At 39.8% G+C, this 52,421-nt stretch overlaps 6 protein-coding genes across 6 annotated transcripts; 2 read left to right on the top strand and 4 right to left on the bottom strand.

Annotated features, from left to right (window-relative positions):
* The first annotated feature begins 3,138 nt into the window (after window positions 1-3,138).
* Window positions 3,139-6,448, top strand: LOC104425158 (cold shock protein 1). Its single transcript, XM_010037757.3, has 3 exons — window positions 3,139-3,809; window positions 4,849-5,049; window positions 5,799-6,448. The coding sequence occupies exons 1-3, from the start codon at window positions 3,243-3,245 to the stop codon at window positions 6,171-6,173; spliced, it is 1,143 nt and encodes a 380-aa protein (XP_010036059.2). The 5' UTR covers window positions 3,139-3,242; the 3' UTR covers window positions 6,174-6,448.
* Window positions 6,449-6,993: 545 nt separating this feature from the next.
* Window positions 6,994-11,971, bottom strand: LOC104425157 (membrane-associated progesterone-binding protein 4). The gene is made up of 8 exons (XM_010037756.3): window positions 11,726-11,971; window positions 11,373-11,449; window positions 10,560-10,631; window positions 9,635-9,672; window positions 9,109-9,152; window positions 8,434-8,480; window positions 7,647-7,821; window positions 6,994-7,400 (listed from the first exon to the last, which is right to left on the bottom strand). The coding sequence occupies exons 1-8, from the start codon at window positions 11,927-11,929 to the stop codon at window positions 7,233-7,235; spliced, it is 825 nt and encodes a 274-aa protein (XP_010036058.1). The 5' UTR covers window positions 11,930-11,971; the 3' UTR covers window positions 6,994-7,232.
* Window positions 11,972-13,833: 1,862 nt separating this feature from the next.
* On the top strand, window positions 13,834-24,647 carry LOC104425156 (endoplasmic reticulum-Golgi intermediate compartment protein 3). The gene is made up of 12 exons (XM_010037754.3): window positions 13,834-13,961; window positions 14,080-14,223; window positions 15,179-15,261; window positions 16,318-16,393; window positions 16,481-16,548; window positions 17,278-17,374; window positions 19,584-19,705; window positions 19,851-19,934; window positions 22,722-22,868; window positions 23,489-23,597; window positions 23,756-23,875; window positions 24,273-24,647. The coding sequence occupies exons 2-12, from the start codon at window positions 14,136-14,138 to the stop codon at window positions 24,344-24,346; spliced, it is 1,068 nt and encodes a 355-aa protein (XP_010036056.1). The 5' UTR covers window positions 13,834-13,961; window positions 14,080-14,135; the 3' UTR covers window positions 24,347-24,647.
* A 2,960-nt stretch (window positions 24,648-27,607) lies between these two features.
* Window positions 27,608-34,492, bottom strand: LOC104425155 (probable E3 ubiquitin-protein ligase MARCHF10). The gene is made up of 8 exons (XM_010037753.3): window positions 34,341-34,492; window positions 33,388-33,852; window positions 33,121-33,292; window positions 32,735-33,032; window positions 31,220-31,292; window positions 30,586-30,676; window positions 28,271-28,350; window positions 27,608-28,170 (listed from the first exon to the last, which is right to left on the bottom strand). Exons 1-8 carry the CDS (start codon window positions 34,410-34,412, stop codon window positions 27,814-27,816), a joined length of 1,608 nt encoding a protein of 535 aa, XP_010036055.2. The 5' UTR covers window positions 34,413-34,492; the 3' UTR covers window positions 27,608-27,813.
* Window positions 34,493-35,902: 1,410 nt separating this feature from the next.
* On the bottom strand, window positions 35,903-41,993 carry LOC104425154 (DEAD-box ATP-dependent RNA helicase 53, mitochondrial). The gene is made up of 8 exons (XM_010037752.3): window positions 41,421-41,993; window positions 40,562-40,689; window positions 40,022-40,433; window positions 39,408-39,506; window positions 39,028-39,252; window positions 37,897-38,058; window positions 37,072-37,533; window positions 35,903-36,236 (listed from the first exon to the last, which is right to left on the bottom strand). Exons 1-7 carry the CDS (start codon window positions 41,850-41,852, stop codon window positions 37,111-37,113), a joined length of 1,881 nt encoding a protein of 626 aa, XP_010036054.2. The 5' UTR covers window positions 41,853-41,993; the 3' UTR covers window positions 35,903-36,236; window positions 37,072-37,110.
* A 2,065-nt stretch (window positions 41,994-44,058) lies between these two features.
* Window positions 44,059-46,249, bottom strand: LOC104425153 (F-box protein SKIP2). Its single transcript, XM_039304446.1, has 2 exons — window positions 45,178-46,249; window positions 44,059-44,961 (listed from the first exon to the last, which is right to left on the bottom strand). Exons 1-2 carry the CDS (start codon window positions 45,970-45,972, stop codon window positions 44,197-44,199), a joined length of 1,560 nt encoding a protein of 519 aa, XP_039160380.1. The 5' UTR covers window positions 45,973-46,249; the 3' UTR covers window positions 44,059-44,196.
* Between the last annotated feature and the right edge of the window lie 6,172 nt (window positions 46,250-52,421).

Below are 52,421 nucleotides of genomic sequence, written 5' to 3'. Positions count from 1 at the left end.
AAAATTCTCACATTTATTCTACAATCCTTCCAGACATTTTTGGTAAGAGTGCGTGTGTTAATGTCCATTTTCAGCTGTGTGCTATTAATGTCTATACCCTATATTTTTTATAAGGGTCTAGCTAGGCTAACAATACCGTTACAATGAATTTGTAACGGTGCTTTTATAGCCACAAATTTTAAATTATGCTGGTTGGACTCATTTGGATAATCAGAGTACAAGTTTTCCAAAATCAATTGAAAAAGAAAATGGCCCTTATGCTGCAAAATCATAAAAGTACCGTTTAAAAGAATAATAAAAATTAGAACATTATCATTTAGCCTGATATTAAACACCTATGGGGAGCGAAAGTTGACATATAATTATGCCTTTCGTATTTATATTAGGTTTCATGCTTTGTGCCAAGATTTATTAGTAAAATGCCACGCACAATTTCCAAAAGAGAAATGGAAATTTTAATTAAATTTAGGATCTAAAAATTATATGATTGTATTTCTAGCTATATCACAGACTAAATCAAGACAAAATATATAGTGATGGTATCCTTCACAATGGCAAATGAAAAATCATAAGCCAGATAACGAGACAAAATATTTTGTAAACTTTAGTTCTAGTGTAAAATATGAGAATATTCATAGGAACTTAGTAAAAGATAATAATCATTCAAGTAAAATTGCATAACATAATTAGTCAAATTCATCTTTGATTTCGCATCATGTCGCTGATTCAATATTTCTCACGTTTAAGTTGTTGCTTTTGTAGACTAATTAGTCTCACCAAAACTTCAAACTAGTAACACATGTTTTAAAACTCTACAGAATTAAAGTTTACAAAATATTTTATCTTGTTCTTTGGTTTATGATTTTTCATTCACCATCTTGAAGTGCACCATCACTTTATATTTTGTCTTTCTCTAGTCTGTCACATAGCTAGCAATATAATCATATAATTTTTATATCTTATATTAATTAAACTTTTTATTTATCTTTTGGAAATTATGCATGGCATTTTACCCTTATATAAATATGAAAGGCATAATTATAACTTTCATTCCCTATAGGTGTTTACTATTGTGCTAAATGATAATTTTCCAAATTTTATTGTTCTTTCAAATGGTGGTTTTGTGATTTTGCAGCATAAGGGCCATTTCTTCAATTAATTTTGGAAATTTTGTACTCCGATTGTCCACATGAGTCCAACCACCGTAATTTAAAATCTGTGGCTATAAAAAACGTTTGTTACAAATTCAGTGTGACGGTGCTATTAGCGTAGCTAGACCCTTAATTTTTCATTTAGTCCTCATTTACATATTGCTCTAATATTGCATGGAATTATCTATTAAGTGGGGAAAAAGGATAAAATTCCCCCCCCAAAAAAAAAAAAAAATTCAGTTACCCACTTTCCACCTTCCACTAGAAACTAAAGTTGAGAAAGTTCTTTAACTATCCTTTAGCACGATAATCACCTTCGTTCTTGCATTATACTATATGTGAATGAATTTTAAATGCTTATTCATTTTTCTGAGTTTTTGAATAATGTTTGTTTTTAGTTATTGGAAAGATAGCCAAACGTTCATTTAATATATTTTTTCCGCAAAATAACTATTATGGTAATATATAAAAAAAAATGCCTCCAATGAGATATTTAGGGATTTCTCTTGAATACTTTATAGTATTAGGGTCTGTTTGTTAACTTGCCTAACAGTGAAAATTTATATTATTTTTTCCCAATAGTAGATTTAAAACATAAATTCGTTTGGTAATTTTTTTTTCTTTGGAACAAATTTCTATTTTTTTGTTCCCGATAGTAGATTTGGAACAAAATCGAAAAGTAAAAAAAAGTTGATTATTTGTTATTGGGAACAATTCTAGAATCAAGCAACTATTTTCTCTCTCTCTTTTTCTTGTTCTTCTTCCTTCTTTCTTCTTCTTCATTTGTCACCGCCGCCGTTGCTGTTCACTGTTCGCCGCTCATCGCCATTGGTCACTGGCAACTAGTCTGTCGAGCTCGTCGAAGGCTCGCCAAGTCATTGGTGAGGCGAGCCTCCCTCAGCCACCAGCGAGAGCTTGCCCAACCATTGGTGAGGTCGCCGGCCCTCATCTGGCCGGTCGTTGGTCATCCCAAGGCCGACGACTTGAAGATGAAGAAGAAGAGAAAGAAAGGAAAAAAAGAAAAAAAAAATTATTTAAAACTTAAAAGAAAATGATTTGGAGTATAAATTTTGACCACTAGGTATGCAAATGCAATTCTATTCCGAAATTAAAATTTTGGATAGTTATCAAACGAACTTAAAATGTTTATAAATTATTATTTGAAACATAATAAAAAAGAATCATTTTTTATTATAAATTATTTAAGGGAACAAAAGTGTTACCAAATGCGCCCTTAATAATATTTTGATAATTCTATTGATTTTCATATTTTTCAAGATTATGCGCGTATCTCCATTTAACTGTGTGCATATTTTAATTGATATGTTATCTTGTATAATATTTAGATAAAACCTATAATTAGGCTCTTCATTCTTCTTTGAGTACATCGAAATGTACATAAATTTCTCATTTTTTTTTCGTGTTATTATATTATTAACTTAGAGCAGGATGCCATGTGAGATTTTGTGATTATAATAGCCAACTACGACACCATAAATTCTCACATGGTAGTAAAGTAAGAGATATTGAGTTTGAATATTTCTAAGCCTTAAATTAATTAGATTTTAAATTACCATACCTTCATATAACAATTTAAATTTTTAAAATAGTTGACGTCTCACAAAATCTTATAAGATTTATCAAATTTACTATTATTGATTCAATATCACATCACACGAGAAATGGCCAATATCTGCATCCTATGCCGTGTGAAGGGCGTATGAAAAAAACAAATAAAAATCAACTTAGAAATTTATATGTTGCTTTGCCTAATCTTTTGAAATTGTATTGCAACCCAAAAAAAAAAAAAAAAAAAAAAAAAAAAAAAAGAGAGACAAATCTTTCGAAATTGCATAATATGTTAAATTCGGCGAAAGAACAAAATAATATATACTCCTAAATATACGGATTCGTATGTACGGCATCCCGTGCATTTTTCGACCGTACGCCCGAAAACCGCATCGAAAAGAAGGGCGGGAAAGATGACGATGAACAAGAAAGTGGAGCTGAAAAGCCCTCGAAGCAATCGCAGAGATTTCAAAACCACGTAAGGTGGAGCGATCGCCGGAGTCTCCCGTCCGGCGAGAGACCATGAAGAGAGAGCTCCGGCAGACCATCGTCCTCGACGACGGAGACGACGCCGATTACGACTTCCTCTCCCAGGTCGCCGAGGCCGAGGCCCGCGCTCTCTCCTCGAAAGCCACCGCCAAGCGCGCCAAGCCCGCCGCCGCCGCCGCCGCCGCCCCCGCTGCTCGCGCTCCCGCCGATGCCGGACAAGCCAAGCCGCAAGTTAAAGGAGCGTACCTCGCTGCTCTGAGAGGGGACGATGCCTCCGGCCTGTGGCGCGAGCAGCAGGGCAAGTTCGCCGGCGCGGGAAGCCGGCTCAAGGTCGTCGCGGCCGATGGCGCTAAAGTTGGCGGCGATCGGTTAGGGCTCGGCGGCGGCGGCGGCGGGGATAACGCGTGCTTCAAGTGCGGTAAGTTAGGGCACTGGGCGCGGGATTGCGACAGTGCTCCGGTTGCAGGAGGGGCGCAATCAGGGGCGCAATCGAGCGAGCCTCAGAAGACGTGCCCCTGCGGGTTGGGCGATTGCTTGGTTCTCACCGCGAATACGGAGAAGAACAGGGGCAGGAAGTTCTACAAGTGTCCTGTGAGAGAGGTACGTAGTATTGATTTTCGCCTATTGCGATATCGATCGGCGATTGGAGACTTATGCAGAACTTCTTCATGATCTGACAAGAGTATCAGAACTTACGATCGCTCTGAGATGTAGTTTATGCGCAAATGTTCTCATCTTTCGTTGAAAATACGTACCTTCGTTCCTGAGATAAGCTGGAACTGTGGCTAGCTTTCAAATCGCATGACATTTTGGAGGAAAAAATTCTCAACAGGGAGTTCGAGAATTCTAGCTACGAGTCATGATTTGGAAGCTTTACAATAATCACGCAACAATCTGTGATGTTGCCATCTGATCACTTGGCGCAGATCTTCTGCAAGATGGCGTCAATGGTGGTGCTGCCTGTGTACTGCTACAATCATTTCGACTGAAACAATCGAGAAGATAAAAGAATTGCCAAAAACTGAAATGAATTAACGACCGGTCCACAACGACTGTGGGAAGGGTCGGTGCGTCCTTCATTTGTGTTTGATAAAATCACGGGAGAAACGCTAATTGCCATGTCCTCAACAGTTCTATTAATTTTTCCTAGAGTTGCCGAAAAATATACACTGCAATCAGATTTTCTGATTCCTGAGGGCTTATGTATTGCCAATTGAAGCATTGCTTCATTGTAGCCGAGTGACTGTTGTTTTTTGGGTTGAGTAATGGCTGACCACCATAGTTCTGATTCTCTTTAATGCTTATTGAGCTCTCAATTAGCCATGAACCATACTCGTCGTACGAAAAGAACTTACTGCCTTGAGAAGGTCTGGCTTGATTATATAAGAAAGCTTCTGTTTCCTTTTGCACTAAAAGGGTTATGACGTTTTGTCCTCTCAGTCTCCTCTCTCGTTTTCTTTTCATAACTCAAGTGTCACACCAGCACACAATTCACAGTGGACTTGGTTTACATTTCAGTTATTTCAGTGGAGATATTGTGGTTTAGGGTGAAGCAAGTTTTAAGGATATCTTGAGTGTCTCTACTCCGACAGTTGAGCTCATGTTGTTACTTCGGGGACTAATTGTTGCTTTTGTACAGGAAAACGGGGGATGTGGTTTCTTCGAGTGGTGCGATAATGCTTCTGGAGCAACCCACACGCCTAATATGTCTTTCGATAGTCACAGAAATTCTCAATATGCAGATCTTTTATGCCCATGTGGGGCTGGGTCTTGCTTAATCTTAACCGCAAAAACGGGGAAAAATGTGGGGCAGCAATTCTATCGGTGTCCTGCAAATCAGGTATCACTCAGATGCTTAATCCTCATAGACTTCCACACATTAATAGTTTCTCTGCTTTTGCATTCCTTTCCCTCTTCGTTAAATTGTTCTTCTGAAGTTTTGAGTTGAACTTCTTGGATAAAACCATGGCTATTTTCACTGTGTCATGGATGCAAGCGTGTGACTCTTTCACCAGTCTCTGCAACAGCCTAACGGCCAAAACTCAGATAACTCCAGCTAAACATTTTTGCAAACCACAAGTCAGATAACTCCTGTTTAAGATTTTTGCACATTCCCTTTGAAGGTTCTACTTTTATCTCAACAAGTTACTCCCCTACCTGCAGTATGTCCTCCAACATGGCACAAGATGTGCCTAATCCCACTTGAGGACACAGTGAAAATATCAGGTGGGAGGACTCTATGGGGACTTGTTATGCAGAATAGGAAATGATTGATAGTACAAATATTCGGTTGGTTTTTTATATTCTTTTTGTGAAACATTTGTCCTGGTATTGGTGATTATGTCATTATTCTGTTACCAGTTTTGTCGGTCTTCCTTCTAGCACTGTTGAGAGTCTTTTGAATGACCTTGGACTTTTTTTCAGATCTTCCATAGAAGTTGATGGCTACAGCCTGATTGGCATCTAACACTTACCGAATTGGCTATTTAGAACTTCCATAAAGTGTCATATTAGTCTTGGGACTCATGGGAGTGCTTTTGACGAAATTTTGTGGTTTGTAAATCTTAGCTGTTGTCTATTTTCATGCAGGGCTGTGGTTACTTCAAATGGTGCAATGACCATATGGCAGCAGCTAGTCTTCCAGCAAGTGCCGTTAAGGTCAATAACAGCTTCCATGACTCGGGCAGCAAAAGCTATGGCACAAGTGGATCATCCTGTTTCAAATGTGGCGAGGAGGGACATTGGGCGAAGGACTGCTCTTTGCCTGCACGTGGCAAGGAGGGACATTGGGCGAAAGACTGCTCTTTGCCTGCACTTGACTATTCTTCCGCTTCAAGTGGAAGTGGAAAGTTATCCACACCTGGTTCTTGTTACAAGTGCGGCAAGGCAGGGCACTGGGCAAAAGATTGCCTTCCTCCTAGATATGTTGGGGGGAAGGCACTAACATCGTGGCAGAGGCAGTAGCACTTTTTGCCGTCACACTGGGATGTTAAAAAAGAAGGGAGTCTACCGTCTGATATTTGCTCTCATGCATACGTTTAAGGAACTTTGTGCTTGCTCTGATGTGATGATTTTCCTACCCTTGAGATTTCTAAAAACTCTGCTGGTTAGACCGTCCTTTTGCTTCCCTTTCTCAAAACTACAGCCAGAGAAGTGGCTTTTGAATGTTAGTGCAAAGGTTTGTTTCATGCCTTTATGGAAGTAGCTTGAGCTTTTAATAGTTGAAATGGCTTATTTAACTGGACATTGTGTGTACATACAGAGCAGGACCGTATGACAGGATCGGTCATTGGACGAACAACTTTGCTCTTAGGATTCGCCAGATGCGGTTTATGCAACCATCCCCACTTATTTTAAGACTTGCCGAGACTTGAGAGTTTAATAGTTGTTATCATGTCTTTATACACATGGTGTCATCCAGTCTCATCTTACATTACATCCTGAAGTCCCCTTGCCTCCACTCGTCCATAATCATTTCTCAACATATTGAAGAAGGTAAACAAGTCACGGTAACGACAGACGGATCCAGGTCAGTATCACGATGTTATGCAGCCAATTTGACATCGTATTCACTGTTCATTAGGCCCATGGCAATTTCTGACTCTCCTTTTTTGTCTCTGTAGTTTTCATTATGCTTCAACCATGCCTTACAGAATTATTCAATGTTAACAACGCTATTAATCAATTTGGCCATTCTGTTAAGACTGGATATACCGACACCAAACACGTTAGGACCAAACAAAAAGCAGGCGTTGTAAAGGAACTTAATCGAGTGAATTTAACATGTTGGAACAATATGATGAACTATAAATTCAACTTAGTGTAAAATCCTGTGAAGGATGATATGATATACCAAAAACACTAACTGTTCTTTTCAGAGACCCTTCACTGATCTGCGGCAGCAATGGCTGTGCTTTGGTGTGGACATATCTATTTTCTATGGCGTCATGAACATTTCAAGCTCACTGTTTACACTCCAAAGAGAAAACATCTGTTATACACAGCTCATGCAAAAATCCCAACTCAGACCTGGCAGGTCTTAGCGAGGTAGTCACATCCTTGATATACTTCCAACCCTGGATTGTGTAGCTGGTCCTCTGTAAAGCAGGCGCAACGCTTGCTCATCGTCCCTGTCAAAGCAATTTCTTGAGGTCTCTGTACCAATCTCGGGAAGCCAACATCACACCAAACCTGACAAATAAGGAGATATTTATAAAAATAATAATAATGATAATAATAATAAAGGATAACATTTAGATCCCTATCAATGATGCACTTGCAGTCATGCACGCCTCAGCAGATAGTAATGCTCATTGGGTATTGCAAAAATGACAATGTGTTTGCCTTTGTCTGACACAGCACACGAAGAAATAGTATCTGTAACATGATCTAGAGCTTGTCCAACTTCGACATCTGAAGTCAGACAATTTGACATACCTGTCCTCCCTCGTCCTGACTCCATCTGGAATTGCAACTAGGCTGTTTAGCTTCTTCTTTCTTCTGCTTTTCCAATAATTGTGCACCTCTAGCGGCCTTAGCTTCAACTCCTTTCAAATATTTTGTGGGGTTCCCTTGGCTGTCATAATAACGGCCGACTAACTTGCCAACATATCTGATGACATAAGAAAACGACATAAGATACCTTTTACACAAAAAAAGAACTTTTGATTTAATTAAATAGAACTAAAAGTGACCACTACATTAGATAACAAAAGTTGGGTAAAATCTCTGCATTTGGCAAAATAACAATTACCCACTTTTTTTATCCACGAACATACTCAAAAGCTAAGGTTCAAGCCATTAACTCTCCCCTATCCCATTGCAAATGAAAAAGGTGACAATCCTGACATGATCAATATGTTCTTAATTACGAGGAGATCTACAAATAGACTTTTAATCAAACTATTGTAGTGAGATACAAAACTCGGCAAGCCCCATCAACCTTTCAAACAGTCTGACAAAGGTCATATTCATGTGAAATCTTTTCTACAAAATAAAAGTGGTGTGACCACCTCCTAGGAAAAAAATGTAATTTGATCAGACAAGTCACCCCGAGTACTCAACATTAAAGTTCTCTTTGTGAGGTTCAACTAAATAGTTTTTCATTCTTCCATCATTATAAGTATGTCACGTGGACAACATCAACTAATAAATACGTGCAGACTTTAAGTGAATAGAATGAAAAGCTACTAGTAATATAAGAAGGCGGCATATACTGACTCACGTGTAACTTCTGAAATAGAAGTCCCTCCAATCAACTACACTCTTCACCTGCGTAAAATGGCAAAGTAAAATCAAAGAATGACCACTATAGGTCAAGCTTGGAAGATAACATGCTTTTTAATTCTTAATATTTGTAGCAGACACGTCTGCATAATTTCCCCATATACAAATGAAGTCAATCCCTCATCAAGATTTAGGTAATACACAGGTCTTCAGCAACGATAATGAACAAAAGTTACAATCCAAAAGATAGTCTGAGACTAAATAGCTTTAAACAAAAGCAGCAACATACTTGAGGAAATGACTGAGTTGATTATTTCATCACAGAATTTAGTTTGGGGCTACCAAATAGCTTTAAACTCAGTTAATGAAAAATAGAAGAAAAATTTGTGAGCAGCTATAACACATGAAATGATGCAAGCGCAACTAAGAGCTGACTGTGGCTTTGTATAGAAGATTTTGGCCGTTTTTTAATTTTAATGCCCAATGCTCATGTGTTCATCTTAAAGTCCTTTCCATTTCATGTCCTTTTGGATGTCAATCACACAACCCTAAAGACATCCTCAAGCACAGTTACACTTGCACCAACTGAAGAAAAGGTCTATCTGACGAGGTGAACCACAGCCAATTCATGAGCACAAGATAACATTTAGAAGTCCAAAATAATGTTGATTACCTCAGAGCTGGAAAGGCCACGCAGGGAGTCTGTGAGTCCGTCTCCTTGATGAAACAACACAAACATACAAAGAAAAAATGTAAATAGATCAGGAAGTTTTGGTAACTACAATTTCAATGTGTCAGAGAAAGTAATCATATGTTAATATAGACTTCATAAACTGTGTCATTACTGAGATTAGTACACAGATGAGGATGAGGATGAGCATGAAGAAACCAAACTGATACTTGTGCAACTACGGACTGAAAGTTGAAAGGGCAACAATTAAAGGCACTACATAGTGAAGGCAGAGTTGATAAGGCCTATAAATATATCCACATAGAGTGCTAGACTTATTATCCTCTCTTAGGTATTCATCATTACCTTTAGAAATGCCTTGCTCTTTTATATTATACCAGATGAGAAAGAAGAAAAGGTGAAAAGAATCCCAAATTTTGATAATGTGGGCACCAACCCAATTTTTGCCCATGGCTCTTACATTTAACTGCAATACAGTATTCATGCTACAAAGAATGATAAGTCTTACCTGTAAAGTTTCCTGAAACAAATGCTCGGGAGGCGTCTCTGAGTTGACCAGGGCAACATGGCAAGACTGACATCAGTATGCAAGTCATAGGTGAAAGAAATTCAAGATCCTATAGCAAAATGCTAACAGATAGCATTTTAACTGAACTAGTGGCTTGCCCAAAATTAAAAATTGCAGTAGATTTTGCCAGAGCATCTAGTGTCATTCCCAACAATTGCCATAACAAAGAATGCTCTTCAGTATCATGGCTAGAGCAAAAGAAACACCAACTCTTACAGGTGAATGGTAGGTTTTGTGCTAAGAACATAATGAGGACTTCCTTGACTAGCCAGTCTGAATCAGTGCACAACAGTGAAATCATTTGCTATCATTTACTTATTGAACTAACCCAGAAAATTTTCAATAAGAGATCACATTAGAGGCGTTCTTTTCTGCAAATTCTTTCACTGTGAGTTCTGCTATATCTTTATCAAGGAGTTCCCTAGACCATTGGTACAGACATTCTTTCTACTCTTTACCCTTTAAAGACAATTTTCGTAAGGCGATCAGATGATAATATATTCTAAAATGATGAAATCTACCTAACATATGCCAATAGACAAGAACCTCGATACACAAGGTGAGATAGTTCTTAATTTTTTGTCTGGATAATTAAATCCAACTACAATTAAGAACGCATATTTAAAATAGCATCCTCAATTGTACAGTCTTCAGGTAGAAACGAGATGGACTCCCCTCTTTCTGAAAGATACTAAAGTAACACCATTTATGTGATTGTGAATGCATATGCCTTGCATGCGTTGATCATATAAGTTAGCAAATAAGAGCCAATACTGTCTGATATTGATAGTTCCTTCTACAAGCAGAGACCAATATACTTGCATTCACAAGCAACAAAATGCAGAGCCCAAATCAAATCATATACCTTCCAGCAAAATGATGGTAGCCTCCTCCCACACCATAATGTGACTTTCCCTTTGTTACGTCAAACACTGAACTGGTTAAAGATAACAAGTACCAATCTCAGATAAGTAGGACATACTAAATTAGCATCACAGACTACGTACTTCTTGATTTTGATATGAGAAAAGCTATCCAGTAAATTCCTTCGAATTTTCTGTATGTGTTTGCTAACCTCATATGGCTCAAAATCACGCATCTCAGTTTTTTGAAACATTCTCTCATTCTTTTAGCAAGATGCATGCAATTGTTCTATGCATAGAAATCTTAGTGGTTTCTCGATTAGTTATTATCCAATTATATCATAATTCTCCCGTTCTTCAAGAAAAAGCAAGACCTACTCTGTCATAGTGGTGATTCCTTTGTTTGAGCAATGAGTAACAAGTTCCCAAACTTCACAATTTCAAGAAGTATAATTGAAGAGGATTTTCCAGGATGAAGTCAAAATTTCTCTACATAACAAAACTAACTATTCATTTGATCTGATCATATGAGTATTCCCCGCAGTGAGTAAAGAATCATCATCACCAGATAGCAAGACCAATGTTTTGGCCCCAAGCTTAATCAGTTATTGTTGAACACGAAAGGGTACCATGATTTTGAGAATTCCCACGTATCTTTTTCTTTCTTAATAAGCAGAGTCCTCACGTTTTGACATTCATTAAGAATTGAAAAACGATTACATTCCATCAAATACAACATCAGACAAACCGATAGTCCAAGATATATAATTGCAATGAGAGGGAGAGAAAAAGAGAGAGGGAGAGAGAAAGAGTACCCCAAAATTCCTAGAAGAATAGGCAAAGCATCATCAGTCGCATTATACGAAGCTAGTTCTTCAACCGTGAACAGCCTCTACAAAAAAATTCAATAACAGCACCGTTAAGCACAGTCCCATAAAAAAAAAAAAAAAAAAACCTCGAAGATAGTAAACACTGCCATCGCCACAAAAGTCAATCAGTCCCACTCAAATTCAACCCCTGCTTGAGCAGTTGGAGAGCCGCCCGTAGTCAAAGATCCAAATTTTGGTTCGTTGAGCATCAAATTTTGGAGACCCAGAACTCGAAACGACCCGAGCATCAAAAAGAGAAGAAAAAAAAGCAGAGAGATAGCAAGCGAGAGAATGCAGACCTGCTGAGAGGAGGAGAATGGAGTCGGGTAAATCTTGATGAGGAGGGCGACGAGAGCGACCGAAACGGCGGTGATCCCCACCCAAGCGCACTTGGGCACCGACGTGTTCCCTCCGGCGCTCGCGGCGGCTCCCGGTCTCCTCGTACCGACGGCAGGCTCGGGCCGGCGGTTCTCCTGCTCGGTTGTTGGGGTTGGTGTCGTCATCCTCCCTTCTTCTTGTCCTCCTCCTTACTGCAACCATATTTCGTTCCCCTTTATATTTAGAGAGAGAGAGAGAGAGAGAGAGAGAGAGAGATTAATTGAAAACAAAAACGAAAAAGATTGAATTTTCGTCATTCAATTTATATAGAACAGAACTAGAGGTGATCGGTCCGATCCAATTTCAAAGTAAAATTAAGAACCTCATCAAGAAAATCGGTTCTTGAAAATTCGAATCGTGGACTATTAATTGATCCTAAGATCGGAAGTAGGATCAAATCATTGGTCAATTCGATTCAATGGAAACAATCACTTATTTTTTTTCACTACTTTTTATCATTATTTTTTTCTCATTGCTTGGAATTGGTATAAGATAATATTTAATTTACATTTACTAATTTTTTAAAATAACAAAATAAAAAAGTATAATTAATTAGTTCGATGTAGTTAGGGGTTGTTTGTTTAAATTTGTTTTTGTTCCTCTAATACAAATTTTTGTTCTTTTTGGTCGGCCGGCTAGCGATTAACTATTGAGGGCCGGTGACTTCCATCTGAAAGATCACTGTGGCTTTCGGATAAAAAAAAAAAAAAAAAAAGAACAAAAAAGAAAAATAAAATAAAAATATTAAAATTAAAAGCATTTATTTACACTTTTATTTTCGATAATAAATTTGGAATAAAAACAAAAAATAGAAAAACTTGTTTTTGTTCCCGATAACAATTCTAAAAAACATTTTTTTTCTCATTTTTCTTCTTTTTTTTTGGTCGGTTGGCTAGCGATTAACTATTGAGGGTCGGCGACCTCATCGAAGTGTCGCGGGGCCGGTGAGCCTCGCCGTGGTTGGGTGAGGCCGCTAGCCCTCGTCGGCCACCGATCGCTAGTCATAGCCAGGAGTTGGTGGTAGTGAAGAAAAAAAAAAAGAAAGAAAAAATAAAAAAAAAAAGCAGTCAAAGGAAGAAAAAAAGAAAAAAAAAGAAAAAATATTACAAATTAAAAGAAACAAAAAAAAATTATATAAGTTTACCAAACGCGTTTTTATTTTTTTTTTCTATTATAAGAATATAAATTTTGTGCGATTCTAAACGCATTCTCACCGTATTCAAAACTTGTTATCCTAATAGAATTTTCGTTCTCTCGAATAATTTTTTAACGAAAATATTACCAAACGCAGCCTTACTTATTGGAATCGAGAAACAAACTGCTTGGACACTAGTTTCATTTTTACGAATTAGGAATCAAACCAATACTTTTGAGAATTGGATCAAACTCGAGCAATTCATTTTGCACATTCTTAATTCTATACCATGTTCTTAAACTCATGTTTGCTTGCCGAGGATGCAATAGTTAAAATGGAAATAGAAGAAAAAAATTGAAGTACATAACGAATTGCTAAAACAATAAAATTAAAATATTTAATATAATTTAAGGAAATGAATCACATCACGAAGAATTGACATATCGCTGGCTTTAATTTTTACTGTCGAAATCACGAGAGACAAGACGTTTTTCGTGATTGGATTAGTAACGTATGGTAAGTCTGTCATGGGATGGTTCTCGCGAAAGTTAAAATTCAGCAGTGCACATATAAATTAACAAGTCATGGTGTATGAAAGCTCATCAGGAACCATTAAACCCGAATCTTTAACTTGAGGTGATGATTAACTATATAACATTTATCGTAAAATGCTAGATAATCCCGTTAGTTGGTTTGGTCTAGTTGAGTTCCTGGATTGTATTGAGATTGTGGTCACTCCTATTAATTAGGATTGGGAACCAAGATTGCCAAGCACAGAACTAGCCTCGGGTCAAAGAAAATCAAAATAGAATGAAAAACGCGAAAAACGGCTGTTTCTAAAATAAATAATAAATATTGGACCGTAAATGATTAAATAATGGGAAATATAAAGCGCAAGATTTGCAATTTCTGCCATCGTTCTGTCGCTGGTTGACCCGATTCACCTATCTTTCTCCGTCGCGATTTCTCTCTCTCTGCGTACTTCCCCGCCTGCGATCGCGACCCTATATCGTCGCCGTCGGGTAGGAGCTCGTGCTTTCCGGTCGCGTCGATTCCGTCGATGTTCCGCTCGATTTTTCTTGCTTCTTTTTGGGGGTTGAACGGCCGGTAACGGAGCATCTCGCGATCGGCGTTTTTCAGGTGGTTGGATTCGACGATCCCTTGCGCCGAATCGAGGTGAGAAGAGCGAGGAACCGATGGGGGTCAGGCAGGCCCTGAAGAGCCTCGACGCGTTCCCGCGCGCCGAGGAGCACCTGCTGCAGAAGACGCAGTCCGGAGCTCTCGGTAAGTCGTCGCGTTTTTTGGGGGGTTTCTTTTTCTCGGGTTCGCCTCGTGCTCCGCGTTGTTCGCGGCTGGTGGTGGGTTGTTTGTGAATGCCTTTTTGGCTTCGCGGTTCCATCGATGACCGGTGGGAAGGGTCGAATCGGCTTCCTCCGATTGCGATTTGGGGGGGCGCTTGTGATTGTGATGAAGGGGGATTTGCCTGGGGCCGGTCTTTCGATGCCAGCTTTGCGCTTCGGGAGGGTGCTGGAGGGTGTGATTGCTGAGATTCGAGGACCATTTTATTGGCTTGATGCAACTGTCTTTCTTGAATTCTTTATGATTGAGGTTTAGTAGGTCTAAGGATGCTTTGGGAGGGGGGTTTTTGACTCGCAGGGCATGTAGTTTACTACTCGATTCGCTTCTACGATTGGTTTCTGAGAGAAGCAAGGGTCCTCTTTGAGGCATTGATGAGTTGTTGATTAGGCTTCACCAACCTGTTATTTCAAGGACACAGAGTGAGTGTAGAAGGAGCTGAAGAGCATAGGGTATTGGTCCTCCACTATCAAAGTTTACTGGAGGATTTCAGAGTAACTTGCTTACTCCACCAATAAGCTAGCTCTGCTGGCTGTTAGCCACGGCAAAAGTATCGGTGAATTTTATTTCATTGTAGTTGAAAAGAATTTGACTGCAGTGATGGTCCGAAACTGTTCCTCCTTTCCATTCCATAATATATTTATTCCAAACACCAGTTTCTCATGATTAGCTTGTCAATAAGTCATTTAACCCTCATATTATTTTAAAGTTTATGCTTTGGGTAATTTAAAACATTTGATTTTTGCATGATGATGCTTTTGCGTAGAATATGAAGGATTGGGCACAGTAATCATTGGTTGGTTCTTCTATGAGTTCTTCTGATCCTCCATGTGGATGGTTGATAATGTTGGTAACCTGACACTTTTCCTTTATGTCTTTGTAGTTTCTGTCATTGGGCTCACAATAATGGCCACATTGTTCTTGCACGAGCTGAGATATTACATTACTACGTATACCGTTCATCAGGTTTGTTCCTAACTTCATCTTGTAAATATACCGATGCTGCAACTTTTTTGGGATGTCTGACTAGCTTGAGCATGTTGCATGCTGGGGTTTAGTCCAGTTTCAGATGTTTCATTCCAGGATTGACAGAATTTATGTGGTTCTTGGAATCCGTCAAGTTAGTTATGCATGGAACTCTCAAGCACATCCTTTAAGTGCTGAAGCCCAGGGACCAAAAACTCATTTGTTTTGTTTTCATGGGCATGGATGACATCAACATGCTATTGATTTATTCCTTGTTTGATATTCCTACGTCTTGACAACATTGCGCGTCCTTTCCTTTTGCCTCTTGGTGGTCTGATATTTCTCCCATTTAATTTGCCGTCTAATTTTTCCAAGTCATAAATTTTCAAACAGTGTATGTCTTCTCTTCTGGAACCGTTTATAATTTTTGAGGGTTGCCAATGAGATGACTATGAGTGCACGTTTCTCCCGAGTTTTGGGGCAAAAACCACTTTATTTTTAGAGTTACATTTTTTTTTTGCAATTTATGCATGAGATTTCATATATTTTTCATGGACCCTGCATATGAAGGATGTCTTCAAGTTTCTTGAGGATTGTTGGTACTTCTTTCTCTGCATGGTTGCAACATCTGTTTTATTTTGTTATAAACGATGCAAAATGGGTATAAATCACTTTTTCCTTACAAGGAATAGCTTTGGTTATTACTTTGAAGTTCTTGTTAGACATCATCCTTATTTTTCTCATAGTCTGTGATTGTTCTGCTAATGCCTCTGGACATTCTAATCCTTAAATTGTAGATGCGGTTAGAGAGAAGGGGGGAAGAGGATGGTTTTCTTCTATTCTCCAATGCTTTGTAGAGAAGAAAGAGAAGAATTTAATCATGAAATTTTTCCTCATAGTTTGTATGTTTTCACCGTAATATGTATATGGTGTATCCTTTCTCAAGATTGAAGTTTCTAGGGTTGTCCAAGCACTAGATATTGTTGCATTTAGCGTTGGAAGGTAAGTGATTCTAATATCTACCGTTGGTGCCTCACTTGGTTACATGTGTGACAGATGTCAGTGGACCTGAAACGAGGGGAAACACTTCCAATTCACATAAATATGACGCTTCCAGCCTTGCCTTGTGATGGTTCGTACTAAATACCAGCAATCACTGTCAGCTTATCCATCTGTAGCCCCTGTTTAAATTTTTTTTTTTATTTCTGGCTTCATGCAGTTTTAAGTGTTGATGCTATTGACATGTCGGGGAAGCATGAAGTGGATCTCGATACTAACATTTGGAAAGTAATGTATTCTTGCTCTATAGCAAAACCCTTTATTGGTTTGAGCTGATTGATGATTGAATGCTATGCGCATTATCTCTAGTTGAATGTAAAATTACTCATTCATCCACAAGTATTGAGGAATACAAGGAGACCTTTATTAACGTATGATTGACTCTCTGCTTCCTTATTGGTTGGATTGGCAACAGCTCTCCACCACTTGCAGACATCCAAATTTTTATTTCACATTTAAGTAAATGAAGGAATCAGAATTAAAGCAATGGAAGAATTGCTTTGCAGTTTGGCTCGACTGTAAGGAAAACTATAGGCGAAGAGCTCTTTGTTTATTCAATTTTGAAACGTTTTCTTGCATTAATAGTTGATAAAGAACTCGTTTTTAGGAAGTCAATTTTCAGTGAAGCAATATCTCTACCTTTATCAATATCTAAATACCACCTCAGTCTAAGGAAGGGGTAGGTTAAATAATTATTCTCTTCCCTTCATAGGAAACTATTCTCTTTGACAGATCAATGTTAACATGCTTGGTGACATACGCACTTCAACATGATAGTGTGTTGACATAGCTAGCAGTCTTTGTGAAGCTTTGAATTTCAAATCAGCGGGGTTATTGCCTCTGAAAATTGCAGTTGCGAAAGTTGTTTTAGCATGTTGTGATTTGTGTTTGCTGAGGAGGGCCTAAATATACTCTTTTCACCCATATTCATATGGCTCTGTTTCCCTTGTTTTGCAGCTCCGACTTAACAAATATGGCCAGATAATTGGTACAGAGTATTTGTCAGACCTTGTGGAGAAGGGGCATGAACATCATGGGCATGATCATAAGCATGGTAAAATCCTTGGTGGAAACATCATTTTGTGGATGTGATATTGAGTTTTTGGCTGCTCTTTTTGTAATAAGTCCACAGGTGGCTTAGATTGTCATTTATCCTAGATTCTGTTTGCTGGGAATGTCTTTGAGATGCTGTTCAGTTTTGTGGTTTCATAGGAGGTCACATATAGGTTTGTCCCTCTCAATAGTGTACTATAAACCAGTATTTTGTGTTATACTTCACTACGCATATTTAGGCTACATTTGATCGTCCGGATTTCTAATCGAGATAGGACTGGATAGGGTAGGATATCAAATCCTGGGATTTTTTTATATCCTATCAATTGTTTGGTGAATCACAGTATTAAAGTCAAATATGTTTACATCATATAATGTACATTTTTTTATATAAACGGCATATCATTATAAATGAATCTAAATCTTCATAAACGAAGATAGTGGAAATCTCCCGTAACACTATTCCTTAATTTATTTTTATTTTATTTTTCCTCCTTTTTTATATTATTTTCTTTGTTATTTCTTTTTTCCCCTTTCATCATTCTTTAATAAAATTTTATCAAATAGTAAACTGTACTAACATACCTAAAATACGAAAATACCTAAAATATATAATAAATATAAATATCTAATTTATAGATTGAATGTTTATTGTAAGATAGAATTAAAGTTGAATATATAAATTAAAATAGGATTAATTAAAAATAAATTTTTAATTTTTAATTTCTTAGAATTCAAATATTATTTATATTGAAATATAATTTCAATTTTGTTAATTTAATAAGTTTGTTATTCGAGAAAATAACTTTCTTATTATGGACATTAGAAATCCTATCCGTCTTTATCCTACCTCCCCCATAGGATAATTTTATCCTGTCTATATCCTCCTTATATCTGACTTTATCCTGTCTTGAGTGAGCACCAAATGTAGGATAGGATAAATCATATCATATCCCGAATTTTATCCCGACTGCCAAACGTAGCCTTAGAGTATAGGAGTATCAAATGACGTACAAGGAGGATTAACTGTCAGTTTTGTAATGGCAGTTTATCCTAGATACCAACCACCAAACTTTCTTCATTATCGTTGGTTGCACCATCAACTGCTGTCATCAACAAATCCTTTCATTCTAGAGAAATCCCTGGGCTTGAGCAACGATTGTACCTCAATAGTTCCCCATTGACCATGTCTTTCATCTTTCAGTTTTGTGATTTACCCTAAGAAACTATATTTGCATTGACACACTTATGAAGAAAGTTGGAGCAACAAAAGGAAATAAACTATTTATCTGATTAGCTTGATTTAAGAGGCAGAAGATATGAAAGGCATGCAAAAGGGAACAGCAAACAAACTTTACCAAAGGACCAAGAATAGGAATTTTGCTAAAAAAGGGAGAGTAAGGGCAATGAGAACCAAGACAGGAAGACAGGCAAAGAAAATTGCAACATACAAGTATTTAAGAAAAGCTTTCAGAACATAAGTTGCTCTCAAGGCTGAAGTCTCATATCATGGTTTTGAGGCATTTTTATTTATTTCTTAACTGCATGATAGATGTTCGATCGCCAGCAGTGATAAATGAGTTTATCAGACCAGTGATTGTGAAGTTATCAAGTGATTACTCAGTTAATCACTACATCAAAATTACTTCTCCCTTAATCAGGCTAATAAAATTTCATTCTCGATGGGCTTGTTTTGGAGGTTACCTACTAGTGAGGTATCTAGGAGGTATTAGACTCCATTAGGATTAAGTCGAAAAGTATTAAGCTGACCCTCCTTCAATTGATTGGTTATTTTTTTCTTTTTACTGGATAAACAAGCTTTTTTACAGTCCTTGTATAGAGAATGGGTTTACTTTTGATATCGAAGAAACTTGGTTTATTTTCTTTCATTAAGTTTCGTGAAAGTTGGTTGTGATAAAAGTAGTCTATCTGAAGAAATTTAGAAATGATTCCATCCCATAACTTCATTGACTTCAATTTTTGCTGAATGCGCCTTGTTTTCGTTTTTTTATATGTTTATCACCCTCATCCCCAACCCCCAACACCCCCCCAACAAAGATAAGAATTGTTTCTTTGGTTTTGTTTGTGTATCATTCTTCCTTCTGTGATTGTTAACCCACTATGGGGCAGCTGATAGAGCTGATTTTATATTTTAATCTATTAATGTGTATCAAGAGGGTGTACTATAACATTTGGAAAACTTTGACCAGATGATGGTAAGGATCATAACAAGGAATCGAGTGAAAAGACTCATAGCCATGGCTTTGATGAGACTGCAGAGAAAATGATTACGAAGGTGAAGCAAGCATTGGCAAATGGAGAAGGCTGTCGGGTACTTAAGTCCTCACTTTGAATTTTTTGCATACATGTTCAGTTAATCAAGTGGCCTCTATGTTTAAAGTAGACAAAAGTTGAGATGCTGGTAGTTTCTGCTCTAAAATGCGATAGCTAATTTATTACCTTGACACTTCTTCCAGGTATATGGAGTTCTGGATGTGCAAAGGGTTGCTGGAAACTTTCACATTTCAGTTCATGGGTTGAATATATTTGTTGCTCAGATGGTAATGCCGCTTCTTCATTTTCTTTTTCTATGACATTGATCTCTAGTATTCTGTCAACTGTGTATGTTCGACTTCATATTTATCTCTTATAGATTTTGTGAAACCTAATGCTTAAAATATATGTGGGTGAACTTGAAGATGATTGATTTCTTGAAATTGTGGGGCTTGTAACATAGGATGCTTACCACTTAATTAGGTTTAAAGTCTTTTCATAGTCTAGTTAGATTTATAAACATTTACTGAAATGAATTTCGAGGAGAGCTTAGAGAGATAACAACTGCATCGAAGATCACGTCTGCTATTGTTTGTGTGTCAAGAAAATAGTGTCTATAATTAGGTAAAATTCCTGATGGATTTATAACCAGAGCTCATGGCAGATTACTAGTTCAATGTAGATTCAAAACATTTTATTGAATCATATGATCAAGAAATTTAATGTTTACCCTAAATCACACGAATTCTTAAACAAAAAATTGTGATGACTACTGTAGGTTCGTAACAATCACAACGATCAGCTGCTTTTTTGGTGAAGCGAATCTGGCAAATGAATCTACATTATATCTGTTCTGAAATACGTTTAATCTGTGAAAATGTCCCCCTCCCCCAAGCCCCTTTCTCCTTCTCTCCTCATATGAGAGATAATCTCCATAGGTCAGCTTTAATTTTACAGCGGTTCTTGTTGTTTTATTATAATAGCTTTCTAGGCTTCTAAAATCCCTTTACTCCTAATGGTTTTAAGAATTTGATATTTAGTTAGTCTTTAGAAATTATCCCCAATGCTGATGTAATTGTTCGCTCTAGTTCACAAGGTTGGCTGCTCTCAACCTCTATCTCGCCTATCTTCAATCAGGTTGACGAGTATTTCATTTCATCTCTTAGCTTAGACCTAAGTTACCACCATATAGTTGCAGAGAAAGCTAATAATTTTGAACAAGTTGAAGAAACTGCCACTGCCAATCCTTCAAATATGAATAGCAATGGGATAAGTACATTAGAATTCCAAATGTTATCACGAAAGTGCCATCGATCTTAAAAACTTTCAAATAGTATGATTGAGTCCTAAAACTTGTCCAATTTGTGCAATCAAGTTAGTTAGTTAGTAAGTAAGCTCCATCCAATTTGAGTGACGGAAATGCCAATATGGCATTTTTTTTTATTTTCATTTCGGTGACGTGGCTGATGTGGTGTCAAGTGGTTGCCACATCAGAAAAAAGGCCAAAAAGTGGAAAAGAAAAGAAGCCAAAAAGAAATAACTGAAAATAAAAAAAGAACAACCCAAAGAAAGTAAAAGATTTAAAAAGAAAAGAAAATTTGAATCTGGACATGCAGAGAGAAGGGAGAGATATTGCATAAGGCCGTAGTTGGTGGTTGAAGGGGTGCCAACACCGCCGTGTCTTCACCAACGAGGGTCTGACCATTGCCGACCACAGCTGAGGACCATTGAAGAGAGGGTCGACCAGATCTGGGCAAGGCCACCACTGCTACTTGAGGCCACTGTCCTCCATCATTGTTCATCATATATAGAGTTTGATGGATCTTAGTAAACAAAACCAGCAAATTGCCATTTCTGTTTTCCCTAGTGTTTGATATTCACCAGAATAGGTGTTGCTTGGAGATGGAGCACAAGAGAAATCCTCCACCAGCAAATGCAATTCCATTCCCACTGGTCTCCCTTAAGATTTTTGAGGTTGACCAAATCTAATATTGCTCAAGGAAAAAGCTTGAGCAACTAATCTTGCTAATGGGAAACCAGGTCCGGCCCCTCAAGGCTTGGCTGTTATTGGCATGAAGTGAGCCCAGCTCTAGTCTTGCTTGAACTCTTGGTTTTAGGCATTGGCTAAGGTTGGGATGGAGGCTTGTCAACGTCAATTGGATGATGGCAGTGATGGCTTCACTTGGACCTGGTTTATCCTCTCTTTGGGCAAGGGTCGACGGCCCTTGCCAACACCCTGATGCCCTCATCAACGAAAATAGGGTGGCAGCGGTGCTCCTTCAACCATCACCCATGGCCATATGCGGTCTTCCTCTTTCTGTATTCATTTTCTTTGGCTTTCCTCTTGGTTTTTTTCCTTTCTTTTTTGGCTTTTTAATTTTTATTTATGGCCTTACTCTGACTTGGTGCCCATTGATGCCACATCTATGTGACTTGACATCAAAAATTTTAAAAAATGCCACATCAATCAACTAGACAGAGCTAACAGAAGTATATGATTGCACAGATGAACAAGTTTTAAGACTTTATTGCACTACTTGAAAGTTTTAGTACTTGATTGCACCTTGCAATAGATTTTATGACATTTAATGCACTTAACAATTAGGTAGGTCGATGGATATAATTTTAACTTTGTTGTTGTAGGTGAAGCCATAGGTGGGCTTCTTAAGATCTTTCTGTAACTGCTGGTGCTACTTATAGAAGTGATCTAATTGAATGTTTTATTGAGATGTTCTCTTAAAATATTTTGAGTTTGTTCAATGAATCTTCCTTTTCTTCTTTCTATCTATTCCTCATGTAAAACTCAAGAAGAAGAAAAAGAAGATTGTTAGAGCATATTTTATCTTTTGTGCAACGAGTCTGATGTATGTCGACTCCAAGAATCCCTTAGTTGGTGTATGTTAAGTTTAGATCTGTAAATTGAGTGGGCGTTAAATATTATATTACAATTTGTCTTAGATGCTTCTGTTGAGCCTTAAGAAACATTATTAGCTGAGAGACTGTTTTCTTTTGCTCTTTTTGGAGCTTTAGCAGTATTACCCAATTATCCAAACTGATGTAATTTGTTAGTGCAGATATTTGAAGGAGCTATGCATGTAAATGTTAGTCACGTCATCCATGATCTGTCATTTGGCCCAAAGTATCCGGGACTCCACAATCCACTTGATGAGACTGCACGAATTCTACAAGGGGCGAGTGGAACTTTCAAGTATTATATTAAGGTATGATCACAGAAACCTTTAAATCGGGACAGAGGATTTCAGATGTCTTTCATCAGGTATAAAAGTATTTTTGGAAGGAACTAGAATTAATATGGGGTCAAGGGCTGTGTAATGACTTTCTTTTTAGACAGCAAGCATGAATAAATTGAACTAGAAGCTAGAAATAAGATAGCAAACAATGCCTTTCCTGGGAAGGAGATCTTACATTTGTCCATTTTATCCAACTTCATTACCCTCTTTGTGTGTGTTTTGGGGGGGATTCTCATGTGGCTCTTTATACTCAAGGCTCAGGTTAAGTTTTCACTGTCAATAATTTGGTGCTGTTGTTATCCTAGGTTTTCATTCTTTTGAGTCTTCTTTTCTTCCACTACTTGGATTTCCTTCTTGGTGAAGTGCTGAAGTATGTAAATGATATGTATGCATTCTCTTTCCATGAAATAGCCAATTACGAGGAAAGCATTTCAGATAAAAATTGCAGAATTCTGGCATGGAAGCTTACTGCTCTCATAAGCAGCATATTTACTCCGTTTTGTGCATTTTGATTTGATTACCTGCATGCAGCAATGTTGTGGCTCTTTTTTATATTATTAATTGTGCTCATTTCTGTATTTGCATTGCAGATAGTCCCGACTGAATATAGATACATTTCAAAAGAGGTTTTGCCGACAAATCAATTTTCTGTTACAGAATACTTTTCGCCAATGAATGAGTATGATAGGACCTGGCCAGGTTAGACTTCTTTTTGTCCCTATACTTTCGTTTGTGGGAGCTTGTGTGCTCAAGGAATGTCATTTGACTAATTTTGTGACTATTTTACTGGAGATATTAATCTTACCTTTTCCCTCTATTCTTTTCTAATAAAATTTATCTGCTTTTTCTTGGTTCAGCGATTTATTTCCTGTATGATTTATCACCCATCACTGTGACTATCAAAGAAGAACGCCGTAGTTTTCTCCATTTCATCACTCGGCTTTGTGCTGTACTTGGTGGTACATTTGCTTTGACAGGTGGGTCTTGCCCTCTTCCTGATATGTGGATTAAAATAACTTCCATGAGTACCCTTGGACTGGAAATTTTAATGGGGTTGCTATAGAATCAACTTAGTGTCTCGAGAGTGGCTCTCTTGGAAATATGATAAGCATGGAAAGTCATGGACTTAGCTAGATTAAACTCTTCTTCTCTTCCTTATTGTGTTGCTGCTAACAATGGTAAATACGATATATTTGATGTAATGAATTACGCGTAACTTATGTGAATTAAATTCTGTTGAAATTGTGCTTGCAATTTATGCGTGAAAGTATTGCTTTGTTGCTGGTTCTTAAAACTGTCCTGTGTTTGACAGTTACTTTTAATTGCATTTGCCTAACCTTCTGTCTGCCTTCTTCTTTCTTGCCCCATCGACAGGAATGCTTGATCGTTGGATGTACAGGCTTCTTGAGGCCCTCAGTAAGCCAAACCCGAGAAGCGTATTCCGATAAGGTTGGGGAACTTTGATTGCCAATCTTTTCTCCTGAAAATTTTGAACGGAACATTCTTAAATTCTATGGGAGATTTCTCGCCCATGCGCCATTTGGTTAGATATGAGGCTGGGGGGTTGAATTGTAGATCTCGTCTAATTATCATCATCACATCTAGTGTCAGCGGACAATAGCGATTTAATGTACTGAATGTATCTTAGTTTTGCCCAAGAATTCGATTGTTTCTACATATCAGTTCGAGAAATTTACTAAGACAAGTGAACAAAATGAAATTGAAGAGACTTTCTTTTTAATGTGTGAACACATCTACCTCAGAGAAACAGAGTTTGGAACAAGCATTACTCGAGTACTTTGTTCCAGGTGTGATCTCTACGGCGGGGTAGTCAGGATTTGCTGTTGGATCTGCAGTAAATGACGTTGGCTGTATTGGCTGACGGTCTTTTGTACCCGCTGGAAACAGAGTCTGGAACATGCATTAATTCAGCATGCAGGAGTGATTCCCATGGTTTAAGTGGGATTCATTGTTAAATTGAGAATGGATGGACCGTACTGCAGTTGGGTTTCGAGGCGACTATGTGGGCTGAATCTCTTTATAGCCGGCCCGAGTGATAGGGCACGAAGGTTGTTCCCCCCTAGTTAACATGGTTCTGCAACGGTTTCTCTCTCTTCTCTGGTAGGTTTCTCATTTTCAACAGAAGATTGTAGCTCAAGTTTCTGTTACAATGCTTTTGTTTTAAATAGTCCATGGAAGTATGGCATTGCCATCTTAGTAATTTATCCATGTTAATAATCAGCAATTTGACCGATGAATCATCACTAATTTGATCACATGAATTGATGGGTTCGATTTATGCATAAAATAGATGTGTCCACTCTAAGAGCTTCACGAAGTATGGAGCCAAAAATGAGGATCATAATTCTTTTTAGGGAAAAGACCACCAAAAACCTCAAATTTTACCCCAAACTTTTTTCTGTGATGAGAAAAACCCAAGTTTTTTAAAATGTGATATATTTACTTCATCAATGGCATTTTTGTCTTTTTTTTTTTTTTTCTTTTTTTTTTTTCTTCTTTTTCCCTCCGCTAGCCATGGTGGAGCTGGCGGAGGGAAGCTGGCATCTAGTGAGGGTCACCCTCGCCTGGGCTAGCTAGGGCCGCCCTCGCCGGTGTCGGGCAAGGGCGATCCTTGACTGGGTCATGCTCACCCGGCAAGGGCCATTGCGTTGGGCGAGGGCCTAGCGAAGGATGCCCTCACTGAACTTAGGCGAGGGGTGCTCTTGCCAGATTTGGCGAGAAAGGCCCTCGTTGGATGTCAACAAGGGCGGCCCTCGCTTGCATCAGACGAGGGCCTAGCAAGGGCACGAGGGAGGCCCTCACCTGACCCAACCGAGGGCCGCTTGACGTTGACGAGGGCATCCCTCATTGGACGCCGACTAGCCGGCTAGCTAGCGGAGCGAAGAGAGAAGAAAAAAAAAAAAAAAATTAAAAAGTAGAAAGATCAAAATGCCCTATAATTTAGGGTAAATGTGTCACGGCAGGTTTCGGGGTTTTTTGTGTCACAAAAAAAATGGTATAAATGTGTCATGATTGGCAAAATTCAGGATTTTTTACGTCACAAAAAAAATTTGGGATAAATTTGTCATTTTAAGTGAAGTTTGGGATTTTTCGTGATTTTTTCCCTTCTTCTTACAAGAACTTCTAATTCTATTTAATTAATAACTATTGGGTCGAATGATTGACCTTGTAGAAATTACAGTTTTCGAATTATTAAATTTTCTTATTAATTGTGCTCCTTCTGATTTTAGGAGGATTTCTTGAAGTTTGCAGCAAAAATTGAGGGTCATAGTTAAATCTAACGAGCAAATTTCGAATTTTGAGGAAGTTTAGCATGGACGGACTTGTACATTCGAATTTTGAGGAAGTTTAGCATGGACGAACTTGTACATCCTATCTTTTTCAACATTCTTGTAAGAGTCCCGCCATGGTCGTTCCTGCGAAGCAAGTGTCTGCAGACTATGGAAAGATATCATCAATGGTTAAAAAATTTCGATCTGAAGATCAGCCCTTGTTATTGCATTTCAACATGAACTTCCACGAGAAACGAGATCCTCTGTCTAATGGTGGCCCGAGCAGAGATGGCGAGACTTTCTGAACTCCATTATCGTGAATTCAGGGTAGCTACAGCGGATTGATCGTTTAATAGAGATGGAAATTTCTTGAATCGGTCTTCAAGAAAACTGATTTATGGACGCTCCGTTAATCCCATTACAAACCCATTACAAAAAGAGACATCGAGGTAGCCGAGAGGAGCTCGTGACTGTGATGGCTAAAGATGCTCGCGACATCATGACGGGCACAAACACAGACTAGACAATTCACATCTATGCCTCCGTCCTTTAAAAAGAGTCACGTCACAAGTTTTTGTCCGGAGACACTCCATTTTCGTGTTTGGAGCTCTAAACTGGGTCCCTAACGACAGATTCTGGGCACCAAACAGTCCCCGAAGAGAAGATACTTTCAGTCGACCTCAACAAAGAGAGACTCAATTTGACAGGTATCCCAGAATTTTTCGGACATTCCATTGTTGATCTACTTGTAAGCATGTTCGAGTATTTTACGCGCCGCGCATAGCGACATACACCTCAAGGATGGTGATGGCATATATAAAGTGGACACAAAAATATAGCCAGCGAACACAAAAGCGACGACGATTTGACACGTCTACGTGAAAAACGGAACTGCTGCCGCATCGTTTAGGGAACAAGTCCTTCCAGTTTTTTTTTTTTTTTTGGTGAAAAGGTAAGTACAAGTCCTTCCATTTGAACCATCTCAACCACAAGAAGTGGTACTAGGGATGGATGTTACATAAAACCGAGCTTTGTCTTCTCTAAAGCCTCACAGCTATGAGAAAACGAAGAGCGGTTGTTTCACCAAGAAATAGTTACAAGTCAGAGCAATGCTGACAATTACACTACTTCACACGAGCTAAGCATATCCTATGCAGAGGTTATTTTCCGTTCTCTATCCGGTTATCGTTGGCTACATTGTTTGTTAATTCACAGAACTCTTCTTTAAGTCGTTGGAGTGCAGTCCCTCGTCTTACGACTTTTTTCAACCGGATTGCTTTCCTTAAGACTTCTTAATTCAATGTTCTTTAATTTCATGATCTATATTCTTCTTTCACCAGATATATTTATTAGATTTCTTGCATCAGACTATGAAGACCGCATGCACATATCATCTCTAGTTTGCACAAATACGAGTTAGATAATTATTTCTTTCTATTCTTCCGTATTTTATACTCCATAGTTGAAGTGCTTCACAGGTAAAAATTATGTGTGGTTAGAAGTTCTAAACACCCATTTCTCAGGAAATAGTGAAATAATTAGAGCATTAGCAATTTGAAGGCACCGTGCAACTCTACCTCCTGAGGAAAACCAATATGCAACCCAGTGATAGGGACTTGGACTTATGTGCTTTGCTGAATCATTGTTTCTTGCCGAATGGATCTTTCGATTGGAACTACACTCGGTTCTTCTGTAGGTTGAAGTTGATGGTGGTGTGGGTTTTGACGATCTTGCTGCTGATGGATATGGTGATTATGCCATTGCGAGTGCTCTAAATGTTGTTCGCGGCGGGCTTCGTGCTGCTGAGGGTGAAAATGCTGCCGCTCCTGCACTCTTCTGCTCGGATTATTGGGACGAGGTCTTAATTGCCTGCTCATTCTCCATCTAAGGTACTCCACAAGGAGGGAGTTAGTGCTAATTGCAATCCCAAAACCCGTGAAGGAGGACAAGAGGACCGAGAGAATGGCATTCACACTAAGCTGCAATTGCAAGAAAAATTAAGTTAAAGCGATGAATTACAAGGGAACGTTCAGAGACGAGTGGAATGCAAAAAGTACAGATCAAATTTGTTTCACTCACCACATTATAGAAGATATGAGCAAAAAGGATAACAATGGCAAACTGAAATGAAGCGTATGCCCAGATATAACCCCTGCTCACTGCAAATATCCGAAAGTCAAAGGTTGAGACTCCTATGGCAGGCCACACAACCTGGAGTGCTTGAAACAAAAAGACCTAAACGACAACACAAACAAAGCTAAGAGTTGGGCTAAGCTTTCATCAAAGTGAAAGTCTTTTACTGTGACAAATAACCTGTTGCAACAGTGCATCCATGAACTCAAAATTTTTTTAGAGCCAAGGATATACAATACTGCAGGAGGACTTGCAACTTACTGGATTTGTGAGAGTTTAAAGTTACAGCAAAAAAATACACAGAAATTAAGCTATAGCTGTAACTAGTAAAAAAATAGAGGTAAAATAAAGTTCGAGGTTACAACCTAAGTAGTATTATGCTGGATAGACCAACAAAACTGGGGTGTCATTAACCTCCCATATTCTGCTTTCAAACTATTTACTTGAATATCGCTGGAAATCCGAATGGGTTAGGCTTAAGAAAGTCCAAAGATCTTGTTGGCTTAAAAAATCAAATAATTTGTCTGTAGAATGGCAAATTCATATAATGTCTGTAACTAAATTTTATTTTCATCAAAAGAGTGTAAATAAGTCAACAAGATAAAATTTGTACTTCTGATCATTCTTATCTTGACAACCTTAATAAACCAAGTTAAAAATTAAACTGACCATCTTCGATGATTTAAATGCATATAAATAATCGTTCACAAAACACCTCTTATAAAATTGTGCTAGGGTGCAAAAAAAACTCATGACTATCATATTATCACATTTATCTAAAATATACAAGGTTAAACTACAAATGTTAATAAAGTAATACTTAGAATAATATACCCTGGATGATCATAGATAATGATTACATCTACGATCAAGTTCATCATCAAACATCATACGTGATTGAACTTATGTTAGGCAAGATACCAAAATACAACAAATATAATTGACTTTATTATTGTGCAAAATGTGAAGAGAGCAATATCCATAATTAAAAAGTAGAAAGAGTTCGGTATTAATAAAGCTAAATTTTTTAGTTAACTATTAGAAAACAAGTAAAGAACTCAAATTAGGAATATATTGAATAAATTACACACCATTTTCCCAAGAAGAACTAACAGTATCCTTTCCAACTCTTCAAACTGGAAAATAATGTTACAATTTCCAAGAAGACCACATACCCTAGAACTACCATACTCTCATTTTGTTTTTAAATATAGATACAATGTTGCTATATATATCGAAATTGGAATTTTACAACACTAGGAAAGTAAGAATACAAAATACATTGAGCAAACAGTGAGATCAAAAATAAATTTAAAAGCATAAGAGAGAGTCCTCATATTTCTTAGTACCCCTTCTACTTTGTTGGAGATGTATATCCATTTCGTTTTACTAAACGTAGCCAAATTTTGAAAAGCAACTATGCATGAAAAACAAAGCCAAAAGGAAATCATTGAAAAATTCTCAAAGAGCCATGTTATCATTATACAATTTCCACCCCAATCACTTTAAGAAGCACAGTGAATAGAAGTGAAAAGTGGAACTGACACAAATCCAGTTCCAAAGTAAGGAGAAAATACTAAATACTGGCAATACCCAATCAGAATGGATAAGCTACATGGACTTGTGACAGCAGAACACAACTTAAACTCAAAGAAAGATCAAGGAGATGGCAATAAGAGTGTTTTATAGAGGAACATTAAGTTATTTAGCATTCTCATGAGACAATTGCAGCTGACAATGGTATATCTTACTAGATGAGAGATGATTGCAGCCAGAATGCATTTTGACAGAACTTTTTGAAGGATAAGCCAGGGAAACATTAAAAAGGTGAAGACAACCTCAAGAAATACTCAATAGAGTACGTGAGTATAGCAGAACACAACTTAAACTCAAAGAAAGATCAAGGAGATAGCAATAAGAGTGTTTTATAGAGGAATGTTAAGTTGTTTAGCATTCCCATGAGACAACTGCAGCTGATAGTAGTATATCTGACTAGATGAGAAGTGATTGCACCCAAAATGCATTTTGACAAAACTTCTTGTAAGTTAAGCCAGGGAAACGCTAAAAAGTTAAAAGAACACACAATGTGTGGACTTTATTCAGTCATTTGATCTTTGATAGAAAACAATAGCATAGGATGATCCATGTATTCACCCCATTGAAGGGCAGATCATTATTTGATAGTGGTAGGTAAACGTGGAGAAGAACTCATATTTTCTTTACCAAACAAATGGTAGGTAACATGAGTCATTTTGACTTACCCATGGTGGAAGCAATCATAGATGAAAGAAGGCCTAGAACACACGAGAAGGGCAATGATATGGCCAGAGCTCTAGGCCCCAAATCTGATACCTGGGTGAAACATATAATGTCATCAGAGTCAATAAGAAATAAAAGTTCTTTTGGGGGTATTGCTTGAAATTTAATCACCAATGGTGCTAGGACATAAATAAATGAAAAAAATTGAACATACGTGGCTATTTACAAGAAAGGCAGACATATAGACTGAAAAGAAAAAAATATAGCGTGCATGTAAGAGTAAATTAAATATCCATGAACAACTTGCAACTTTCACCCTTGTAGTGTAACTCTATGAATGGCTAAGATGAGTGGAACTTTATTCTCATGTACATTATTGAGATTCTTCACCAAAAAGAGTTGTTCTCAATATAGAGAAGATTGCAATAATTTTCAACTGAGTCTTGAAACTTGCATTGTTACCCTGCTCAAGATGATCATATGAACTTGTAGACACACAGCTACTGAAGATGGTGCTCTAACAAGAGATTAACCATCAATTGAATAGTTGCTAAGTCATATGGCACCAATATGTAATCCACCCAATGAAAAAGATATCTCATCTTAGAAATAAACTGTTCAAAAAACTGTATATACCAGAAGTTGCTCCAGAAAGCAAAAGTATGCAAGCATGCTGACCATGACTAGGACGGGTACATCATGCCAGACCCTGTTAACCACCAACCAGCAGAGGGAAAATATTAGAGATTCAGTTGGGCTACCAAAATTATAACTCGCAGTGGAATTGACACAATTTACTTGGATGAAATAGTCACATCAACAATCCAATTTCATACTGCTTTTCACCATCAAATATGAGAGCAAACAGCTCAATCTAGGGTTAAACTTCTCTACAAAATAAACATGGATCGAGAAAGCATCACGAGAAGAAGTCTTAGTCATTCTAAGCAATGCTATGGAATATATGACTCGTGTTGAGCCTTCAGTATTGTTGCAAGAGAGGCCGCAATTCAAGTCACGATAGTGCATCAGCAAATAATCTCTATCCCTATCACAGATAACTATTTATTCTTTTTGGGTCACACGATAGTGCATCTTTATCCCTATCACAGATGACTCATATTAGTAACATTGTGGTAGTTTGATGACGCATGCAATACATCATCCGGAGAAGATACAAACAGTTAACAGACTGAGCAGTAGTAGGTAGTGTCCAATCAGCTATGGAAACCACCATGGCAACGTACAATATGGTAGCAGGACCTATCAAGTGTCACTAAATTGACATGATGTTTCAAACAAATCTGAGACTCCATGTATTTCATCATGTGTAACTGTTTTAAGCTAAGACTAGTGAATGTGTGAATAAAAGGAACAGGAACATGTTGTATGAAGAAAGATTCACAGAAATTTCCTAAAATGGTAAAACTTCCCTTCAGGTCATCAATGACCACACATGAGGTTGCATTTATTACAAAACAACTTAGTGTTGTTGCTTTCAAGGAGAACACAAGTTTATTAGGACTTAGAAGACATTTATGTCACCCTCCCTTGTATTTTCATCTTTGGAGAGCTGAAACAAAGCCGGAAGACAATAAACAAGTTCTTTCTCATGTTTTGTGAATGGAACGAGAAGAAAACTGAAACTCTAAGTAAGATCTTCTTTAGCATTTGATTAACTGGACCATATCTATAGCAAACTAAGGGAAAAGTCAAAAAAAGGTGAATTGAGATAATGTACCCATTTGGTGGCATTTATCTCATTTGGAGAGGGTGGAAAGGGAGAGTCAAGGTTTGCACCTTGAACATCATGGTGGAGTGGGAAGATGCAACTGGGCAGCCACTTTACTTAGAAAGAAAATAAATTATGCATTTACACATATCACAAGATGGTGGAAAGGCAGAAATAGCTCATGCAGAAGTTTTAGCGTAGATAGAAACAAGTAGACTTCTCAAGAATTAAACGCATCCCGAAACTTTGGCAGCACTTCTCCAAACAGGTAGCTAGTAGGAGCACATCAAGATTCTTTCTCCCTTTCTAGAAAAACATGCTTTCTAATATAAAAGAATCATATATTTTACTCATGAAAGTATTGACAATCCCCACCCAGAAAAAGTGCTAGGAAGATTGCTAAAATTCATGGGGCTTGCCTGTAATGTGTTACCTCCCTTTGCTGCTGTACATTGGGTGGCCGTCTGATTACATTCTGAGGATTATGTATCTTTAATAATGTAACTGGTAAGTTCCGAACATCTTGCTTGCAAACATCACACGTCTTGTTCCCTTTTATGCTGAACCACTTCACTGCACACTCTTGATGAGCCAGCGCGAGCTCCCCTTTGCAGCTGCACTCCATTTTTAGAGTATCACCTCCTTCACTAAGCTCAACCATACAAATCCTACAAACCGCTTCCTCTTCTGGAATATCTTCACTGGCATCTTCATTAGCTGAAGAAGACAATTTGCAGGACAGCAATAATTTTCAGCATGTACAACACAAAACGAAGATCAAGCTTTCCAGTATCGTTAATCTAACCAATCTCTTCTGCAGAAGCATCATTTGCTGAGCTAGGATCTACTGCTTCAGGGCGAGGTGAGGCTGAAATCACACGGATGAGTCCCCCAGAGTTTATCCTTTTTAGACTTCTAGTTTTGACATTAACTGGAACTGAGAAGGATCGTGTTATATGGTGATGAACTTCCGGTTTCTGTAACGAGAAATAAAATTCACGTGACTACACGTTACTATTATTAATTACCACTTCTAAGTTATGATCAGAGGGAACAAATAAGGCCCGCTTACAGAGTGATTAGGACCATCAACCGGCCTTTCCCTTGCACTTTCGGGACCCATACTGGCAACTGGGGTAACCGGTACGGAATGCGCGACTTTCCCCGAGGAAGGAGAAAAGACTTCTTTTAGAGAAAATGATCTCGCAGTATTAGGCCTGCTAGGACGACCATCGGACAGTTGAGCGTCCGGGACGATGAGAACCGCCTTCTCAACATCCCGGGAGATTTCTTTCACCCGGAGGCTCCTCTGAGGGAGCAGATTCCTCATGGACGATTTGAACTTGGCGGAATTGGGTCTCGGCGGCAGCCCGACTCTACTAGAACAAGGACTCGACGCCGAAGGGATATCGATCCTCACGAAAGTGGAGATGGCGCTTTCCAGAGACCTCTCAGGTATCTGCAGGGACGACAGATTCGGCCGCCTAGGCTGCTGAACCGGGTTGATCTCCTCGTCCGTTTCAATCACATCGCGCACCTAGGAAGATAAACGAGTTACTAAAATCACACGAAGAACAACAGCACGAAGTACCTAAATTCAACACCGATACGAGCGAACTGAAAGTGCAAGGAGCACAAACAAATCCACACTCCACGAAATATCCGAAAGAGTCATCGACGGAGGTAGCTTATTTATATTCGAAGGGACACTCGAGCGCGGCCTAACGAAACAACATCTCGCGAGCACGATCATCGCATCCCCGTGGTAACACGATCAAGCTCATCTTCAAGCTCGTCTTCATCTCCTCGCTTAGGGACGAGGAGTACCGGAACGCGACATTCACAGCGGACGACTCACGCGCCGCCGCCGCCGCGGAAAGAGAATCGTCATCATATTCCCTCCGGGACTCGACTCTTCTTTTCCCCCGCAACAGCGACTAAACCGCTCGAGACAAGAGAGGCGAACGCTCCGCGAAATCGCACCGCATTCCCAACCCCGAAACCGGCGGCGAGGAGCAGTAGTACCTGGGGATCGCCGGGGGATTCGGCGGCGGGTTCCTCCGGGCGCCGGTGGTCGCCGCCGGCGGAGCTCTCCATCCCGAGCTGGAGCCGATCAGCCGGAGAAGCAGAGAAGAGGAGAGAGAGAGAGAGAGAGAGGTTTTACGCAGTCGAACGGGGGGGGATGGAAGAGTGAAGTTCAAAAAATGCTAATTTGGTGGTGACAGGGAGGGAGTGGGGGGTGATGATGATGGAGACAACGTAACTCACACTCGCCCCGGTGCGTGTTTCGGGGGGTTTTTATGTCATTATTAAGAGGATCGCTTCTGTCTCCCCGTCCTGCATCATTAGGCGGAAATCGTTTTCTTCTTCCCTTCTTCTTGTTCTTTATTTCCCAAAAATTAGAATAAAAATTGTGGCCATCGGTGCTATCGATCCTCCGGGTCGTCGTTGCGCGACTCTCGTGCTCGTTACGGAAATTCACTTGAGCCCGAATTTGTTCCGCGCCGCCTCCGATTCGAATATTCCAGGTCAACAAAATCCGTCTCGTAAAATCCAGTCGAGATATATTAGCAATTGTGAAGGTCTTTTTCTCACGCGAATTATGCTGCTGCTGCACTTAAGCGACACGACACAAACCCTACGGACGTTCACTGGTGTAACGCGACCCGATCTCATTAGTTCGGTTTCGTAAATATTTCCACGAGGTATGAAAGTGCGAAATCATGATTTGTCGTATCTGCTTTGGAAACCGATTTTCCATCACCTTGCACTAAGATATATCAGACTAAAATTGGATTAATAAAAATTGCAGTGGGTCAGAAAAAGTACTGAATAGGTTGAACAACTTTATGAAATGTTAAAAGAAAAAAAAAAGAAACTGGTAAATTAATATTTTTGTGCAATATATTACGAGTCAGAGGCCCAAAGCACTAACGACCACCGAAAGGGAACTTACGCACTTTCAAATAAAAGTAAGGAAAATATTTTATTCACAATTACGAACGGTAAGGATAATTGCGTACACCTAAGAAAAGTTTCGATTCGGCCAGTAATTTACCAATAACGGAAAGAAAATTTATTATTAACTTAGACAGAAGACCTATTTTCTGCAGAAGATTGTAAACCGTAGAATCACAAAACTCACAACAAAAGTAAAATAAAGTACAGGTAAATAAAAGAACGTACCAGAGAAAGCGCACTATAAGCGAGAAAAATTAAAAATAGTAATGTCTCAAAAGAAAAGATACGATCAAATCGGGTGAGATCCCATCGCGTTTGACCCCAGCAGGACCGGGAGAGAAGAGCCCGAAAGATTAAATCAGCCCCCCCGCCAATCGTTTCGCGTGCGCATCACTACGAATGAGATGCGCTTCTTTTTCCTCGCTTTCCCATTTATAAAACACGTAAGAATCTGTCGGACGTATGTTTTCTTGGTTACCCAACAAAGACAGCAAAAGCGCTTAGTCCGCTTCCTTTCTCCCTTTTGTCCGCACGAGTGCTCTCCTGCTGGCGTCCAACGCCTCGGATCGCATTAATAAACATAGGAGATATTAAAAAAAAAAAGAAGGGAAACGGGGGCCAAGAAGTGAAATTTCGTTTTACTATTGATGCGGGGAGATATTAAAAAAAAAAAAATAGAAGATAAGCAACTTCTTTTATCTCATGTCCGATCTCAACTACAGTTTATTCTACCATAGAATGATGATATATTAGTAGAGTAGATATCGACAACACGAAAAACACAAAAACCCTACACGGTTCACACTAACTTTCGCTGCTTCGGCAAAATTCTCTTCGGGTCAAGGAAAAGCCCCAAAGAAGACCGTGTGTCCTTCCAGCAAAACATCATTGTGTGCAGAAGCTTTGATATCAATAGACATTGAATTACCTTGTTAAACATTATATGCCTCTTCTAGGCACCTGCGATTGAAAAGAAAGCACGCATGGGAGATTTGAAAGAACACCAAATAATGAATCCACATTACTAACCATCTCGACACTATGGAAAGCATATAATTGCCTGAATTATACAATAGAGGGACAACCCATTATAATCTCACGTGTAGTAAGGTAGTGAAATCTGCCCTACAGCAGATTATACAGACAACTAAGCATAAGCTAGCTTTAACAGCCAGAATAAAGAAAACAGGTAAAAGAGAACGTGTACATAAATCCCTCGACGAAACAGAGGCCCAAGTGATGCTGAGAGAGGATGTGTGTAGAGGCCCACCTTCCATGAAACTATTCATAAATGAAACGCTACTTGTGCTTTATTGGCTAGTATGTCCCTCAAAACCTGTCAGCTCGTCTCACTGATTCTCTAAGACTTCTTCGTAGTTTTTCACTTATTCTAAAAAAATAAAATGGACACTTCTACATAATAAAGGACCAACCATAATATAAACCAACACCCAGAAGCATCGTATTGTTCTTAATTAAGCTAACACCTCAATTGTAGAAAGGGAGAGTCAACGAGACAGAGACACACACAGGCCAGGAAAAGCATCCCATCAACATAGAAGCAACAAAATGATTTCACAGAATCACTATATATACTAAATATCATCATATCTTCCGATACCTGACAATAGAAGTGCTCTGTAAGGACATCTAAAAGAACATAGGCGAGATAAATTAACTGGATAACTAGTTAATTTAGGAAATGCATGCAAAAACAGAGACCATTTTGTGAGCTTCAATGATGAAGACAAAGCAGACAGAAAAAACAGAATATTTGAGGAGAGGGGAAGCTCACCCTTCAACTGTATTGGATGATAGTGCAGTTCACAGATCATCAGCTTTTATTATCGCCAAAGCCACCAAACCGGCTGGAATAAGAGTCGCCAAAACCGCCAAAACCACCACTTCGGCCAGAATTATTACCTCCAAAGCCACCACTCCTGGTGGAACTGCTGTCGCCAAATCCTGAAGAGCGACCAAAATTCCCAGATCGGTTTGAGTTACCAAAGCCTCCTCCAGAAGGACCTGTACTAGGACCACCAAAGGAACCAAAACGACCAGAGTTGCTAGAACTTCCATATCCACCAAAGTCTGAACCTCTTTGACTACGTCCAAATCCTGAATCACCAGAACGACGTTCTCTTCCACCACCATATGAGCCAGATCGACCACCACCACCATATGAGCCAGATCGACCACCACCACCAAAGTCATTCGACATATCCACACTGCCTCCCTCAACAGCTATACTGGGAAGCTGATGAATATGATCAAGGACCAATTAGTCTAGCAAACTTCAACATGAAAAAAGGGACATTTCTACACTACCCAATATATTCCAATCACTACACCATCAAGATTTAAAGCTTTTTAGATAAATTTTTCCACCAAGCAAGAACCTGCAAATTCTCCATTTCTTTTACACAAGTATGCTCTATTTTTATTAAAAGCATATGATTCATTTTAAAAAGAATTAAAAAACAAAAATATGGAATATAGCTTGCCAGGAAGAAACAAAAACAAAAAGATAAATGGCTTACAAAGCTTATTTTAACATCTAAAATGAGTCAAACAGGACTTCAATGCAATGCAAGTGGGAAAATGCAAGGTGAAAAATTACCTCGATAAATCGGCATCCCACTTCTCGCTCAATAACCTTCACGGCCCTTGTCTGCTCCCGTGTGTAGATGAGGATCGCATTTCCTTTCTTACCAGCTCGCCCTGTTCTACCAGAGCGATGAACAAAAATCTCTGAATTGTTTGGAAGCTCAAAATGTATGACCTGTACATTAATGGATTATAGCATAGAAGTTAAATAAATAGTAAGAAAAATTTAGTAGGTGTTCAGAACATCTTCACATATCTATCAAGATATTATATATTAAGCAGTTTCCCCTCCAAACAAAGATTATCCCACACGCAAAAACATCAGAGGCATTGGTGGAGCTGGAAAATTAAGCATAAAGCACACTAACCACCCTTTATATCACACAAACCACATCCACTACTACCCATTATATTCCAGCCTATGATGAACACCTACAGAATATTGAGCTGCAAGAAAATCGGCAATAAATCGCATTCAGCTGGTACTTACATACTAAGAGGTTAAAACATTAGCCACTAAATAAAGGAAAAAAGGCATTGCACCCAACTGTGAAGAGAGCATCAGAGAGAGAGAGAGAGAGAGAGAGAGATAAAGGGAATTATTTGTTTTGGCTCAACCTTCCTTCGCACTGTCATATCCTAGTCCAATAGAATCCAAGAATCAGAGATCAAGCAAAAGTATAGGGTTACCCCACCTATAACTACTAAGCCTTATTCCACAAATGGGGTCAATTGACTTAGCTTGAGACCAATTACACACGGCATCATTTCCACGTCCCTAACATAGTCCCCAAAGCTCTAGATCTGGCCTTCAAACTTCCCATTCTTAGGAAATAAGTTGAGAATTATTGGCTAGCTCTGAATTTTGTAAGTGATGCCTCTGGGAAAGAACAGCAAAGTGCATCATCTGAGCATATTAAGCTTCTGAATAATCTTTTATTATGCAACACTTGTTTGGTTGAGTACATGCTACTTGAGAAGTAAAACCAAATTAAGGGCCATCAAGCCACCAAGCCACCAAGCAACAATGACTGAACCCTAACAGAAAATATCAGTTAATATGCAACTTAGTTCATAAGCAGGGAGCAGAAGTATGAACTATCAAGAGATTGTTATCCAGAGAGCAGAAAGCAGTAGCACTAACCAAATCAACATTGGGAATATCAAGACCACGGGAAGCAACATCTGTCGCCACTAGAATATTAAACTGCCCATCCCGGAAACCTGCAAGTGTTCTCTCCCTCTGACTTTGTGAAATATCCCCATGCAGAGCCTCACATCTAAACTTTCTGCCCATAGCATATGCCAATCTATCAGCATCTCTTTTTGTTTGAGTGAAAACAATGCACTTTCCACCTTTTGCATGTTCCTACAAGGTCGTCAAATAACAAAAATAGGAGACCGGATGAGCGGGCAACATTATTTAAGCATTAGGTTACAGACATGGAGGAGGAAAGGGTGACAATTGCAAGAAGGCATCTCATTAACCAGTTTAACAGTAATAATAAGGCTTTGGGTTCTTACTGTTATCAGAGGTCCAATAATTGATGCTTTTCCATACATGTCAGATGCAATCGAATATAGTGAAATACCTTCTGCCAACTTTTGATCAGAATCTCCAACCTGCAATTTTACATGTAATCATCAGTCCAAGCAAAATCAATTGCATCCACACGTCCATTTCACATACTCTATGCTGCTGTTTCTTATTTGATAAGAAACTGTCTCCAATTAAGCAGCAGTTATTTCATCCACCATAAAGCTTACCCCTGTTTACATTTAGGATACTACCAATATGTGTCATTTCACCCCTCGACCCAAAGAGTCACCATGTAAAGGCACAAAGTGGTGTGATTATTTTGAACCGCTGGAAAAATTCAATAAGCCACTGAGACAACCCAAAAAGGAGATTTCAAACAACAAATTCTTCAATTTTTCATTCACTAAGCTGCATCAGTTTCTTTGTAATAATTCTATCATATGGCGATGATAATGATATTTTCGAGTAATATTCCAGTACGAACACCAAGAAGCAGGAAATCGCATAATTCTCAAAGCATTCTCGTAAAAGGAAAAGACAGGAAAAAGAGGGAGAACAAATGCAGAAATTGTTGCATGTTCTCATGCATAGGTCTTACCAAATCAATAGTCAACGGATCCTTTAAATATTTCTTGGTGAGGCTTCTTATCCAATTTGGCATTGTCGCTGAAAACATCATACTCTGCCTGTTCTGTGGCAACTTCTGTAATATTGTTTCAACATCTTCCTCAAATCCCACTGCAAGCATCTGATCCGCTTCATCAAGGACAACAAATTGGACTTCTGATAAGTTCAGTGCACCTCTCTTGAGAAGGTCAATAACACGACCAGGTGTTCCAACAACAACATCAACACCATAGTCAAGCTGCCTCATTTGACTTCCAATTGGTGTACCCCCATAAACACAAATAGTATCCAAATTGGGAGCAGTCTCAGCGAATTCTTTCTCAACTTGTCGTGCAAGTTCTCTTGTTGGAGCCAAGATTATAGCCAAGGGATTCCTCCCACGTCTGTACATTTGGAGATCACAGGTGTCATTCCATGATTACATAATTACCATAATTCAGGCCCCTTCCCACTTAAAAGCAAACAAAACTAAACAAAATGAGTATGCAAAAGGTTATCAAAGTGAACAAACCCATGTTTTGCATTAAACTGAATTATCTTGTCCATGACGGGGATCCCAAAAGCAAGGGTTTTTCCTGTTCCGGTTTTGGCTCGGGCAATCATGTCCCGCCCTTGCATTGCTGGTTCAAGCACAGCTCTCTACACAAAAGAGGACAGCAAAAAGTAAAGGGCCTTTATGTACCAGCTTTTTAAAGCTATAACTACAAAGATATTAGTTTGGTATTTATACGTTAGAACTCTACATGATCCCAAATGTCTTAAAATGTTCACGTGCACAAGTTTTGAAATGTTTTTGGGTGTTCGATATCAATGAAAAGTTGAATATCAAATGCTAAAAGAATACAAAAAGAAAAAGGTCACTCCAACAGACTTTAAAGTTCAAATTTCTAAGCAAAAAAAAAAAAAAAAAAAATCACATATAACAACAGAGAAAATATCATTCAATGAGGTCTTGCATTTCCAATGCGAAATTCCGCTATATCAAGGAAGAAAGATACATTCATCCTACCAGAGCACAAATGTAACCTCAGTAACAGAGAATCCAGCATAAGAACCCCAAAAAAACAAACGCTTTGAAAAAACTATCGATTATGTAAATTCCTTAAACGTAAAGAAATAGCCTTTAGTAATCAAACTGAAGATTATATTCTCTAACATGCCAAAGATTCCAACTCTCAGTCATAATACATCCAAAGCCCGACTATAAAACGATTCAATAAACAAGAGAAGCGGCTAACAGCTCTACACGAAACAATTACAAGAACCGACAATTGAACGCAGTCAAAATTTCACACTGTAGAGTCACGGCACTTTGTACCGCATCTTCCTAATAAGGTCAGAATAGCAAGACAGAAGCAAACAGTGTTTACCTGTATAGGAAAGAGCTTGGCTATGCCCTTCTTAGCCAAAGCAGAGACAATCTCCGGAGCAATCCCGAGCTTCGCAATCTCAAGACCTTCATCATTTCTACTCCCCGCCGACGGCTTCTCCTCGTCATAGGGCGCAAAATCGTCGACGGCGAACTCAGCCCGCGAGACCCCCGACGCCCTAAACCCCAACGGCCCGGGACTCGCGTGGAACCCCCTCGCCGAGCCGCCGAGCCACGACGGCGGCTGCGTCGACGGCGGCGGCGGCGGCCTCAGGAAATGGCCCGGCCCGCCGGGAATAGCGCCATCGGAGGGCGCGGCGAGCGGCTGGGGGCGGCGGAGTAGGGTTTCGCGGCAGGTGAGGGCGGCGGAGAGCGCCCGGCTGGAGGCGGCGATCGGCGAGGAAGCCGTCCTCCTCAGGACGACGTGCATCATCTTCGTGGAGAGATGCACGCTCGAAGAAGAGAGAGAAAGAGAATGGGAGAGAGAGAGAGAGAGATTAGGGTTTAAGAATGGGGCTGGGAGAGGAGCGGGGGGTTTTAGCGCTGCTGCTGCTGCGAGGCGAAAGGGGGAGGAAAATGAGAAATGTCGCTGAGGGTTTAATGTGCGACTGTGCGAATGAGAATTCCCCTCGCTTTATTTTTTAATTTTTTTCTTTCTCTGCACGTCCGGGAAGATATTTGCCAGGCGGGTTCGTGTGCGAGGAGGTGCACCTTTCTTGTGGTGGGGTTGAAGATTGAAGAGATCCCCTGACCCTTTGATTTCATGAAATCCACGTGAGGAGCCCCACGGGGATCGCAAAATCAACGGTCGTGATTCGTCCAATCCAGTGGACCCAAGTCCAAGAAAGAAATTCTTCCTTTGTAAGGTGGGGTTCTTCAGGTCCCCGAAAAGTGGACTAACGTGGTGAGCGATGAATAAACGAGAGAACAAACTTTTAACATTTTTTTTTTGTACTATGATCGGACCTATCAAAATAAGTTTTAAATTCATTTCGTAACTCATAGGATAAGTTAATCATATTCACTGAATTATTCATAAATGGATGTAAGTCCATATATAAATTTAATATAGAAATGTTAAACTTATTTAAACTTGACTCATTTTTATATTTCTTTCTCATCCATTCAATCTCATGCTTGTCCGCTCTATGCTTTTACTTTAGTTCGAGTATAAATTTTCCTATATTAAGTTAAATATATAAATACTTTAAGTATATGGATTGAGTTGTGTATAAATCACTAAATTTGTATTGCATAAAAATGTGTTAAATTAATTAATTTAGCCAAACTATTTTCGATTTGACCCGGCCCACTCATTTGATGAGTTTAATTATGACATTTATATAGAAATTTAATGAGTAGATATGTTTATAACTAATCACAACTGGGTCAATATCTCTCATAGAGGCCCCCAAATATATATCATATAGCGTTATTCGAAAGTACAAAAAAAAAAATTCTTCTCAATCTTGAAAAACTAATGTGGTTGCCTAGACTTATAGCCCATAATATATACAGAAGATCATGATTGTTGCTAGAAAGTCCAATTCCAAAATATTATCCTTCAAGTAAAGATGGATTCAGACAAAAAAGAAGTAAAGATGGATTTTATGAAGTTCCCTTAAAAACCTCACAAAAACACAATGAGAATTATTTTTAACACATTTTTCCTGCTAGGTCCATAACTCAATCCAAGTAACCACATGTGCAAAATCACTGAAGGCGGTGACATGAATCTCGAGCACGCGAAGATGATCTTGTCCAAGCATAATGATTCGATACTCGGATATGCCCCGTGGATGCGACCGAGGTTAGTGTTTGTCCAAGTTGGATACTAAAGCATATCCATGGGCACGATGCACCCTTTTCTTAGTTTTGGTGGTTGGGTTCTAGATGCCTAACAAGACGGGTCCCTCGTGTCCCAAGATGGTATGGGTGTGGCTCGACCGACCTACTACCATGACGGACCGTGCCTGGTGTAGCCAGCATGCAGCAGTAACGACCTGTGCCAGCCCTTGCCCCGTTCACTCAGGGCTGCACAGGGCCTACAGGTAACCCGCCCTCGGAGTGGCGCGGCAAAGACCATCACGGGCCATGTCGGGCCAAAAGATGGCTCACAAGAAGTCGCATTCGGATTTAGTCCAGTCACATCAGGAACGGGATCGATTCCACGATCCGAATGTGGTGGCTGAAGACAGATCCGGGCTGGGCCTCGGCATTGACCCATGTATTCAGCTCAATGAGGTGGGACTTCACCATGAGCTGAATCTCAAGTTAAATGAACCCAAAACAGGAGAGGAAGCCGAAACTTCCGTCGCTTGAAAGCGAACGTTTTGGCTTTAGGAAGGAAAAGACCCGACCAGTCCGACCTTCGGGACAAAACAATGGCGGGGACGAGCTCCAGACGTATCATGAAAAGGCTGACGACCCTTGGGCTACAGTGCGAGCGCAAGCGTTTACCTATGCTCTCGGTACAAAATGGAGCCGTACAGTTCCTGAAAAGGTACAGACAAGGACCTAATCTCCCTGTCCCTTCCAGGCTCCGACATTTGACATTTTGACCATCATGTTGTCTCAGAAACACCACGCGTTGTCACCAATGATGGGAACCCCGCAATGTAAATTGGAAAATCCGAATGTTCGATTCTCAAACTTCACCCGAGTAGATTTTTCATAGCTTCGGAGAAAATGAAGCATCATCTAAATTAATCGAGAAAAAGGGGGACAAAAGGGAATTCAATTTAATGAAAAATTAGAAGAAACCAAGAGCATCCAAATCAAGAACGAGAGGCGTTCCTGCTCCCAAACTTGGACCTCAGCAGAAGCGCGCTTCTGCTACTGCAGATCACATGCGTGGCACTAGTCCTCGCACCGGTCGGACCGCCGCCTCCATCGCCGGCGGCATTGTCCCTTCTTCTTCCACTCCTCCGCCGCCCTTCTTCGTCGCCTCCTCCTCCTCCTTCGTTCTCCGTACCGGCACCTCCTCCCTCAGCCCCGTCGAACACCAACGACCCCGCGTCCACCGAGATCACCAGCCCGCCCCTCCTCCCCCTCAAGTGGCTCACGCTCTCCTGGCCGATTCCCCGGCACCTCTTCACCTTCAGCTTCACCAGGCCCGCGCAACCCGCGACCACCGCCTCGATGCCCCTCGCCGTGATCGGGCAGTTCTTGATGCAGAGCTTCTTCATTGCCCCGAACTTGGCCGCTATAGCCTCCATCTCCTGGTCCCCGACCGAGTCGGTGTTGCACAGCGCCACCCTCTCGAGGCACGGGCAGTTGGAGGCCAGCAGCCCGAGGGAAGGAGCCTTGATCGGGATCCCCATCAGGACGAGCTCCTGGAGGCGCGAGCATTTCGCGGCCAGGGCCGCGATCCCCTCCTCGCCGATGGTTCGTCCCCCGAACCGGGTCCACGCGTCGATGTGGAGCTTCCTCAGCTTCTTGCAGGAGCCGGCGATCGCCGATAGACCCTCGTCGGAGCAATCTGTAACTCGGCTCAGGTACAGAGTGTCCAAATCGGGGCAGGAACCCGCGATCGCGGTCAAGCCGGGATCCCCCATTTGCACGTTCTCCATTTGAATCTCGGAAATGGAGGTCGCTCCTTCCGGCGGAGCCGGAGGCTCTCGAGCACCCTGTCCCAATTTCCGGAGCTCCTGCAACACGGGAATGGATTATTAATTCGAAACCCGTCGCCCTTCTAATTGATCATTTCGAACTTTTGTCTGTTTCGTGTCAAATAGAAGGTGCATTTCTAGCATTTACCTGCAAACGACGAGGCTCTTCAATGGCTTCGAGGAGCAGAGAAGAGGGATGAAGAGGCGAGCGTTGTGCAGGTCCTTGATGCACAGTCGCTCCAGCTGAAAGTCCACTCGCTTCTTCTTCTTCTTCGACGCGTTCGCGTCGTTCGCCGCGTCGTCATCGTCGCGGTCGTAGTACGCGTCGATGGAGAGAGGCGTGCTCTGCGCGTCGAGCTTGCGCAGCCGCTTGAGCGTGAGGTCGCGGAGCGACGGGCAGTTGCAGAGCAGCGAGACGATCCCCCGCGCGCCGAACCCGCAGGCGGCGAGCGAGACCTTCTCCAGCGCCGGGGGCCGCCGGAGCGAGAAGGCGCGGAGCCCGTCGTCGGAGACGTCGACGCAGCCCTTGAGCTTGAGCTTCTTGAGGGACGGCAGCGAGGCCGCGACCCGGGCGAGCGCCTCGTCGCCGATGCTCACGAGCTTGCGGGAGCACTTGAGGGAGAGCACCGAGACGGAGCCGAACCGGCGGAGCAGCGGCGGGAGCGACGGGGCAATCTCGGAGCGGGCGACGAGGGCGAGGCGCTGCCGCGACCGGGCGTCGACGAGGTGCCAACGGCGGCAGACGAGGGAGCAGGAGCCTCGGTCGTCGGAGCCGAGGAGGGCGAAGACGGAGGCGAGGCACTCGTCGGGCAAGCCCAGCGTGAGGTCGAAGCGGTCGGCGGCGGAGGAGGCATCGCGGGCGTGGCCGTCGACGGTGGCGACGGCCGAAAGCGACCGGCACGAGGAGGAGGAGGAGGAGGAACAAGACGGAACTTGGCCCATCGGGGAGGCTCGAATGGATTTTCTGATGGCGCGAGTGGAAGATGAAGTAGAAGGAGAAGAGTAGAGAGAGAAAGTGAAGTGCAGTGCAGTGCAAGTGCAGTGCCGGTCATGAGAGAGAAAGGGGACAAGAAGAAGAGGGTGAACGGGAAATGGTAATTAATACGGTACAGCAGGTGAGACTGAGAGAGAGGGAGAGAAATGTGTCGGTTTTCGGTAATATCAAATAACGGGGAACGGACCGGACACGACCCGTAATCATTCGCTAACGTTGGTGTTGGAGGGTTCCTTCCTTGCGGACACAAAAAAACCGGTTCCGGTTTTATATTCCTTCCTCTTCCAATCGCCTTGCCTTCCAAATTTCAAACTCGTTTTTTCTATTTTTTTTATTAGACTTTTTGCCGATGTAAATAAATAATTTAAGAAGCTCGCCATTATTGAACTACGGATAGTGAAAGAATGTAATTATAAAACTAACCTCGGATTCACGGATCATTTATCCAATAGTTTTGAGTTTTTAAAAAGGACAAAAAGGCTATAAAAATTCTAAAATATGCTCAGTGTGATATATTTATCATAAATTTTTTCTATGAAACAAAAAAAAAAAAAATCCAAAACTTATACCCGTGCACCATTAAAGATCTACTTAGATAGGTATAAGAAAACAAATGACAGCGTTCGAATCCCAGTTGCATCGTGCTGACTTACACGGGGAGCAAAGGTGGTGGTAACTCTATTCCTCCTCAGAGTTTACTTTGCCGCGAAGCAGCGCACGAGGTTCCCTGGGTCAAAAAAAAAAAACGATATTGACATGGTGCTCACGAATAACAATGATATTTTGATTGATAAGACATTAGCCGGAACCTTGACAAAGTTTAAGTGTGTCATGTAGGTATAAATTTTGGAGTTTTCTATGTTACAGGAAAAAAATTTAAGATAAATATGTTGCAATTGACATAATATGTGATTTTTTATGTTATAAAAGAATTCATAATACATGTGTAACACTTAGCATATTTTGGGATTTGTTGTGGCTTATTCACATTAAAAAAAATATAAATAAGTTTAACAATCTTCCTAATTTGTTTCCTTTGCATTTCGACCATTTCAAATTTCTTGTTTATCTATAGACAAAAAAATTGTGTGTTTATTTTCTTGAAAAAGCTATTGGGTGCGTTGAAAAGATCGTTTGTGCAAAGACGTTGCATGGTTCACAAAGGGTGGATCTACTCTGCTCATATTCATGCAATGCTCCATTTTATGTCTCGACAAATTTTAAGCATTGATAAAATTCTTATTTTCACTAATCAACTGCTGAAAATCATTAACACATTGACATGAAGTTTGCGAGAGATGAAGGATTTATATCCGTCTGCAAATTACGTGACAGAAATCAATGTTTAGGTAAATTACATTGGGTCCTAAAGGCCCCATAGTCAACCACGCACAAAGACTCGGCCATGTAATTTGTACGTAATGCAATATTTTTTCCTTGATGTCCCGGTGTACTTGGATTCTTAAATAGCAATGTCCTGCTTGGATTCTTAAATAGCAAACAACACAATGTATCTAAATCTCGCATTTTCCAAAAATCAAGATGGGTCGAGAACAATACTTCTTAAATAAATATCCGAAAAGGAATCTACTTTTCTTCCCCAAGTTCACACTAAAGGCAACAAAAAATGCAGTAATAATCCAAAAAAAAAAGAGAAAGTAAAAGTATAGTACAAAATGCATTCTCATGATATTTTGAGAATGAGTTATTCGTGTAAACACCGTCAAAGGAGAAGATTTTCTCCGCACACGGCCATCATCGCTGGTGATGTGCTGATAGTAATTATCAATTGCTTCATGAAAAATACATTGATTGCAACGAGAGCCGCATCTGGAGAATTCTTTTTTTTTTTTCCACCGACAATGATTACAAAACAAAAAATCCTTTGAAATTACAAAATGTGAAGTGTAATTTAATCTAAATTGAGTTGGAGAGCACATATTATTGCGATTAATCCAACTTCTCTAGACCATTTTCCTCTTGATTTCTCTTCCATATATCCATTTTCAAACCAGACAAAATAATTGACATTTCCCCTATTTATATCCCTTTTCCACCTCTCGGCTCTTCGGTCAAAGACGGTTTTGTATAACTTCATGGTGACTAGCCTCACTAAAAAGGAGCAATATGCCTTCTATGGGATTGCTAGTTCGATTTGCATCGTAAGTGAATTTCCAAATGACTCGATACTTCTTGGCTAAGCTGGAGTATATTTCGTATAGAGAAACTTCTTAATTTCTATCATCTTGATGAGGATGTAGTAATAATTCACCAAGCTTGGAATTTTGAGTCACAAGGCAGTGCAATGCTTATGATTCATAATCAAACATTGCATGATTGGTGCGTAATTCTTTCAATAAATTTCGGAGAGGATTGCTTGTGTTGGTCGCCTCGCCTTTCCATCCTTAAAGAGAGAGGAGAAGGTTTGGATCTCTAATTTATGGAGTTGATTGCGCAGGGGAGGGAGAGGAGGAGCGGGTCCCTCGCTGTCCTAAAAATTGAATGCTCATGATTCGTCGGCTACGCGGTACAACCATCGGATGCGATGTTCGTGTCTGTCTTTCTCGCTGGCTTTTTTTGCCTTTTTGCTTCTCATGTCAAATTGCACCGGAGGAGGGAGTGGCGTCCAAAAAGAGACGGAGGAGTAAAAGAAAAGGAACAGAAGGTCAGTGCAGTTTCGAACATCCAGCCCAGCTACATAACTCAAACTACTCATGGCGCCAATACTTAAAATAAATCCCCCCAAAAAAAGAGAAAATTTGGGCATTTTGATTTCTTTTTCGGTCTCCCCGAATAAAGAAGTTTGAACAAAATTACGAGCAGCTACAGAAGAAAAGTTCAAACGTTGAGGTACTTCTAGACTTAAATTGATGCTCCATAATGCATTTAATTATAATAATTTTAGTCTTACAAAAAATCTCAAACGAGTACCCTTGATGCGAATATATTTTCTTCGCATCAGATTCCAAACCACTAACAAAGTAAATTTGAGATAAATGTGTAATTGGGTATTGATTTGGGTTTTTTTTGTGAGAGGAGAGGTATTGGCTTGAGATGTTTATTAAGATGAAAAATAGTTTGGAGCGAGTGTATTATGAGATACTAGTTTAGAATTTTAACAGTATTAGCTCTATTTTTTCTTTGATGCTCCGATGGAATTTCGATTGGTCATTTTAAGTGATGAGTGGCCCACGATCCATTTTCGTTTCTATTCTAAAATTAGTTTTTATGATTGCTCCTAAAGTATCAGACCCTACCCACAATTATTAACCTGATTTAGATCAAACCGTGACGATCGGAGGTTTTAATTATGAAACTCATTATGGGTTTATCAGTAGCGAGTAAAGCAAGTTCAATTTGTCATCTATGGATTGAAGATGGGGAAGCGGTCCAAGAAGGAAAGTTATATTCCAAAGCACCCCTTTCTCTTTTCTTTATTATGAAGCCAGATATCTATCGAGTCTCATCTTTTTGGTCAAAAGAGTGAACAATTCCAATGATTATGCTTTAGCCTGCCTTTCTTCCCACGCACCTGTGGATATTTTGCAGTGAAAATACTATAGTATGAAAATAATCTCACGAGTTTTATAGGAGGATAGGGAATTTTTGTTCTTTTCTTTTCTTTTTTCTTTTTGAGCGAGGGGACGGGAATGCTTTCGATTAAGCGATGGGCCGAGGGAACAAAGCCATCACGGAAGCTTTTTGTAAAAAGAGAAACACAGACATCTATCAAGCAGTACCTGCTTTTAAACTAACGGCACAACCGGTGCATGGATTGGCGGAAGTTCATATTTTGATAAATATGAGATCATATGAAAATATCACTCGATTTTTTAAATTTTTTTAATAAAACATAACCTAAAAATTGGGTTGATCTTGATTCGTTATGAAGCTCATTCAATTAAAAAGCGTTAGGCATATAAATCCACTGGATATGAAAAAGTATATTGTTAAGTATACAAAAATTAATTTACATTATTGATGTACTAAATAACGTGTCAAATATATAAATAGATTTGTCAAATTCAATGTTTAATAAAAGCCCACCGCATCACCCAATATGCCATTTTTGTAAACCGGTTTTATTATACTTAAACATTATTTTCAAGAATAATACAGTGGCTTCTAACCAAACTACTCTAATTACAATCTCTTAAAATCTATATAATAGAAGTGAGTTCTTTGAAAATTTTCCTTCACCAACTTCAAGGTTATATTATTATTTCTAATTTCAATGTAATTAAATTTTATTAGACTTTAAGATTTGCTTTAGAAGTTAAGTACATAATCTTAGAGCTGTTTATAAACCAACTAATTTATTTTCTATACAACTTTAAACTTTTACTTCTCTATAGCAATTTCATTTTTGTTTGATTTTTTTTTTCATTTCTATTGAATTATAATTATAGTATGGTATTCTAGAATAATCATAGGGGCAATATTGAATATGTATGCTTGAATTCTAGAGAGTTGTTGTAGTTAATAGGTGTGAGTCATAGATGGAGAGATCAGATTTTCGCCGTTAGATTAATGGTAGATGTACGGTTGTAAATAGAAAGGCCCAAGTATAAATTGAGGTCCCCTTCTCTAGTATTATCGCATAACACAATAAGAAATAATAGTGTATTCTTTCATAGGCATTTTCTTTTAAGCTTCTTCTAATAACGACAGGTATGAGATGTGTACATCATTGCTTTGGTTGTTGGGAAAATCATTCTAATATTAGGAAAATTATTCGATACATAGACAATACAAAATTCTCTTTCAAAGTGCATGGGAATTCATGCTATATATGCAAAAAAATTGATGTACTATTCATTTAGCATCACCTCTGCGTTTGGGAAGGCTTTTGGGGAAAGCCTTTAGGAAAATGCAAAGACCTTTTGAGTTAAAGGTATTTTTCAAAATGCAAAGTATGTTTGGTAAATTGTACTTTGAAAGCCCATTTAAAGTATCTTTGAGCAAAATGGTGTTTGGGGGAATTAATATTTGCAAAGGGCTTCGGTGATAAAAAAAAATTATCAAAAGAAAAATAAAAAAAATTGACCGGCAAGGCAAGCGGTCGCCGGTGAGGAAGGTGGTCGCCGGCGGCCTCAGGCAGCCCCCGGAGAGGACCGGCGAGGGCTGCCCAGGGTCGGGCGACCTCCGGCGAGGGTCGCTTGACCCCAAGGGGGACCCCTAGGTGGCCCTTCGCGGAGGTCGCCTGACCCAGATCTGGGTCCGCCGAAGGTCGCGCGACCTCTAGCAACCGACCGCGCTTGAGGTTGTGCGACCTTCGGCGACCCAAATCTAGGTAGTGCCTGAGGTCGCGTGACCCAGAGAGCGCGAACCAGAGCTAGTTGCGGCGACGCGACTTGTGTGCTGTCGCTGAGACTCATGGGCGGTCGCCGCGACTTGCCGGTGATGGTCGCCGCGACCTCGTCGACCTCAGCCGTGACCTACCGGCCTCTCGAGCTCGTCTCTGATCAGCGGCGTGGCTGGAGAAGAAGACGATGAACAGTACCTTGGGCATTCCGAGAATGCTGAAAGCCCAAGGCAGCCTAGGACCTGCCTTGAGTTTTCAGCCTTACAAATGCTAGCTTCCCCCATAAGCCCCTTCGAAAGTAGTTGCCAAACACCCCCATTTTGGCCTAAAGATCTTTAGCCCCCAAAGCCCTTTCCAAAGCAGTTTCCAAACGTACCCAAGGTCAGAAGTTAAAAGAAGACAGTGGTAATACAGTGAGACAAAGAAGCTCTCGATATTGCTGATGTTGTGTTGTGGCTATAAGGAAAAGTACTGACGATAGTGGACTCGAGATTGACATGAAGTGAGAAGCTGGACCACACGTGTTAATAAAGCTCGAGATTTAAAAGCAACTCACGTGCTCTAACACATAAGTGTATTATTATGTTTTAGACATGTAACTGAAGTTGTTGAGTCTGTTTTGATCATCTTCTTCCTCGAGTCTCTTATTCATCTTCATGTAATTTGACCTTGAAGAATATAGAAGAAACAATACATAGAAAGAGAGAGAGGAGAAAATTGTAGAGAAATGAAAAGCTCTCAGATGCATATACTTTTCATTATTTGATTCAAGGAATACAGAATTCTTTGCTTTCATCTACATCTTGGTTTTGTTCTCATTTCTTCTCAACCTCTACTTCTTAGAAATATTGGACAAATAGACAGAGACATCAGACAATTTCGAGGACCACCAACCTCAGAGCGCGTATCTTTGACAGTTGAGCGCATTTTAGGATTTGTTTGAGCAATTGATCCCAAAACTTCTTTCACATCCCAGTATTGAAAACATCGAGCTTCATGATTATGTTAATGCAGTTAACCGTCCATTCATAAGAGAGGCCCATATCTATTTTTTCTCTTCTGCAAAGGAGGAAAGAGATTAAACTACTCTTG

Source organism: Eucalyptus grandis, chromosome 11 (genome assembly GCF_016545825.1).
Source record: "Eucalyptus grandis isolate ANBG69807.140 chromosome 11, ASM1654582v1, whole genome shotgun sequence".
NCBI classification, from domain to species: domain Eukaryota; kingdom Viridiplantae; phylum Streptophyta; class Magnoliopsida; order Myrtales; family Myrtaceae; genus Eucalyptus; species Eucalyptus grandis.
This window is presented reverse-complemented; position numbering and strand designations above follow the sequence as displayed.

Bases quoted from the DNA above. Each gene is read 5' to 3' on its own strand.
- LOC104425158 (XM_010037757.3), top strand. From the start codon at position 3,243: ATGAAGAGAGAGCTCCGGCAGACCATCGTCCTCGACGACGGAGACGAC. The intron at 3,810-4,848 runs GTACGTAGTATT...GCTTTTGTACAG, and splicing joins ACAAGTGTCCTGTGAGAGAG to GAAAACGGGGGATGTGGTTT. The intron at 5,050-5,798 runs GTATCACTCAGA...ATTTTCATGCAG, and splicing joins ATCGGTGTCCTGCAAATCAG to GGCTGTGGTTACTTCAAATG.
- LOC104425157 (XM_010037756.3), bottom strand. From the start codon at position 11,929: ATGACGACACCAACCCCAACAACCGAGCAGGAGAACCGCCGGCCCGAG. The intron at 11,450-11,725 runs GTCTGCATTCTC...ATTTTTTTGTAG, and splicing joins CATTCTCCTCCTCTCAGCAG to AGGCTGTTCACGGTTGAAGA. The intron at 9,673-10,559 runs GTATATGATTTG...TGGTCAACTCAG, and splicing joins TACCATCATTTTGCTGGAAG to AGACGCCTCCCGAGCATTTG.
- LOC104425153 (XM_039304446.1), bottom strand. From the start codon at position 45,972: ATGGGCCAAGTTCCGTCTTGTTCCTCCTCCTCCTCCTCCTCGTGCCGG. The intron at 44,962-45,177 runs TAAATGCTAGAA...GGGGATCCCGGC, and splicing joins AGAGCCTCGTCGTTTGCAGG to TTGACCGCGATCGCGGGTTC.
- LOC104425154 (XM_010037752.3), bottom strand. From the start codon at position 41,852: ATGATGCACGTCGTCCTGAGGAGGACGGCTTCCTCGCCGATCGCCGCC. The intron at 39,253-39,407 runs GTAAGAACCCAA...ACGACCTTGTAG, and splicing joins TTATTGGACCTCTGATAACA to GAACATGCAAAAGGTGGAAA. The intron at 38,059-39,027 runs GTTAGTGCTACT...ATTAATGTACAG, and splicing joins ATATTCCCAATGTTGATTTG to GTCATACATTTTGAGCTTCC.
- LOC104425155 (XM_010037753.3), bottom strand. From the start codon at position 34,412: ATGGAGAGCTCCGCCGGCGGCGACCACCGGCGCCCGGAGGAACCCGCC. The intron at 33,033-33,120 runs GTTAGATTAACG...TGTCTTCTTCAG, and splicing joins TGCTTCTGCAGAAGAGATTG to CTAATGAAGATGCCAGTGAA. The intron at 28,351-30,585 runs GTAAGTCAAAAT...GGATATTTGCAG, and splicing joins TATGATTGCTTCCACCATGG to TGAGCAGGGGTTATATCTGG.
- LOC104425156 (XM_010037754.3), top strand. From the start codon at position 14,136: ATGGGGGTCAGGCAGGCCCTGAAGAGCCTCGACGCGTTCCCGCGCGCC. The intron at 16,394-16,480 runs GTTCGTACTAAA...GGCTTCATGCAG, and splicing joins TCCAGCCTTGCCTTGTGATG to TTTTAAGTGTTGATGCTATT. The intron at 19,706-19,850 runs GTACTTAAGTCC...CACTTCTTCCAG, and splicing joins CAAATGGAGAAGGCTGTCGG to GTATATGGAGTTCTGGATGT.